Here is a 72,089-nt window from a genome sequence, read left to right as displayed (position 1 = left end):
TTAAACGGAGTCAGAACCACTCATGGTCTGGTAAGCAAGCAATCATATGTCCATTCAACTCAAGTATATACGATGACCACCCAGGGTCGCAATTCGTAATAACGATGCTCAAGCCTCCAAGACTTAGCGTATATCGCAAGAGCCTCCTCAGGGCTATGAGTTGAACATCCACACAAGTCTTCATGACTTCGCATAAGCCTCTTCAAGGATGTGATTTAGAATAACCGCTCAAGTCTCTACGACTTAGCCTTGACCTCTTCCGGGTCTCAAGGGGATGTCTAGCTCAAGTCTTCATACTTGGCACATCCGTATCCCACACATATAAGGACAGCTCCTCAAGCTTCGCTTACTCATGCAGATACAACATAGGTCTTTGCCCAGTCGGTCCAGTCGTATACCAAACATGACACCTTCATAAAGGTTATGCAGGACTGACTCAACAACATCATCCACTCATACATTCAAGCATCGCTGAACCTAAGCTAATGCATTGTTTCGATAATTAACCTCTTCCACCCTTGGTACGCGGGCGAAGCAATTGTCCAGGCATCAACTCGACGTTCTGGGGGTTGATTATTCTATGTATTTTAGATACCCTAGAGGCCTGTTGACCCTATCCATAGTAGAGTAGTTGTTTCAACTGGGATAACCCTACTAGGCCCAAATTAGGATGCATCCTCTACTTGCAGTAGTTGGGTTCAATCCTTAGATCTTAAGGATAACCACGACCCCAAAACCCATGAGTGATTGAGGCCATCGTGGACTCTATCAGGTCCAAAGTAAAATACGTGTCACTCAAGGCTGTACCATTATTGTCATTCTACAGTGAGCATAATTCCTGAAGGGGTCTGCCAGTCTTAGAATTACTTGGACAGATATAAGCATGCTATTCAGGCAGCCCGTGCTTCAGCACTACGGGAATATGTACCCGACCCCATTCAGTCTGCCCCAACACAGTCATTACTGAGGGGGTACCTCTAACATGATTTTCAACCGCGGGGTAATTGCGACCTTAAGTCTTATTCATATGCATGCAGAACACCGCTCTTGGCACTGCGGCCACCGTGAGCATCACACCTCTTTTGGGTGGAAACAACACACTCTGTCTGTTTAGCCCTTACGAGTCTGGTTGTGTAACCGTTCTCAATGAGCATGCATATGACTCAATCTAAATAGATCGGCTACTCGGCGTATTTTCACGCAACGAGTCCAAACCTAGCCAAGGCGCAACCTCTACTCTGGCTCAGCGGCACTTACGAGCAAGGTGCCTTTGCAGGCACAGGAATACAAGCCAATCTGACATTGTTCCATCAACGGACATCATTATGTCGTTCCACTGGTTTCGGCAGCTCTTCTGCCAACCATTTGGTCAACACCTCCTTTGCTCTACCGGCAGTGGTGCGACAAACCCTTCTACGTTTGTAGAAGGCAAACCATGAACTGGGTAACACTCTGCTATATGTCAGAGTATCCTGCTATGTTCTTTCTGAGCTATTCTTAGTTTCTTCAGAAATTTTTGCAGCACTTCCTCTCTTTTATGGAGAAAGCGTGCGTTTCTTTTATCCATTTTAGCGTCATCTCTCCTCTTTGGCGGGAAATCGCTACTCTTAACTTGGGAAATGGATGCACACCGTTGTGCGTACTTTGCATTCATCAAGGTTGCAGGAACCCTGAGCCATAGCCAGACCATACGTAATTGACTTAGTCTTTACGTAAAGAGCGTTTTGCCAAAAAGTGAAGCCTTTCCAATAGGGGCTTCATTCGTCAAGCAAAATCTTTAATAAGAAGCGGTCAGGGAATCACATTGGCGATTTGGAGTTGATCTCCATTTGAACGCTCATTTACGCGCCATATATTTAGTATAAGCATAAGCCTTGGTGTCATTCAACACGATGGCGTAAGTAAATACATTGCAGAAAGCAAGAGCCTTGGCATCATACGACGCGACGGTGTAAGCAAATGCATAATCGGAAGTGCAGTAATCGGAAGTGCAGAAAATAGGGAGCCTTGGCATCATACAACGCGACGGCAAAGGAAAATTACAGAGCCTATGCGATATAGGACATGTCGGCAGAATCAGCAGATATACACCTAGATCTGCATCAAACGATAGTTACGAGGCGAGCGGGTGAACGCCGAAGTGTTCTAAAGGGCTCAACCAAGAACTAAAGCGAGATACCATTTTGAAGAATACATATACTGCGTATTTGAATATATATATATATCTGACGATAGTTACGAGACGAGCGGGTGAACACCGAAGTGTCCAAAAAGGGCTCAATCAAGAACTAAAGCAAGATACTACTTCAGAAAGTATATGCTATATACAAACAATCAAATACTTGAGAGAGATGGATCAATGAAGCGAACTTACTTCAATTCGAGGAAGAAATGACTCTGGAATGCTTCGATACTTCAAATGAGGCTCGACTTCGAAAAGGATCAACTCCGGACTTCGGACGAAAAAGGACTTGGACTTTGACTTTGAACCAAACCAGGTTCAAGTCAAGTCAACTGGGTTTGGACTTAGGTCAGGTGGGTTAGGACCAGGTCAGGTGGGCTCAGGTGGGCTAGGCTAGGTAGGGGAGGTTTTTCTAGAGAGAGAAGGTAGAGAGAGAAGGGGGGGTGGCGATTTTTAGAAAGAGAGGGCACCCCTATTTATAGGTTCTGAAACTTGATCCCCAAGTTTCAGAATTTCCATATAAGTCCATAGCTTTTTCAGAAATTACTTTTGATCTTATCTATCTGACTGTTTGATCTTATCCAGAAGGAATATTCTATGGAATATTCCCTGGAAGGTCCTGGAATATTCTAGAATATTCTATACGTGATAGCTATTTCACATCATGGTAAAATAAAGATATATCATTCCTATTGGGTAATTCGATTGGATTTGATGTTTTTGAGTCTGTAATGCACTCCTATTTATAGTTGAAAAATTCTATACATTGAGAATGAAAGGGCAGCAAAATAGTCCATTTAGATTGATCAAAATGTTTGAAAAATAAAAAGACACTTTTTTTTTAAGTTACAGAAAAATGACAAAATTAGTCGACTGGAACAATAGTTAGTCGACTGATAATATAATCAGTCGACTGATAAAACCTTCAGTCAACTGCTGCTAAATTTTCCAAAAAACTGATATTCTGTTCAGTCGACTGATAAAACCTTCAATCCACTGCTGCTAAATTTTCCAGAAAACTTATATTCTGTTCAGTCGACTGATAAAACCTTCAGTCGACTGCTGCTAAATTTTCCAAAAAACTGATATTCTATTCAGTCGACTGATAAAACCTTCAGTCGACTGCTGCTAAATTTTTCCAGAAAACAGATATTCTATTCAGTCGACTGATAAAACCTTCAATCGACTGCTGCTAAGTTTTCCAGAAAACAGACATTCTGTCCGGTCGACTGATAAAACTTTTGGTCGACTAATTTTATAAAAAAAAAAAATAACGTTTTGCTTAAAAGATTTGAAGCAAAAAGGTTGGTCGACCGGTGAGTCTATTGGTCGACTAATAAACCTGAAAAAAATTAAGTAAAGAGTTTTCTAAAATGACTTTCATGAAGGGTTCTTTTAGAAAAGTTCTCCTAAAGACTTTTTAGGTGAAATGCAATTGAAATATCTATGAAGGGAATAGTTTTGATGGTAAACTAAATATGTGATTCACATATGGGCTTTAGGATTATGTCCAATACATAGAACACACATGGTACAGATACTTGCACAACGAAAATCATTTCTTGTTCAGGACAATATAAGAATTCAAAAATGAACATGTGGTTTCGCTAAATATTGGGAGTGCCAAACAAGCACTTAAGAAATGATAAAGTTGGATAATGCCATGTTGCGGCATAACCAGTGGGGGTACGAAACATACACTCGAGCTCATAAACAAAACTTAAAATGCCGATTGTATAAGTACTGGACACAAAGTTGAACCAGAATTTTGAGAAATTTTGGTGGCCGCCTATTGAGCTTCTAGTGGGTAATGAGCATACACTAAGATCACCCCGAATGTGGGTTGGGAATTTGGAAAACCCTATGGTGCATTGACTCGCACTAAGAATTTAACAAAATGCAAAACATGCATTATATAACTTAAATGTGGGATACTGAGTATACTTGAAAGACGGTATATGTTACTAGTTTCCCTGGGTTCTGGGTACACTTAAAAGATTGTGTATGTTAGTAGACCCAAACAAACAAGAATGAAAATTTATACACATATAAATTAAATATATTGGATTCTGGGTATACCTGAAAATGGAATATGTTATTGGTTTCACAGGGCTCTGGGTACACCTGAAAGATGGTGTATGTTACTGGACCCATGGTCTACCTTGGAGAGGGTAGGTGGTACAATCTTCGTGGACATTCTTGTTTTTTTTTGTGAGAGCTAGGCGTCTCACTCGGTCCCCAGTCCACGAAGTTAGGGGATCAGGACTACCAGTATGTCCTAGGTGGTAGATCCAAGTCTTCTGCAGAAGTGTCAAGGGTGCATCCTAATTCTTGTTCCAGCCACTGAGGAGTTCTCTCTCGGTCACGGACCATCCTCTTTGGATATCCGTACGGCTAGTCATACGGGTTATTAATTAATAGACCCCCGTATGGTCTCGGTCCGCTAAGAGGTCTATGCTTGTGCGTACCCACAGGGTAAGGGTAAGGGTAAGAGTAAGAGTAAGATAAACATTAAATAATTTAAGTTAAATGAAATACTCATTCTTGAAGAATCGTGAACTATCGTTATGACTTTCGCAAAACTTGTAGAATCTACAACTTATGCTAATGTGAATAAATGTATCTTTAGTTCAGTTATCTGTTGCACTGTATCATGAATTAGAAAGCACAATCATTTTCTTAGAATGATTTAAATTTCCATGCTAGTTATATCTACAGTTGTTGCACATATTTGTACACAGGACACTAAACACCACATATAAATATAATGCTTCTTACGCAGACAAGGGAGTTTGACCCTTCTGGTTTAAATATTTTTCAGGAAGCAACTAAATCGGAGCATCGGGGAGTCGTTATGGAAATAGCCAAGAGATCTCATTTATTCAGTATTTTATGTTTGAACTCTGGTTAATAGATTTACATTTCTGTTATGAGATGTAATTAATGACTTTAATGCTTTAATTAATGAATGTTATGCTTTTAGTACTTCTCTGTTTTACCCTGTAATGCACCCGACTTGTGTTTTTTGCAATTCCGCTATTTCAAAAAAAAAATAAAAATTTTTTACTCCAAAATTTTTACTATAAAAAGTTGAGGCGTTACAGCTTTGGTATCAGAGCAAGACTGAATAATTTGAGATCTTGGCTCTTTCAGTGACCATGATGACTCTGTAAGTATATAGAAATGTTATTTTTATAATGTAGAAACAAAAAACCATATGAGTATGTATGAGTATTTCACAAAATTATGGCTAAGGTTATAATGAATTTTAAATTGCTCAAATAGATGGCTTGGGCAAACCGCTGCAACGATATTATGGAAACGCTACATAACCTGGTCGAAGTAGTAGCCAACAAGCTACGACAATGCAGCAGATGGGCGACAATCTATAACATGTGGCCCATGAGAAGAGTACAAACGGTGGGACTATGTCCTACAAGAAATTCATGGACATGGATCCTCCTGCTTTCTCCGGAAAGACGGATCCAGAAACTGCTGAGAGTTGGATCTGGGAGATTGAACGTATCTTCCATGTACTGGAGGTGCCCGAGGAGAGTCGGGTGGACTTTGGGACTTATCGTCTCAAGGATCATGCTGAAAAGTGGTGGGAAACCACCAGGGCAGTCAAGTTCTAGGATGGCCCTATAACTTGGACGGAGTTCGTAGAGGTTTTTAACGCTGCTGTAAACACCCCAAATTTTCATCCTTGTTCAGTGTCTACATTTCTTGTGTCATTGCATATCACTGCATGAATTCAGCATACCATTTCATCGCATTACATGTCATTACATCTCATTTTATAGATCCAGCACTCCTGTTTTCAAAACATTCAATCCAGATTTGAGTTTTAAAGCTCTTCTTTCAAAAATCAATTTCAAAACCTGGGTTTTATTCAATATTCTGTCATTTGCCAACCCCCAGAACCTTATATTTTGAAATATTTTCTCAGAAAACAATTTGGATTCATTTCAAACTCAATTTCAATTGATTTCAATTCTCAGATGAGGCCCATTTAGGTGGTGTCGCTTCTTGATTCTTTCATTTATCAAAAATCATAAAAATTTTAAAGTCCTAGTTGGATCAGGAGGACTCTATATTTTCATCAGTTTGAATCTTTTTGAACCTTTTTAAAACATCATTCTAATTTTGAACCAGTTATGGTCCTATCCCTTGTCCATTTCCTCCATTTTGGCCAAAATTTTAGAGTCCTAGTTGGATCAGGACTCTTTTTCCAGAGTCCAAGTCGGATCAAAACTCTAATTTTTACTACCTTTTTACCTGTTTTCGAAAAAAAACCTTTCAAAATCTTCTGTTTTGGCCAAAATTTCAGAGTCCTAGTTGGATCAGGACTCTTCTTTAAGAGTCCAGTCGGATCAGGACTCTTCTTCAGAGTTTCAATTGGATTGGGACTCTAATCTTTTACAGCTATTTTATCCATTTTCAATCAAATCTTTCAAAATGAGTCAGAAACTCAGATTTTTGGTCAAAACAGGACTCTGTTCAGAGAGTCCTAGTTGGATCAGGACTCTGATCCTGATTTTAATTTTGAGATAAATCTTTCAGAAATCTTTCAATATACCAAAACTATTACACTTTTATCAAAGAATTTCAAAATTCAGAGATTTTATCTCACAGTCCTGATCAAATCAGGACTCTACCCCAGAGTCCTGATCGATGTAGGACTCTATCCAAAATTGATTTTCTCACTTTATTTTCACTGGTTTTCAAAAGCTTTGCTTAAAATTCATCATTTGCCTACCAGAAAAAACCAAATCTTTTAGAGTTCTGATCGAATCAGGACTCTTTCTTAGAGTCCTAATCAGATCAGGACTCTGAACCAAAACTTCAATTTCATCTAGTTTCTAAGTGTTTTTCAAAATTCTCTCATTTGTTTTCTCAGAAAATCCAAAAATTTGAGAGTCCTAGTTCAATCAGGACTCTGTCTTTAGATTCTCAGTTGAATCAGTTATTTGTTCTATTTCAATACTTGTTATTGTTTTCACTGCTTTCACAAGTTCTTTCGTCTGTTTTTCAGAAAATACCAAAAAAAAATCTAGAGTTTCGGTTCGATCAAGACTCTGTCCCGGAGTCCTAGTCCAGTCAGGTGTCTGTTTTGAAGTCTGTTTTTATTTCATTTTCATTTATTTTCATTTGTTTTTCAAAAATTAGGTCATTTTGTAGAGTCTAGTTAATTCAGAACTCTATTTCAGAAACCTTTTCAAAACTCAGATGTGGGGTCCACTCAGTTGGAGCTATATCCAGAGGAGTTCTGACCCAGTTGGAACTCTATGCCATTTCAAAACTTTTGATTTCAAGTCTACTTTTGAATCTCTTTTCAAAAACCTCTCATTTTCAAGTTTTAAAATCATTTTTGAAAATTAAAGTGGAGCCCACTCGGGGTGGCGCCACATTTGAAGAAGTCAAGGTTAGACAAGGGTTAGTCATTGTCCTAGTTAGGTTAGGGGTTTAGAGGAGTCAAAATCAATTTTAAAAATCCATTTTATTTAAGTTTTAAACCATTGGTTTTTAAAGGTTTTAAATTCAAGTTTTAAAAACCAAATGTGGGTCCATACTAGGTGGTGCCACATTTGGACTTTCTAGGGTTTAATTAGGTGTTAATTAAGGATTAATTAGAGTCTATTTAGGTTAGAATTCTCTAAAAAAATCGTCCTCCCCATGTGGTTTATCAAAAACAATTAAAAAGAGTCCAAAAAAATCAAAACTCTTCCTAAACAAATCCAAAAAAAGGAAACAAAAAATCTATAAATAGGGGACCTAAAGGGGGTGAAAAGGAGCTCTTTTTCTCTCAAATTTTCGTGGCTTCTCTCTCCTCTTCAGCACCTCCACCTTCCTCCATTGCAGCTGCAGCCTCAAGGTGAGTTATTTAATATTATTTTATTATTTTTTATGATTTTCAATAGATTTCACCATGGAAACTCTTGTGTTCATGGATTTAACCATGGATTTCATCCAAGAACCCCAAAATCAATTCAAGAAGATGATCTAACTCTATTCTATGCTGTTTTTCATGATTCTAATCCATTAGAATCATTTATTGCATTATTTTTTATATTATTAACCGATAAAACATGTGATTTACTCTTTTAATGGGTTAAATCCATGCTTTTAAAGGTAACATCAAATTATAGCCATTGATTCCCTGTATTTTATTTATTTATTTGTTTATCCATGTTTATTACACGTTTTCCAGCATAGAAATAATTTTTATTTTACTGTTTTAGTGTTTATTTTATTGTTTTTCATTAGTTAATGCATGTTTTCTCAAGTTTCTTAGATTTCTGTGTGTTTTTTAGTTTAGAACAGAAAAGAGCATGTTGTTTCGGATTGAAATATTCACTGTTAATTGCTGATTTTTTTATATGTGATACATGCATATGTAAATGAACTACTGTAAAATAATCAGAGTTTTTGAGATTCGGGAACCTTGTCAGAAAAATCGGACATCAAATTGGGTTTTTAAAACTTTAAAATCGTTGTTAAAATCAAAAGGGTAACTTGCTGTGATGATATTTTTCTCATCCTATATCCGATTTGAGATCTGTAAGATATCATGGATTCATATTGATTAGGTCTATCTACAGTGAAATTTGGAGATTTTTTGATATCGGTTAGTATTTTTCCTCTGACAGAAAGTGTAATTTTAAATTTAAAACTCGTTAGGGTTTACCAAAACCCTAATCAGACTTGTGTTGTTCATAAATCCCAAACCATAGATCCGATTCATGATCTGTAAAAAGCGAGTATTATTATTTTTCTGTCTACTATTAACTGTTAAAATTTCAGAAATTTTTGATTAATTTTGATATTTATGTCTGTATTTTCAATCTGAAGTAGTTGTTTTAACCCTTGTTAGGTTTGTTAGATTCTAGTTCAGATTGCCGGAAAAATTTCTCCCTAACCGGAGAAGCTTTTTCCAATCTGTAAGTTGGGAAATCTCTATTTGTCTTCCTAGTTTATTTATGTAAAAATTCAGAAGTTTTTATGGAGAATTGACCCCTGATTCGGGTCTAACTCTGAAACTGGTTGGTGACCTATGTTAAAAATAGCTTATTTTAGGTTGTTAATGCAATTTTCGGATTAAAATAATATTAAAAAATTATTTTTGCAATTTTAATCTGATTTTAGGGTTATAATAAGTGTTTGTAACAATTTTTATGAAATTTAGAATTCATTTGATGTCTGAATTAATAAAATTGCAAAACAGGATACCTGAAAGATCCAAAAACACTGATAAAATCACAATTTTGGTGATATTTCTTGATTTTCGTGCATAAGTGTGTAATTTTAGGGTTTGTTCATGTTTATAATCATATTAGAATATTTCATGTTTTATTTTGTGTTATTTCAATCATAAATCTCAATTTTTTATCAAAATCTATTTCAGAAAACCCTGATTTCAAGGCCATAGTCTTGCTATCGGGGGCAATTTGGTCATTTGACCTCAATTTCGAAATTCTAAACCCTAATTTACATATTTTTAATCATGTCACATCATATTTAGTTTGATTTATCTTCATTTGAATTTCAAAACTTGCATTTTACAAAATATCTTTCTAAAAGCCCTGATTTCAAGGCCATAGTCTTGCTATCAGGAGTATTTTGGTCATTTTGACCCCAATTTCAAAATTTCAAATTCCATTTTCATATTTATTCAATTTTATTTAATATTTCATTAAGTTTATATAAGGGAATCATGGAAAATGGCTTATATTCAGCAAAATCCAGTAAATGTGCATTAAATTAAATTTGGAATAAGAATTTAAATTTCAGCTTAGACTAGGATTGCATTGCATATAGTTTAATTTTGCAAATTTTAATGTCTGATGAATGTATCATTCATGCACATTTTTATAAATTCACTATGGTCTACACGAATGGCATATGCACTAGCTCTTATGGAGTTGACAAACTTGGTGGAATTTGTATTTATGGCCATAGTCAGAATACGAATGAGACCCAGATTTGTAATCTTCGTATTAGCCACATTTAGCCTACACTCTTAGGCTAACTTCAAAAATGCACTGCATTTCTCAAAACTACAAAAAGGATTTCCTCAATTCCTCAAAACCAAGTATTTCAAATCCATATTCATTCATTTCATTCAATTTGCAAGTTCAAATTTCAATTCAGAAAATCAATTTTCTCAAAATCTTTCTAAGTCTTATTCTAAAATCAATTTTCTCAAAACATTGATTTTCTAATGATATTTCAAGTATTTCCCAAGTTTCAAATTCAATTTTTCTAAGTTATATTTTCAATTTCAAAGTTTGAATTCAAAGAAATCAAGTTTTCTAAAGTTATTTCACATTTCTCAAAATCGATTTTCACAAAATCCTTATATTTCTTCAGAAATCGATTTTCACTTTCTCAGATACAATATCTCAACCATGATTCACGATTTTCCAAGTGTTATATTTTCCAAGAATCTCGAAATATTTTCCAATCTTTAAAGCAAACATCATGTTTTCAAATATGCATTTTCAGAAATTCATAGCACATGCCTGATTCTTTGTGCATTTAGGAAATAGAACATGATTTAGACAAGTGGAGCAAAGCTAAGCACACAATTGATCCTTGGTTCAATTACCCCTGGTAAAGGCGCCAGGAACGGTTGAACCTCGTATCGACAGGCGAGTCCCATTCTTCGGAATTATCCCGCATTTTAAAAAAGGAGGCTTGTTATTTTCAAAAACTTTTTCAAATGTCAGTTTGACTCGCAAAAAGTAAAAATTTTGCGATGATAACAGCTGCCTACTTTCCAAAGCACGAAAAGGCGAAGAAGATGCAGAAGTTCTTGGACCTACAGCAGGGTGAGATGTCCCTCGCCGAGTACATCACTAAGTTCCACAGTTTGGAACGCTATTGCCCAAATGTGTATACATCGGATGAAGTTCGAGCAATGAAGTTTGCTCGAGGCTTGAAGATGGGCTTGAGAAACCGTCTGTATACTCGAGGGCCAAAGAGCCTTGACGAAGCCATTCAGGTAAAATCACTATATTCATTGTGATACAAGTCTTATTTTAAGTTATCAAAATTAACACTTAGACTAGCAAGAAACGTTGACTAGTTATCAACTATCCTTGTTATTCAGGTTGCGACTCTCCTCGACGATGACTGGAAGGAGGGGCAAAAGTCGCAAAAGAACAGAACGGGGGTTCAGAAACCCGAGTTCAAGAAGAGGTTTGGTGGAAAACGTTTCAACCATCAAACCGAGAAACCAAGGCATGACGGAGGTCCCCGACACATGCTAGGGCAAAATCAAAGGTGTCAGAAGTGCAATCGCTTTCACCCCGGACAACAATGTCCCCGTGAGACAGGAGGATGTCTCTACTGTGGAAAGATGGGGCACTATATTAAGGAGTGTCGGAAGAAGCAGGTCGATGATGCACGAAGCGGCACTGGAGGACAGCAGCCTTAGCAACATCGTGCACCACCACAGCCGCAGGCGGCTCCACAACGCGTATCAGGACGCATGTATGCTACCACAGCTGACCAACTGGAAAAGGGTGACCTTGTGCAAGGTACCGTGCTTGTTTCAGGCCAAGCTGCCCTTGTCTTATTTGACTGTGGAGCTTCTCATTCTTTCATTTCTTTATATTTTGCAAAACAACTTAGAATCCCCACAGAATCATTGAATCAAGAACTAGTAGTATATAACTTTATAGGATTCAATGAAATTTGTGTGAACTATATGCCAAAAGTAGAAGTTATTTTAGGAGAACACAACTTACCTGCCAACCTAATCATATTTGATATGACCGAATACGATGTCATACTGGGTATGGATTGGCTCTTTGAACACTATGCTAGAGTACTCTGTAGAAAAGGAAAAGTAATTTTGTCTCGACCGGATATGCCGGAAGTTGAATTTCGATTAGCAAGGCCTGGAATCAAGAAAAGGGTTATTTTGACCCTCAAGGCCCAAAAGTATCTCCGTCGGGGAGATATGGCGTTCCTAGTCAGTATGATTGGAGGTGAAACAAAACTAACACCGCTTGAGGATTTCGAAATTGTCCCCGATTTTGCCGATGCATTTCCAGAGGAACTTCCAGGACTTCCTCCTCAGTGGGAAGTCGAGTTCGGGATAGAACTGATACCAGGTACGAAGCCAATATCAAGAGCACCTTACCGGATGGCACCAGCGGAGTTGGAAGAACTGAAGAAGCAGTTGCAGGAGTTGATGGAGCATGGTTTTGTACAACCGAGCATGTCTCCATGGGGAGCACCGGTACTGTTCGTGAAAAAGAAAGACGGGTCTATGAGATTATGCATAGACTATAGAATGCTGAACCAAGCAACTGTGAAGAACAAATATCCTCTACCCCGTATTGAAGATGTATTTGATCAACTGAAAAGAGCAAAAGTCTTTTCTAAAATTGATTTGAGGTCAGGTTATCACCAGTTGAGAATAAAATATGAAGATATCCCAAAGTGAGCATTTCGAACCAGATATGGGCGTTTTGAGTTTGTGGTGATGCCATTTGGACTCACGAATGCTCCAGCGGCATTCATGGACTTGATGAATCGAGTATTCAGGCCATGCTTAGACTCTTTTGTCATCATCTTCATCGATGACATACTGATATATTCAGAAAATGCGGAGGAACACAAAGGACATTTGAAAATTGTCTTAGAAATCCTAAGGACACATCAGTTATACGCCAAGTTCTCGAAATGCAAATTCTGGCTTGAAGAAATCATGTTCCTTGGACATGTGATCTCGAAAGATGGAGTTTCAATAGATCCTGCTAAAGTTGAAGCTGTGATGAATTGGTCACAACCAAAGAATGTCAGCGAAATCCAAAGCTTCTTAGGATTAGCTAGTTACTATAGGTGATTCATCCAAGACTTCTCCCGAATCGCTATGCCAATGACCAAGCTTCTACGAAAAGGGGTAAAGTTTGAATGGAATGAGAAAAGTGAAGAAAGCTTTCAAACTCTTAAAGCTAAACTTACCACAGCTCCAGTGTTAGCCTTACCGTCTGAAAGCGGAGGATTCGTGGTGTACACGGATGCTTCTGGTACTGGACTGAGGTGTGTACTGATGCAGCATGGCAGGGTCATTGCCTATGCATCACGACAACTGAAGATTTATGAGAGGAACTACCCCACTCACGACCTAGAGTTGGCGGCCGTGGTCTTTGCTTTAAAGGTTTGGAGACATTATCTATATGGAGAGCAGTTCGAAGTCTTCACTGATCACAAGAGCTTGAAGTATCTGTTTTCTCATAAGGAACTTAATATGCGACAAAGAAGGTGGCTCGAGTTCATCAAGGACTACGAATTTACAATCTCGTACCATCCAGGGAAAGCAAATGTTGTTGCTGATGCCCTTAGTCGTAAGGCTCGGGGAAATCTTTCTAACTTGGTAAATCTTGAATGGAAGATGATTTCTGAGTTCACAGAATGGAGACCTTTCTCCGATGATCAAGGCATACTTAGGCTATCTAGCTTGACAGTACGATCAGAACTACGAGAGCGGATCATGATTAAGCAAAAAGAAGACTCGCAGTACGGAAAGATGGAGGCATTGGCATTGCAAGAAGACACTGCTTTCCAGCGCAAAGAGGATGAAAGTATATGATTTAAGGATCGACTATGGGTACCGAGTGATCCAGAGACCAGAGAAGAGTTATTGGTAGAGGCACATAAGAGCAAGTATACCATTCACCCGGGCAGTACCAAGATGTTTAAAGATCTTCAATACAGGTACTGGTGGAAGGGTATGAAGCGCGATGTTGCAAGATACGTCGCAAAGTGCTTGACATGTCAACAAATCAAAATCGAGCATCAAAGGCCAGAAGAAACGATGCAGCTGATGGAAATTTCTCAATGGAAATGGGAACATATCACGATGGATTTTGTGATGGGGTTACCGCGAACCCGAAAGAACCATGACTCTATTTGGGTAGTGGTTGACCGACTCACTAAGTCAGCACATTTCCTACCGATGAGGAAGAATCAGTCACTTGAGATCTTGACCGACCTGTATATCCAGAAAATAGTACGACTACATGGGGTGCCTGACGCGATCATATCCGATAGAGACCCTCAGTTTACCTCACGACTGTGGGGGCAGTTACAAAAGGCATTAGGAACCAAGTTGAAATTCAGTACTGTCTTTCATCCACAAACCGATGGACAGTCAGAAAGGACCATACAGACACTGGAGGACATGCTACGTGCCTGTATGTTGGATTGGAAAGGCGAATAGGATGCTCACGTGGTACTAGCAGAGTTCGCCTACAATAATAGCTACCATGCGAGTATTGGCATGGTGCCCTTCGAAGCACTATATGGGCGGCTTTGTAGGTCACCAGTATATTGGGATGAAGTGGGCGAAAGAACAGTTGAGTCACCAATGATACTTCAGCATTACACAGAGCAAATACAGAAGATACGAGATCGACTTAGAGCAGCACAGAGTCGACAGAAAAGTTATGCGGATCAGAGACGCAGAGAGCTTAATTTTGAAGTGGGAGATGCAGTGTTTGTCAAGGTATCACCAACCAAGAGCGTTTTTAGATTCGGAAATAAGGGAAAGTTGAGTCCTAGATATGTTAGACCTTTTCCGATATTGGAGCGGATCGGTGAAACGGCTTATCGAGTTGAGCTACCATCTCAACTTTCCAAGATTCATAATGTATTTCATGTATCGATGTTGAGAAAATACATTCAGGATCCGTCACACGTGATTCAGTTTGAGGATATCAGTGTGCAAGAAGATCTGATCGTAGAAGAGAGACCGATTGAAATCGTAGATCGCAGTGAGCGGGTGATACAAAACAAGATCATCCCATTAGTCAAAGTGAGATGGAGACATCATGGCTTAGAAGAATGCACATGGGAACCGGAAGCAGCAATGAAAGACAAATACCCATAATTGTTTGATTGATATGTATTACAAATTTCGCGGATGAAATTTCTTTTAGAGGGGAAGGATGTAAAACCCGTGAAATTTATGAATTTCTAAATGAATAAAAGGGAGCAGTTATGTGAAATAGTAAGATTTTAAGTTAGGCAGTACAATTTTTTATGACTTGTGGTTTCTAGAACGAAACCGATAACAAACTCTCACAAGTGGTTTTGGATCCGGATCTTGGCAAGATCCGATGATCCGACCCGAATTACGGGGCCCAATGGGAAACCTGATGGTTTCAGAATGATAGCGTGAGATCCGAAACACAATTAGAGTAAGTGAGTGCAAGTTTAGAACAAACGGGTGAAAAATCCATGTGAAAACGAAAGAAATCCATCAACAAGGAAAAATGTCCCATTGTGATATAAAGAAAATTTTCTGCAAAAGTAAACACCAAGTGATGGTGTGGTGTTGTGGTAGGACACATGGTGTGTGATACCACAACCCAAGTTCAAAGCCCCATGTGCACAGATTTTTCTTTTTACACACACAAGTTACAATTTTTACTTAAAATATATATATATATATATAAAAAGGAAAATCGTGGGGGGGTGGGAGTTAAAACCCTACTCTCTAGACCCTCTCCCACAATAAACGTGTGGGAGTTGGCCTTTGTGTTTCCCCTTTTCCAGGAAATATGGGAAATCCCCCCAAATGTGGTGGGGGTACCCATAAAGTAACCTTGGAAAAACACTTTGCTAATGGGGAAAAGGGGGGCAATCTAGGAAGTTTCTAAACAAACCACACAAAACGTGGGGCTGGAGGTTAGATCTTTTTGGAAATAAAAAATTTCCCTAAATAGGGAAGAAAATTAAATTGGATGAAACGGAGGAGACGACTACTCTCTCTCTCTCTCTCTCTCTCATTCTCTCTCTCTCTCTCTCTCTCTCTCTCTCTCTCTCTCTCTCGGTGGTGGTCGACCTCCATTGTTGGACTGTGTGGACCTCCCTTGCTGAATGCGTGAACATCCATTATCGACGTGGGGTGCCGCTCTAACGAAGAGAAGGGGTTGCAGCCTTGCCGTCGTGAGACTCCAAAGAGGTAAGGAGCATTGCTATTTGTATGTAAGTGGTTGATGCCTTGTTGCACATCTATGTTGCAATATCATGGAGTTTACGCGACAAGCACCTCCTATATGTAGGTGCGTTTAGGGCCTCGAGACCAAGGTGGCACGAGCTGAAACACCTACTCGCCAATAGGTCAATATGTAGTGGTTCAGCCAATGGTTCTCACCCTTGGCCAATGTTGGGGCACTGTGGTGTTCTTTGTAAGTGCATTATGTTCCTATGCCTAGGGAATAGGTAGTGCGCATATCAAAACCTACAGTTCGAATCTATGTAGGAAAATGCAAATATTTTTTGTGTGGGCGTTAGCCATGACGTATTCAAGATCGAAACAATCTTAAGTAGGTGAATGACGTGGAACCTTAAGTATCTCGGATTATTATTCATGAAATTATTGTTTGGTTGTATTTTCTTGTTCAATACACTTTTCATACTTTGTAGATTGAATGGTCTTAATCAAGTCTGAAGTTATGTATACGTGATGGCTATTTCACATCATGGTAAAATAAAGATATATCATTCATATTGGGTAATTCGATTGGATTTGATGTTTTTGAGTTTGGAATGCACTCCTATTTATAGTTGAAAGATTCCACACATTGAGGATAAAAGGGCGGCAAAACAGTCCATTTAGAATGATCAAAATGTTTGAAAAATAAAAAGACACACTTTTTTTTTAAGTTACAGAAAAATGGCAAAATTAGTCGACTGCTGCTAAATTTTCCAGAAAACTGATATTCTGTTCAGTCGACTGATAAAACCTTCAGTGGATTGCTGCTAAATTTTTCAGAAAACTGATATTCTGTTCAGTCGACTGATAAAACCTTCAATCGACTGCTACTAAATTTTCCAGAAAACTGATATTCTGTTCAGTCGATTGATAAAACCTTCAGTCGACTGCTGCTAAGTTTTCCAGAAAACAGACATTTTGCCCGGTCGACTGATAAAACTTTTGGTCGACTAATTTTATAAAAAAAAATAATAACGTTTTGCTTAGAAGATTTGAAGCAAAAAGGTTGGTCGACCGGCGAGTCTATTGGTCGACTAATAAACCTGAAAAAAATTAAGTAAAGAGTTTTCTAAAATGATTTTCATGAAGGGTTCTTTTAGAAAAGTTCTCTTAAAGACTTTTTATGTGAAATGCAATTGAAATATCTATGAAGGGAATAGTTTTGATGGTAAACTAAATATGTGATTCACATATGGACTTTAGGATTATGTCCAATACATAGAACACACATGGTACATATACTTGCACAACGAAGATCATTTCTTGTTCAGAACAATATAAGAGTTCAAAAATGAACATGTGGTTTTGCTAAATGTTGGGAGTGCCAAACAAGCACTTAAGAAATGATAAAGTTGGATAATGCCATGTTGCAGCATAACCAGTGGGGGTACGAAACGTACACTCGAGCTCATAAACAAAACCTAAAATGCTGATTGTATAAGTACTGGACAAAAAGTTGAACCAAAATTTTGAGAAATTTTGGTGGCCGCCTATTGGGCTTCTAGTGGGTAATGAGCATACACTAAGATCACCCCGAATGTGGGTTGGGAATTTGGAAAACCCTATGGTGCATTGACTCGCACTAAGAATTTAACAAAATGCAAAACATGCATTATATAACTTAAATGTGGGATACTGGGTATACCTGAAAGATGGTATATGTTACTAGTTTCCCTGGGTTCTGGGTACACTTAAAAGATTGTGTATGTTACTAGACCCAAACAAACAAGAATGAAAATTTATACACATATAAATTAAATATATTGGATTTTGGGTATACCTGAAAATGGTATATGTTACTGGTTTCCCAGGGCTCTGGGTACACCTGAAAGATGATGTATGTTATTGGACCCATGGTCTACCTTGGAGAGGGTAGGTGGTACAAGCTTCGTGGACATTCTTGTTTTTTTTTTGTGAGAGCTTGGCGTCTCACTCGGTCCCCAGTCCACGAAGTTAGGTGATCAGGACTACCAGTATGTCCTAGGTGGTAGATCAAAGTCTTCTGCAGAAGTGTCAAGGGTGCATCCTAATTCTTGTTCCAGCCACTGGAGAGTTCTCTCTTGGTCACGGACCGTCCCCTTTGGATATCCGTACGGCTAGTCATACGGGTTATAAATTAATAGACCCCCGTATGGTCTCGGTTCGCTACGAGGTCTATGCTTGTGCGTACCCATAGGGTAAGGGTAAGAGTAAGAGTAAGATAAACATTAAATAATTTAAGTTAAATGAAATACTCATTCTTGAAGAATCGTGAACTGTCGTTATGACTTTCGCAAAACTTGTAGAATCTACAGCTTATGCTAATGTGAATAAATGTATCTTTAGCTGAGTTATCTGTTGCACTGTATCATGAATTAGAAAGCACAATCATTTTCTTAGAATGATTTAAATTTCCATGCTAGTTATATCTACAGTTGTTGCACATATTTGTACATAGGACACTGAGCACCACATATAAATATAATGCTTCTTACACAGACAGGGGAGTCTGACCCTTCTGCTTTAAATATTTTTCAGGAAGCAACTAAATCGGAGCATCGGGGAGTCATTATGGAAATAGCCAAGAGATCTCATTTATTCAGTATTTTATGTTTGAACTCTGGTTATTAGATTTACATTTCTGTTATGAGATGTAATTAATGACTTTAATGCTTTAATTAATGAATGCTATGCTTTTAGTACTTCTCTGTTTTACCCTGTAATGCACCCGACTTGTGTTTTTCGCACTTCCGTTATTTCAAAAAAAAAAATTTTTTTTTACTCCAAAATTTTTACTATAAAAAGTTGGGGCGTTACAACACACCTACTGAAAGCAAACAACTCCTTTAAACCAAGGAATCCTTCCTTTTACAGAAAATTGAAACAAGTAACAACTTACAATACAACCTATGAGCCATTTGATGTCTTCTTTTAAATCGTTGTAATTTTGAAAAGATTTAAATGTAAAACATGTGAAAACCAGACATCAAATAATAAAAACCGGTTCTCACTAGTGGATGAGACCGGGTCGAACTCAGGGAACGGGAATATTTCGTATTCAAGTACAAAAATCTAAACTAATCTTTATTGCCGAATTATTTGAAATGTAAAATGTTCAAGAAAGGTAAAAACAACTAACTATTACAACAAATGAATACCCTTCGCAGATGGCGTAAAATGCAATATTTACAAACCCAATTAAATTCCTAAATTCTAAAATAAAAGCAAAAATCTTCTACTCTTATGCTTCCGTGTCGTGTGTCGGACACGTGCCAAAGAATATTGCTAGCTTGCTCTCACTCCACGCTTTCCTACACAACACGAAACCACAAGCAGCGAAAGACGGGAAAAAAAAACTAACACTATACTATACTAAAAATATGAAATGCACAACAATATGCAAAATGAAAGATATGCAAAACGTAAAAAAAAATATATCTAAAATGCTTAATATGCATAAAATGTGATGTCTAAAAACTTAAATGTAATGCTTGTAAAAATAAAACTAAAGTAAAACACTTAAAATAAGAAATGAACATCACCGAAAGAAAGAAAGAAAAAATCAAAGACTAAAGATTTGATTGCCGTGAACATGCTTTGAAAACAATCCATAAAAAGCTTCTTTTAAAAACAATTGCCCCGAAAAATTTGATTTTCAACACACACCATGAAAAACTTCTTTAAAAGCACACATGAAAATTTGTTTTAAAAATCAACACATCTATGAAAAAAACACTTAGAAACAACAGACTGAAAAAAAACACATTTAAAAAAAAAAAACTATCGTGAAAATGATTTTTCACAGATGAATCCCAATGCCCAATCTCACGCAGGTGAGATCGTCTCCCACAGTGACTCAGGAAGAGGAACTGCCAGCTAGATGGGTAACCGTCGGTGAACTGGACCTCAGGCAAAGGTTTCCCGACTGGGGAACTCCAATGAGAGCAAATAGAGGTGCCATTAAATTGTATCCAGCAATATAGAGGAATCCGACCAGTAGAAGGGCCGATTCCACGGCAAGGTGAAGATACTTTGCAGAGGCAAAATGGATCTGACAACAAGAATTTATCGTTGGTGACTGCTCTGCCAGTGATGAAGGCTTTTCACCGTGAAAATTCGGTTTCACAATGAAAAAGAGACAAAATGAATACAGTCTGGCAGATCTACCGGAAGAAGCAATGGAATCCAGCGGCTGATAAGTAGATCCGGCGTACAATGATTGAATCTAGTGGAACACGATGAAGTTCAAATACTGGTGAAACTTTCGGCGGAACAGGTGACTCCAGCCAGAGGATGCCGGTTGAAGCAATAGAATTCCGGCTAAACAGGATTTTGCCTCAACAGAGAGGAATTACAATCGGTTTGGGACAATTTTGACATATGCGATGGGGATTCTAACTGAATCAAAAACTTCTGGCAAACAGAATGGATCTGGCAAATCTGATTAGGATGATGATGATTGAAATCAACCACGCACAATCAAGAATATGAGTTCTAAGATTCAACGATGAAATGCTTAAGTGAATCAGATGCAAAAGCACAAAATTAAACACAAACACAGATTGAAAAATGCATAGAATCGAATTGAAATAAAAACAACAGAAACAAAATCAGAATGCATGAGATAAGAAGAAGAAGAAGAAGAAGAAGAAGAAGAAGAAGAAGAAGAAGAAGAAGAAGAAGAAGATTACTCAGCACTCACCGTGAACCTGAGGGATTAGAGAAGTTGGCCTCCACCGTCAACGCCGTCGCCGTTGAAGAAGCACCTCCACCGGAAACAGGGAAGAAGAGAAATCAAGGGAGAAGGAGAAGAAGGAGGTAAGAAAACAAGGTGGAGGGAAAAGAGGGGTTAGAGGAGAGGGCTCTGGCGCAAAAGATGAAGACGGGGGAAAATTTCCCCTCCGTTGGGTTTTTAACAGCAAGCAAACCGGTTTGAACCGGTTTGTTGCTGTTTGTTTTTCAATTTAAAAAAACTCCAAACCGGTTCAACCGGTTTGCAACAGATTTTTTTTTTAGTTTTCAAAATCACAAACCGGTTTGTAACAATTTCTTCAAAACACTCAAACCGTGTAAACCAGTTTGTTTTATTATTCTCAAAAAATCTAAAAACTGTTTTAAAGAATTTTATTTGCTAAAAACCTCAAAACTCAACTAAACTAAAGACTACTTCTTAAAAATATTTACACTAAACCTCATTTCAACTTATTTTATAAATTTTTTTTTTAAAACTAACTAACTATATTCTCAACTCTAATTTTTATTTTATTTTTTAGGAACTCACAATGACAAACATTAAAATATTCATTAAATTGCAAAATAACACTAATTTTCAAGCATTTTCTCTTTTTAATTCATTTTAGCTCATTCACTCAAAACCAGCATAAAATTGGGTTTTAAATCAATTTTTTATGTAATCATGCATATTTTTGATATGAAATAACCCTAAAATATATGCATGATCACCATTCTTTTGAATGCAAATGAGATGCAATTGGCTTTTGAGGTTGTTGAAATACTCTACTCACAAATTCACTATCTCTCAAAGGAATTTGAGTGAAAAACTGAAGTGAAAAATATCACGTGAGTGAGAAAATAAATGAATATGAGTGAAAAGCAAAGAGTAATTGATTCAAATTGATTGAATTGCAGTGCTTTTGAGTGTAAAATGCACTCATATTTATAGTTGAAAGTTTCCATACGTTGAGGGTATGAAAGGGTGTCAAAACAGTCTATTTTGAATGATAAAAAACATTTTAAAAATGAAAAGACATGCCTTTTTAAAGTTTCAGGAAAAATGACAAAATTAGTCGACTGGAACAGTAGTTAGTCGACTAATAATTAGCTATTAGTAGAGTGTCAGTTATCATCGGTCGACTGATCTGTTAATTGAGCCGTTTGAAAAACTGAAGTTTTGAAACTTAGTCGACTAGAGAAAAGTTAGTCGACTGATAATATCATCAGTAGACTGAAAAACCTTTCAGTTGACTGCTGTTAAAATTTTCTGAAAAAAAAAACAAGTTCTGTCCGGTTGACTAATAAAATAATTAGTCGACTGCTGCTAAAATTTTTAGAAAACAGACATTCTGTCCGGTCGACTGATAAAGTCATTAGTCGACTGCTGCTAAAATTTCCAGAAAACAAACATTCTGTTCGATCGACTAATAAAACCTTCGGTCGACTAATTTGATAAAAATGATATTTTAGAAAATATGGCGCGAAAAGATTAGTCAACTGGTGAGTCTATTGGTCGACTAATAAACACGAAAATTTAAGAAAAGAGTTTTCTAAAAACATTTTCATGAAGGGTTCTTTTAGAAAAGTTTTTCTAAAGACTTTTTAAGTAAAATGCAACCAAAATATGCACTCTAAGTAAGGCTCTTACAAGAATCTAAGACTTGTAATGAATTTTACATTTGCACACTAGTCTTCAAAGATTCTTCATCGAATTTTTTAATGTTTGTCATTTTTCTTCATCGCCTTAGCTGAAATGCAGTTGATTTACTTGCTCATCATCAAAACCTTGTACTTGAAGTATCATGTACGGCTTCATTGTCGTAACAATATGGATTTGGGAATGGAAATTGTTTTTGAAATCTGGAATTCAAGATGGAATTTGAATGCAAAGTCTGCATCTTAAATGGAATTTGGATCTGAAGTCTGAGATCCAAAAATGGAATTGGATCCAAAGTTTGGAATAGAATTTGGATCTGAAGTCTGAGATCCAAGATGAAATTGAATTCTGGATCCTAAAATGGAATTGGATCTGGAGTCTGAGATTCAAAGTGAAATTGAATTCTAGATCCTAAAATGGAATTGGATCTAAAATCTGAGATCCAAAGTGAAATTGAATTCTGGATCCTAAAATGGAATTGGATCTGAAGTCTGAGATCCAAAGTGAAATTGAATTCTAGATCCTAAAGTAGAATTGGATCTGAAGTCTGAGATCCAAAGTGGATTATATCCGGAATCTGGAACCTAAATTGGATTTTGGACCTGAAGTCTGAGATCCAAAAAGTGGAGGTGGATTTTGGATCCTAAAGGTGGAATTGGATCCAAGATCTGGAATCCAAAATGAGATTGGGTTCTAACTTTGGAATTGGATTTTGGAAGTCCAAATGGGACTTTTGAAGATGGATCTGGGTTTTGAAAACCCAGATTGAATTTGAAACTTAGGAAGGGTCAAGCTTTGAGATTCAAAATCAATCTCTGACTTTGATTTTGAATTTGAAGATAAGAAAACAAACTTGATTTTGAATCAGAAGATGGCTCAGAAACTTCAAAGTTAAATTGAACTTTGAAATTGAATTTTGAATTGAATTGGAAATTTGAATTTTGAATATAAAAATGATTTTTAAATTTCAAAGTCAAATTGGACTTTGAAATCGAATTTGAATCTTGAAAATGAGATAGAATTGAATTTGAATCTATAAATAAGATTTGATCTGAAAAATGAAGAAGATGCTCAAAATCACTTGGAGTTTTGAAAAGAAATCTTGAAAATATGATGCAATTCTATCCTAAATGATGAATGAAATTAAAAGAATTTGAAATTGGATTTAAAATGTATATTTCATTCCTTAAATGAATTGAAATAGGATTGAAGGTATAATACATCCCCGACTATGGTCATTGAATGTATTATAAAATAATCATATTTCAATTCAGATGAAGAATAAAACATATTTTTGTGCTTTTATAGGGTTTAAAGGATTTGTTGACCGACCAGCTCGAAAGCAGGATTTGTTGACCGACCAGCTCGAAAGCAGGATTTATTGACCAACCAGCTCGAAAGCAGGATTTGTTGACCGACCAGCTCGAAAGCAGGATTTGATGACCGACCAGCTCGAAAGCAGGATTTGTTGACCGACCAGCTCAAAAGCAGGATTTGTTGACCGACCAGCTCGAAAGTAGGATTTGTTGACCGACCAGCTCGAAAGCAGGATTTGTTGACCGACCAGCTCGAAAGCAAGATTTGAAAATGATTGACATTAATGAAGTTGTAACCCGAAGGCTTGGAAAGTGATAGATATTGACAAAGTTGTAAACCGAAGGTAGGAGCATGACTGATGTTGGTAAGATTGTAACCCGAAGGCTTGAATTGAGAATTTGATAGAGTGGGCGGCCCAGAGGCCTGATGGAACAATATGAATGATTCGGAGGTCAAGATTTGAGAATTACATGACCCGAAGGTTGAAATTGGGAGTCGAACGACACAAGGGATTGAAATGGGAAATCAAAGGTTGAGATTGAAAAATTGAATAACCTGAAGGTCGAAGTTGAGGATTTGAATGACCCGAAGGTCGATATTAGAATTTGAGTGACCCGAAGGTTAAAATAGAGAATTGGGAATCGGAAATTAGAAATTGGAAGTTTAAAAATTGGAAATTGGAGATTTAAAAATTGGAAATTTAAAAATTGGAAGTTGGAAATTAGAAGTTTAAAAATTGGAAATTGGAAATTGGAAATTGGAAGTTTAAAAATTGGAAATCTAAAAATTGGAAATTGGAAGTTTAAAAATTGGAAATTGGAAATTGATTGACCCGAAGGTCGAAATTGGAAATTGATTGACCCGAAGGTCGAAATTGGAAATTTGAAATTTGGATTCTGAAATTTGGTATTTGAAATTGGAAGTTGGACATTTGGAAATTGGAAATTTGAAAGTTTGAAATTTGAAATTGGAAATTGATTGACCTAAAGGTCGAAATTCGAAAATTGAAATTTGAAGTTTGAAATTTGAAATTTGAAATTTGAAATTTGAAATTTGAAATTGGATGACCTGGAGGTCAAAATTGTGAATTGGTTTACTGGGAACGACATGGGTTCTGTAGGGATTCAGCCTAAGAACGACATTGCTTCAGTTGAGAATGACATTGATTCATTGGGAACGACATGGGTTCTGTAGGGATTCAGCCTAAGAACGACATTGGTTCAATTGAGAACGACATTGGTTCCACAGGGGTTCGACCTACGAACTATCAATTCCATAGGGATTTAACCTAAGGATCATAGTTTAAGGAGGAATGATTCCAACTTGTGAGCTTTAAATGGACCAGGTGCTAAACTGGGTTTTTGAGGGAAGATTCGAATCGGAATTCAACTCTTCAAGGAAAAACTAGATGAATTGGATTTTGAAAGAAAATTCGAGTCGAAACTCGGATCTTCTAGACCAACTCGCAGGATAGTTTGAGTAGAAGTTCAAACTTTTAAAAGAAAGCTAGGCGGATTGGATTTGGAAGAAAATTCAAGTCGGAACTCTAATTTTCTAAACCAACTCTGAAGGAAAAGAAAACTCGGGTCGGAACCCGAATCTTCGAAGAAAAACTAGGTCCATTGTGGAAGGAAAAGAAATTCGAGTCGGAACTCGAATCCTGGAGGAAAAATAGATCGACTTGGAAGGAGAGAAAAATTGAGTCGAAACTCGAATCCCGAAGGAAAACTAGACTGGTTAGAGGGAAAGGAAATTCGAGTCGGAACTCAAATCTCGGAGGGAAGCTAGATTAACTAGAAGGAAAAAAAATTCGAGTCGGAACTCGAATCCCAAAGGAAAACTAGACCGTTTAGAAGGAAAGGAAATTCGAGTCGGAACTTGAATCTCGGAGGAAAACTAGATTAACTAGAAGGAAAGAAAATTCGAGTCGAAACTCGAATCCCGAGGGAAAACTAGACCGGTTAGAAGGCAAGGGAAATTCGAGTCGGAACTCGAATCTCAAAGGAAAACTAGATTAACTAGAAGGAAAGAAAATTCGAGTCGGAACTCGAATCCCGAAGGAAAACTAGACCGGTTAGAAGGAAAGAAAATTTGAGTCAGAACTCGAATCCCGGAGGAAAACTAGATCAATGTGGACACTAAATCTTAAAGTGTACCAGTGCAAACACCGGATTTCGAAAGTGCACCGATACAAGCATTATGTTTTGAAAAATTACCAGTACGAATACTGGGTTTTTAAAAGGTTACCAGTACGAGCGCTGTTTTTTTTTTAAAAGGTTACCAGTACGAGCACTGGGTTTCGAAAGATTACCAACACGAATACTGGATTTTTGAAGAATTACCAGCACGAACACTGGATTTTGAAGAATTACTAATTGATTTTGATGGAAGATTTTTAGTCTTCACCCACACGACGACTTGGACAACTGTCGGGGACTCAGGATTTTATCCCTTACCCTGAATGGGTAGTTCGATGCAAATGCAAATTGATGCAGATGAATGCAGGTGAATGCAAATGAATGTAAATGGGTGCACATGTGTGCAAAATGAGAGATTTGTATTTGTAGATAAAATGAAAAATTAAAAATGCCCCAGTGTAATGGGGGAAGAATATTTTGAACAAAAGGATAAATGATTGATGTTCGAAGAGCGCTCTTTGAAGGTGACACGGCAACTGGCTTTTGATTGATTCAGAAGAGACTCAGAAGAGGTCATTCCTCATGAAAGAACATTTTGCAGAGAAGGAGAGTGAAAGGTGACATCAAGTCTATGAGAAAAATGGATAATTTATTCAATTATTGAAAAGAAATAACAAGTTGGTAAGAAAACTGGGACTGTATTGATTAAAGATGACATAGCCTTGACGCTGTCAGTTTCTTGGAAAATTTGATCAGGATGGTCAACTGGTATTTTCCTCATCTCCAATAGGGATATTCTTGTCGATGCAATCTTGAATGATATTCTTCAGAACAAAACAATTCTCAGTGTCATGTCCTACTGCCCGATGAAATTTGCAAAATCTTTCTTTGAATCTGCCCATGATTGTTGCGGGATCAGCTGCTTTAGGTAAACGGATCATATCTTTTACAAGCATGTATTCCAGAACACTCTCTAGTGTCTGGTCCAGAGGGTTGAACTTTCGATCCGTACTCCAATCCTTGTGTTTTGGCTTTTCTTGATCTTTTTCTTTATGCTGAGGACTAGATTGAAGAGGCTTATCATTGTTGGAGGACTTTCCTTTTTGGCCCTTGGATCCCTCTGAAGAGTGATCATGATTTTTCTTGTTGCTTTTGCTATCATTGGCAGAAAGAGTGAAGTGAGCCTTCAGAGATCCGACTGTATCTTTTGCAAGCATATATTCCAAAAAAGTCTTGAATATTTGATCCAATGGGGCCATCTTGGGATCCTGGTTCGGATCATCATGCCACACCTCTTGTCGAGTGCTTGATTTCTGCTGAGACTTGGATAAGACAGTCGACTGGTATTCTTTCTTATTCTCAACGAAGAAATTCTTGTCGATATGATTTTGGACAATGTTCTTGAAGACGAAACAGTGGTCGGTATCATGCCCTACCACCCTATGAAATTTGCAGAACTGGTCTGTGAATCTTCCCATGACTGTAGGAGGATTTGTGACTCTTGGAAGCTTTACCAATTCCTTGGCCAACATATATTCAAGGATTTCATCGAGAGACTGCTTGAGAGGAGTAAATTGGCGATCACAATCCCAGCTGTCCCGCTTTATCTTTTCTTTCTGTTGATTCAATTTTCCACTCTGCTTTAAAGATTTCTCTTTCTGACTTGTATGATTGCCTTTGTTATCTTTGCACCCATCGCGGTTGGTATTGACAAAGAAGGCGGGAGTCGTCTTCTTTTTTGGATCTTGATTATTCCTGACGGGGGTGATGCTCTTGTAGAGGTCTTTGCTCGTGAAGACCTTCTTGCCCTTGCCGCGGACTTCCAAATCTTTAATCTTCTTTGCCATTTTCTTCAGTTGTATTTGGACTGGATCATCCATTGCTTGATCTTTCAATTTATAGGTTGTCCCTTGTCCATGAGAGGATCTTTGAAGTGCTTGCTGAACTTCATACCCTTCATCGGTGTCACCTACCGATCCTGATTCATCAGATGTATCTTTATGTTGGATATGTTTATTGGATAGCTTCAAACATTTCTTGACTGACCGGCCTTTTGCCCTCTGCCTGATCTGAATCTTTTCTGTACTAGCTTCAGTTTATTCTGCCAACATTTTGGTCATCATTTCTTTGAACATGACATACATTTGGGGATTGATGCCATCATCCGCCTGCTGACCCTGACTCTGGATTGATCGAGGTGAGTCCATTTCTTCTTCTGAGGCTACTGAATATGCGACGCCTTCGACTGATGCAATTTTCTTTCCTGACCTTGTCTGAACCATTTAATATCACGAATACTCTCTGCAGGGCAAAATTGATGGTTGGGATTTTGAAAGAGATTTGATTGGAGAAGAATATTTGTTGAGAATTTTGGTAGACAATTGAAATAATATCCCATTACTAGGGATTGAGTCGTCGCTGGAGTTACAACAATTGCGCTGCTATTCTTTGCAAAATAAACAACTGAAAATATGTCTTGTTACCTAGGCGAGGTCGTCAAACCAAAGTGAAATGAAGATTAAAGGAATTTTATTGAAAATATGATTTTAATAATACATTTGACAGAGGGGAGGGGGACAGACAAATTTTCACCACTCCTGATAATCAGAGGACACTCGAGGACCAGGAAAAATAGTAAGAGTGACAAAAGAATCTCAGCCATGTCTGGCAGAATGGTATGCTTCGGACCACTGATCTGATGTGAGATCGAACTCTGGCAAGACCCCTGATAGTGGGCGAATTTCTATGCGCCTCTGTCTCTGAGAGAACTGTCTGACACACCGCTTTGGATGGTAGTATGCGCAGAAGAATGGGCCAAGTAACCTGAACCGCTTGCCGTATGCATACGTATATCTGGGAGGTGACTCCTGACGATCAAAGTAGTCCCACACGACTTCTTCCTCTTGGAGGTTATCGATCAAGAATCGGTATCGCGCAACTGGCAGAAGCTTTTCGCCATTGTATCTGAATGAACTAGCTTGGGCTGGCACATGCCGGATGAACCAAAATTGTAATGCGTAGGTGCACCCTTCGACTAGAATCGATCCTCCGAGTGTGAAACGGGTCAACCCTCGGTATAGAAAAGCGAGTGCGGCCATGGCTATAGAGAGGCAGCTGGTCTGTCGACTCCCCTACCTTCGCAGAAGTTGAACTATTCTGATATCCATGTAATTTTGTCCGTCTGGAAAGAGAGCGAGTCCCACAGTGCATAAGACCATTGCATGCTGGATTCTCTCTCGAGCTGTCCTGGACAACGAGCTGACTTCCACAAATGCCCCATACTGTCTGTAGATTTCGAGCAGGCTCACATATTCGTTTCCATCTTCTTCGATCAGCGGCCAAGACTTGCGTCCTGTCATGCAAGCTAAAGTGTAAGACCCGCAATTTTTCAGAAAATATCTGAATAAAATTCATGAGGTATTTACCAGTAAAAATAACATTTTTTCTCAGAATGCGAAACGAATCAATTCCTGCGAGCCAGTTATACTTAGGATATTCGTCGAATCGCAAATATATGCTCAAACACTCTGAAAGCCATAACTTCCTACCTGAATGAAATCAAAGGATTCCTGCGAGCCAACTTTCTTAGTTACGTCAATACGAAGGGAATGACGTACTCAGAATTTTTCGGAAAAAAAATCGCCGGAAACCCGAAATTCTTGCGGGACCCACAGAAATATTGGTGGGACCCACAGAAATATTCCTCAGAAAATATCTGGTGGGACCCACAAAATATCCCATGGAAATATCTAGGTGGGCCCCACACCAAGGAACCTCTTGGAATTAAAAAGAAGCCAAGGGGGTAGAATGGGCATGGAAAAACCCAAGAGGAGGTGGGCTTGGGCTATAAATAGCCCTCCCCACTCTCTCTCTTCTCATAAAAATTGACCCCCCTCTCTCTCTTGCCTTCTCTCTCTCTCCTAAACCTCCCCTACCTAGCCTAGCCCACCTGAGCCCACCTGACCTGGTCTGAGCCTGCCTGACTTAGCCTGAGCTTGCCTAACCTGGTCCTAACCCACCTGACCTGGGTCTGAACCCACTTGACCTGGTCCAAACCCAGTTGACTTGACTTGAACCTAGTTGGGTTTAAAGTCAAAGTCAAAGTCCTTTTTGGTCCTGATTCCGATTTGGGTTTCTGAACCCAGACTTAGCCTACTTGAGCTGAGTTCGAACCTGCTGAACCCAGTTGACTTGGATCGAACCCTGTTTGGTTCAAACCACTTAGGTTGAGTAGCTTGACCTACTCTACCTCTTTCTCAACTAAGTCAGCTTCATCTGACTTAGTCTGACCTCTCGAAGGAAGGCTCGAAGCCAAAGAAGCAACCCGGAGCCGTTTCTTCCACGATTTGAAGTAAGTTCGCTTCGTTGATCCATCTCTCTCAAGTATTTGACTGTTTGTATATAGAATATACTTTCTGAAGTAGTATCTTGCTTTAGTTCTTGATTGAGCCCTTTTTGGACACTTCGGTGTTCACCCGCTCGTCTCGTAACTATCGTCGGATATATCTATGTTCAAACACGCAGTATATGCGTTTTCAAAATGGTATCTCGCCCTAGTTCTTGGTTGAGCCCTTCAGAACACTTCGGTGTTCACCCGCTCGCCTCGTAACTATCGTTGGATACGGATCTAGGTGTATATCTGCTGATTCTGCCGACGCGTCTTATATCGCACAGGCTATGTAATTTACCTTTGCCATCGCGTCGTATGATGCCAAGGCTCCCTGTTTTCTGCACTTCCGATTACTGCACTTCCAATTCTGCATTTACTTACGCCGTCGCGTCGAACGATGCCAAGGCTTCTGCTTTGTTATATATGTAGAATATTTCGTTCAGTTACACACCCTGAACAATAGTATATGCATTTCTTTACGCCGCCGCTGTATAAAGCACAAGCTTCTGCTTATACTACATATATAGCGCATAAATGAGCGTTCAAATGGAGATCAAACTCCAAATCGCCCATGCGATTCCTTGACCGCTCCTCGTTCAAGATTCTGCTTGACGAATGAAGCCCCTATTGGAAAGGCTTCACTTTTTGGCAAAATGCTCTTTACGTAAAAACTAAGTCAATTACGTATGGCCTGGCTATGGCCCAGGGTTCCTGCAACCTTGATGGATGCAAAGTACGCACAACGGTGCGCATCCATTTCCCCGGATTAAGCATGGCGATTTCCTACCAAAGAGGGGAGATGCCGCTGAAATGGATAAAAGAAACGCACGCTTTCTCCGTAAAAGAGAGGAAGTGCTGCTAAAATTTCTGAAGAAGCTAAGAATAGCTCAGAAAGAACGTAGCAGGATACTCTGACATATAGCAGAGTGCTACCCAGTTCATGGTTTGCCCTCTACAACGTAGAAGGGTTCGTCGCATCACTGCCGGTAGAGCAGGGGAGGTGCTGACGAAATGGTCGGCAGAAGAGCTGCCAGAACCAATGGAACGGCATAATGATGTCCGTTGATGGAACGATGCCAGATCGGCTCGAATCCTTGTGCCTGCAAGGGCACCTTGCTCGTAAGGGCCGCTGAGCCGGAGTAGAGGTTGCGCCTTGGCTAGGTTTGTACTCGTTGCGTGAAAATACGCCGAGTAGCCGATCTATTTAGATCGAGTCATATGCATGCTCATTGAGAACGGTTACGCAACCAGACTCGTAAGGGCCGAAGAGCCAGAGTGTGTTGTTTCCACCCAAAGAGGTGTGATGCTCGTGGTGGCCGAAGTGCCAAAGAGCGGTGTTCTGCATGCATATGAATAAGACTTAAGGTCACACATACCCCGCGGTTGAAAATCGTGTTAGGGGTACCCCCTTAGTAATGACTGTGTTGGGGCAGACTGAATGGGGTCGGGTACACACTCCCGTAGTGCTGAAAGCACGGGCTGCCTAAATGGCATGCAGATTCTGTCTAAGTAATTGTAAGACTGGCAGACCCCTTCAGGAATTATGCTCACTGTGGAATGACAGTGATGGTACAACCTTGAGTGACATGTATTTTACTTTGGACCTGATAGAGTCCACGATGGCCTCAGTCACTCATGGGTTTTGGGGTCGTGGTTATCCTTAAGATCTAAGGATTGAACCCAACTACTGCAAGTAGAGGATGCATCCGAATATGGGCCTAGTAGGATTCTCCCAGTTAAAACACACTGCCCTACTATGGATAGGGTCAACAGGCCTCTGGGGTATCTAAAATACATAGAATAATCAACCCCCAGAACGTCGCGTTGATGCCCGGACAATAGCTCTACCTGCGTACCAAAGGCGGGAGCGGTTAATTATCAAACAATGCATTAGTTCTAGGTACATCGATGCTTTGAATGTATGAGTGGATGACGTGTTGAGTCAGTCCTGCATAACCTTTGTGAAGGTGTCATGTTCGGTATACTACTGGACCGACTGGGCGAAGACCCGTGTTGTATCCGCACGACTAAGCGAAGCTCGAGGAGTTGTCCTTAGATGCGTGGGATACGGATGTGCCAAGTATGAAGACTTGAGCTAGACATCACTTTGAGACCCGGAAGAGGTCATGGATAAGTCGTGGAGACTTAAGCGGCTATTCAAATCACAGCCCTGAAAAGGCTTGCTCTAAGTCATGAAGACTTGAGCGGATGTTCAACTCATAGCCCTGAGGAGGCTCTTGCGATATACGCTAAGTCTTGGAGGCTTGAGCGTCGTTATTGCGTATTGCGACCCTGAGTGGTCATTATCATACTTGAGTTGAATGGATGTATGACTGCATGCTTACCAGACCATCAGTGGTTCTGACCCCGTTTCATGGGGATTTCAGGTGTTGTACTTGCGTGGCGATATGCGGAGCAAGGCGGCATCGAGTTCCAGGGTTTCTCTAGACAGAGTTGTACTGCTTCCTTTTTATTGAACCTTCACTGCTTTTCTAAGCAGTAGTGTTGTAATAAACATGTGCTTTCGATAAAATGGAACACTTTGGTGGTCAATGAGTTGCTTGGCAACATACCTGCAACGTGCTCGGAGTTTTCTAAAACCGATGACTCATTATCGTCTTATTCCGCTGCTAAAAGCTTTTCTAAGTTCCGCTGCAAAGAAAAAAAAAAAAAGAAATTCATGAAAATTTTAACTTAGCTTTGTTTTGGAAATCCGGGGCGTTACATAAAGCGTCTCGGGGATCCAGACCCTTGACATTAATCAAAAATCGTTTCTCGAATGGATCACCAGGCTGATCGGCTGGCTCGGGCAATCCCATGATTTCTGAAAATTCATCTATCAGCACTGTCATCTCGCCCCATGGGAACCAGAAAGTAGAAGTGCTCGGATTCCACTGTTCTGCTAGTGCATGGATCAAATTGTCGTTAACTGTCTGCTTTCCCACTGCGGACGCCAGTTCTAACCCACAATCGTCCAAGTGGTCTGGAAACATACGAGAGAAGTTCTTGAACCATGAATAGTACCACCGGGGAAAGAAGGATCCGGTGTTGAGGACTCGATGCTCGAGAAGACTTTGTCGCACCTCGTAAGAGATGTGACCCTCAAGGAAGACTGAATCAAGCTGACTGGATGCCATCAGACAGGAAAACACGAAAAATTGGAATAAGACTTCATAAAATATAAAGATTTTGAAAAAATGCAGGCAGGATAAAATGAAGTAAGAAATTCGAGATCCAGAAGAGAGAAAGGAAAAAAAAATCACCTGGAGTTTTGAAGGAAATTAAGAGAAATTTGGAAAATCGTTCAGGGTTTGATGAAATATGAAGGAATACTTTATAAAATGGAAAATGAAGCATTTGAAAAATCATCCAAGGTTTAAAACATGGACAGTATATGGATTGGGGATTTCTGAAAAATCGTCCAGTATTTTAGAAAATTGGGAAATAATGGAAAATAAAAAGGAAATGACTATAACACATTCCGCATAAACAAGTATGCACATACAGCATTCCCTAAAGGCTGACTCTAGATGCACAAGTTTTGAAATAGCTGTAGGACCTTAATCCTAACTCTAAGGTTCAGATCATCTGTGTCCAAAATGCTATGCCTATATACTCGAGTCGAGGCTCGATGTACGTGGCATAAAATCAATTTTTCCAGTTCTAGGTTCAAGTTTTCCAACATCCTTGAGCACCTGCCGATATACGTTGGACTATGGCTCTTGGTACGTGGCAGGGGGGTTTTCACCCAAATAGGTGGCCCAGTTGTGAGGCTCTGTCCCGAACTATGGATCTGGAAGAGAGCCCAGCAACGTGAAGACCGAGTAAAAGTAGGTGATGTGATTTTTGAAGTATGAGCACATGCAAGAAAACAGAGGGCTCTAATCCTAAAGAGATAGAATTTTGAAATGTTTGAAGAAGCAAACATTGTTTTCAATCAAACCTAGATTAAGTCGGGTTGTATTAGACCTAAGTCTATGTGAGCATGAAAATTTCCTCCTCAATATGGTCCTACCAAACCATACTTAGTCTATATGCAATCCATGTCAGCTGGGTTCAAGTCTAGAGTCCTAGGTTCACATGATATCATGAAATAAAAGGTGACATTCCATGGAACACGATTTTGACAATTTGAACTAAGTTAAGCACACAATTGATCAGGCGAAGACAGGTCCCATCTCGGTCGCCAAACCTGTTATCATCGCAAAATTTTTACTTTTGCAAGTCAAACTGACCTTTGAAAAAGATTTTGAAAATAACTCGCCTCCGTTTTAAAATGCGGGATAATTCCAAAGAATGGGACTCGCCTATCGGTACGAGGTTCAACCGTTCCTGGCGCCTTTACCAGGGGTAATCGAACCAAGGATAAATTGTATGCTTAACTTTGCTCAACTTGCCTAAATCATGTTCTATTTCCTAAATGCACAAAGAATTCAGGCATGTGCTATGAATTTCTGAAAATGCATAATTGAAAACATGATGTTTGCTTTAAGATTTGAAATACTTGGAAAATCGTGAACCATGGTGAGAGAATATTTCTGAGGAAAATGAAAATCGATTTCTGAAGAATCCAGAGGTTTTATGAAAATCGATTTTGAGGAATTTTAAATAACTTTGAAAAAACTTGATTTCTTTGAATTAGAACTTGGAAATTGAAGCTATAACTTGGAAAATCGAATTTGGAACTTGAAAAATACTTGAAATACCATTGGCAAATCAATATTTTGAGAAAATCGATTTTTGAATAAGACTTGAAAAAATTTGAGAAAACTGATTTCTCTGAATTGAAATTGAAATTGAAATTTGTAAATGCATGAATTGAATGAATATGGATTTGAAATACTTGATTTTGAGGAATTCAGAAAATCCTTTTTGTATTTTTTTGAGAAATGCAGTGCATTTTTAAGTTAGCCTAAGAGTGTAGGCTGAATGTGGCTAATACGAATATTACAAATCTGAGTCTCATTCGTATTCTGACTATGGCCATAAATACAAATTCCACCAAGTTTGTCAACTCCATAAGAGCTAGTGCACGTGCCATTCGTGTAGACCATAGTGAATTGGTAAAAATATGCATGAATTGGCATACATAGCAGTTATATATCAAAGTTTAAAACTATATGCAATGCATCCTATTCTATGCAGAAATTTAAATTCTTATTCCAAAGTTACATTTAATTTACATCACTAATCAAATTTAAATACAGGAAATAAAGGAAAATAAAGTCTTCAATATTTCTGCAAAACTAGAAAAACTGGTTAGTGAAAATATGTTGGCTTTTCTAGATTTATCCAGTAATATCTAGAAATTACTGGATTTTGCTAGATATAAGCCTTTTTCCATGATTCCATTAAATTAAAGTGATGAAATATGAAATAAAATTGAATAAATAAGAAAGATAAGATATGAAATTTTGAAATTGGGGTCAAAATGACCAAAATACCCCTGATAGCAAGACTGTGGCCTTGAAATCAGGGTTTTCAGAAAGATATTTTATAAAATGTAACTTTTGAAGGCAAATAATGACAAATTGAACTAAGTAAGATATTACATGATTAAAAATATGAAAATTAGGGTTTAGAATTTCAAAATTGAGGTCAAATGACCAAATTGTCCCCGATAGCAAGACTATGGCCTTGAAATCAGGGTTTTTTGAAATAGATTTTGGTAAAAACTTGGGATTTATGATTGAAATAAACACAAAATCAAACATGAAACACTCTAATATGATTCTAGACACGAGTAAACCCTAAAAACATGAAATTACACACGAAAATCAAGAAATATCCCAAATATCATGATTTTGGCAGTGTTTTTGGATCTTTCAGGGACCCTGTTTTGCAATTTGATCAATTCAGGCATCAAACGGATTCCAAATTTCATAAAAATTGGTACCTGCACTTGTTATGTCTCTGAAGTCAGATTGAAATCATAAAAATAATTTTTTGACATTATTGTAATCTGAAAATTGCATTAAAACCCTAAAATAAGCTATTTTTAACCTAGATCACAAACCAGTTTCAAAGTTAGACCCAAATCAGGGGTCAATCCTCCATGAAAACTTATGAATTTTTACAAAGATAAACTAGGAAAAAAACAAAGATTTTCCAATTTACAGATTGGAAAAATCATCTCCTGTTAGGGAGAAACCTTTCCGGCAATATGAACTAAAATCTAACAAATCTAACAGGGGTTAAAACAGCCACTTAGGATTGAAAATACAGAAATAAATGGCAAACCTAATCACAAATTTCTTAAATTTTAGAAGTGAACAGTGAACATAAAAATAACAATACTCACGTTTTACAGATCATGAATCGGATCTGTGGTTTAGGATATATAAACAACATAATTCTGATTAGGGTTTTGGTAAACCCTAACGAGTTTTAAATTTAAAATCACACTTTCTATCAGAGGAAAAATACTAAATAGATATCAAAAAATCTCAAAATTTCACAGTAGATAGATCTAATCACTATGAATCCATGGCACTTTACAGATCTCAAATTGAATATAAGATGATAAAAATATCATAACAGCAAGTTATCCTTTGGATTTTAGCAACGATTTTAAAGTTTTAAAAACTCGATTTGGTGTCCGATTTTTCTGACAAATTTCCCAAATCCCAAAAACTCTGATTTTTTTACAGTAGTTCGTTTACACATCCACGTATCACATATAAACAAATAAGCAATTAACAGTGAATATTTCAATCCGAAACAGCATGCTTTTTTTTGTTCTAAACTAAAAACACACAGAAATCTAAGAAACTTAGGAAATCATGCATTAACTAATGAAAAACAATAAAATAAACACTAAAACAGTAAAATAAAAATTATTTCTATGCTGGAAAACGTGTAATAAACATGAATAAACAAATAAATAAATAAAATACAGGGAATCAATGGCTGGAATTTGATGTTACCTTTAAAAGCATGGATTTAACCTATTAAAAGGGTAAATCACATGTTTTATTGGTTAATAATATAAAAAATAATGCAATAAATGATTCTAATGGATTAGAATCATAGAAAACAGCATGGAATAGAGTTAGATCATCTTCTTGAATTGATTTTGGGGTTCTTGGATGAAATCCATGGTTAAATCCATGAACACAAGAGTTTCCACAGTGAAATCTATTGAAAAATCATAAAAAAATAAAAAAATAATATTAAATAACTCACCTTGGGGCTGAAGCTGCAATAGAGGAAGGTGGAGGTGATGGAGAGGAGAGAGAAGCCACAAAAAATTGAAAGAAAAAGATCCCCTTTTGACCCTCTAAAGACCCCTTTTTATAGTTTTTCAAAACCCATGTAATTAGGACTAATTAATACCTAACTTTGACTTTTTCAAACTCTATCTAAAACCACCAAGGGAGGACAATTTTTTGTGGTTTCCTAACCCTAAATGAACTCTAAATAAACCTTAATTAACACCTAATTAAACCCTAAAAATTCCAAATGTGGCACCACCTAGTATGGACCCACATTTGGTTTTTAAAACCTGAATTTAAAACCTTTAAAAACCAACGGTTTAAAACTTAAATAAAATAGATTTTTAAAATTACTTTTGACTCCTCTAAACCCCTAGCCTAACTAGGACAATGACTAACCCTAGTCTAACCTTGACTTCTTCAAATGTGGCACCACCTCGAGTGGGCCCCACTTGAATTTTCAAAAACGATTTTAAAACTTAAAAATGAGAGGTTTTTCAAAAGAGATTCAAAAGTAGACTTTGAGATTGAAATTTTTGAAATGATATAGAGTCTTGACAGAGTCAGAACTCCTCTAAATATGGCGCCAACTGAGGGGGCCCCACATCAAAGTTTTGAAAAACTTGAAATAAATACTAAAAATGGCTTTAAAAAAGGGTTAAAATCAACAGTTGAAATTCAAAGTTTTGAAAATAGAGTTCTAAGCGAACTAGAACTCTGGGCTAGAGTCCTAGATTTATAGGACTCTGAGATGTTGGGTTTTAAAAGCCAAATGAAGGAGTTTCTGGAAATATTTTATCAAAAATGATGAAATAAGTCAGAAAATACTGTCAGGGTTAGACTCCTAACTCAATCAGGACTCTGAAATAGAGTTCTGAATTAACTGGACTCTACAAAATGACCTAATTTTTGAAAACAAATGGAAATAAATGAAAAAATGGAGTAAAAACAAACTTCAAAACAGACTCCTGACTAGACTAGTACTCTGGGACAGAGTCCTGATCGGATTGAAACTCTAGATTTTTGGTATTTTTTGAAAAACAAATGAAAGAACTTGTCAAAACAGTGAAAACAATAACGAATATTGAAATAAAACAGAGTTCTGATTCAACTGAGACTCTGAGGACAGAGTCCTGATTGAACTAGGACTCTCAGTTTTTTGGATTTTCTGAGAAAATAAATGAGAGAATTTTGAAAAATAGTTAAAAACAGGATGAAATCAAAGTTTTGGTTTAGAGTCCTGTTCTGATTAAGACTCTGAGAAAGAGTCCTGATTCGATCAGAACTCTAAGAATTTTGGTTTTTCTGGTAAGCAAATGATGAACTTTAAGCAAAGCTTTTGAAAACCAGTGAAAATGAAGTGAGAAAATCAATTCTGGATAGAGTCCTACTTCGATCAGGACTCTGGGGTAGAGTCCTGATTGGATCAGGACTCTGGGATAAAACCTCAGAATTTTAAAATTCTTTGATAAAAGTATAATAGTTTTGATAGATGAAAAGATTTTTGAAAGATTCTTTCAAAATTTGAAATCAGGATCAGAGTCCTGCTCCAACTAGGACTCTCTAAACAGAGTCCTGTTTTGACTGAAACTCTGAGTTTCTGACTCATTTTGAAATTTTTTGAAAGATTTGAGTGAAAATAGATAAAATAGCTGTAAAAGATTAGAGTTCTGATCCGAATAAAACTCTGAAGAAGAGTCCTGATCTGACTGGACTCTTGAAGAAGAGTCCTGATCCAACTAGGACTCTAAGATTTTGGCCAAAACAGAAGATCTTGAAAGGTTCTCTTCAAAAACAGGTAAAAAGTTAGTGAAAATTAGAGTTTTGATCCGACTAAGACTCCGGAAAAAGAGTCCTGATCCAACTGAGACTCTAAAATTTTTAAGATTTTTGATAAATGAAAGAATCAAGAAGCGACACCACCTAAATGGGCCTTATCTGAGAATTAAAATCAATTGAAATTGAGTTTGAAATGAATCCAGATTGTTTTATGAGAAAACATTTCGAAATGTAAGGTCCCGGGGGTTGGAAAATGACAGAATGTTGAATAAAAACCCAGGTTTTGAAATTGATTTCGAAAGAAAAAGTTTTAAAACTCAAATCTGGATTAAATATTTTGAAAACATGAGTGCTGGATCTCGAAAATGGGATGCAATGACATGCAATGCTATGCAATGCAATGAAATGGTATGTCGAATTCATGCAGTGATATGCAATGACACATGAAATGTAAGCACTGGATGAGAGTGAAAATTTGGGGTGTTTACACATACGTCCTTGAAGGCTACGCAATTCTTTGAGATTTTTCGGGGGTGGCATATCAATGATAGCCTTTGCTTTGGCTGGGTCGACTTCAATTCCCTTTTTGCTGACCAGAAAACCAAAAGTTTGCCTTATTCGACTCCGAAGACACACTTTTGCGGGTTAAGTTTTAACTTGTAAAGAATGAGTCTCTTAAAGACTTGATCAAGCGCTTCGAGGTGATCTTCTTCTTCTTTGGATTTTACGAGAATATCGTCAACATACGCATCCATGATTTTACGCATCTGATCGTGAAAGATAACAAACATTGCCCGTTGATACGTTGCTCCAGCATTCTTGAGCCCAAAAGGCATAACTGTGTAGCAGAAGGTGCCCCAAGGCGTAGTGAAGGAAGTCTTTGATTGGTTGCGGGCAGCTAACTTAATCTGATTGTAGCCGGAATATCCATCCATAAAGGAGAACAAGGCATGTCCTGCCGTGCTGTCGACTAGGAGATCGATGCTTGGAAGCAGATAATCATCCTTCAGAGTCGCTTTATTGAGGTCCCTGAAGTCTATGTAGATCCTTACTTTGCCACTTTTTTTTGGGACAACGACAATATTGGCTAACCAATCTGGGTAGTCGATAGCTCGGATAAATCCCGCTTTGAGCAGATCTTCGAGTCCTTCTTTGACCTGTTGTTCTATTCTAGGATCCATTTTTCTCAGCTTCTGCTTGATTGACTTAGCCTCTGGCTTCAAGACGAGACGGTGTTCGACCAATTTTGGGTCTAAGCCCGGCATATCTTCATATGTCCATGCGAACACTTCCTCGTGTTGCTTGAGAAAGTTTGTAAGCCTTTCCTTCTCTTCTGGACTCAGAGTGGTTCCGATCTGGAGAATTGTGGGATCTTCCTCTGAACCGATATTGATATCTTCAGTCGGATCTTGTACTAGAGGAGATGGTTCATCCTGCTTCTAAACTGCAGCGAACTCTGGTAATTCCTAAAGAGACTGATCATATTTTGCATAATCATCGAACAACTTTGCAATCTTGCCATCTTCGGTGCTTGCTTTGACTCTGTGAATTGCTGTCGACTTTTTAAAAGCCTTTGGATTGAGAACGAGTTTCTTGATTGCTCGGGGAGACATTTCTGAAATTTTGGATAAGAAATTGGATTCAGGAAAAAAAATCGTCCATCATACGACAAACAATCATTTAAAAAGAATTATGCATAAAATGACATTGAGTTATAAAATGAGGATATAGAGATAAAGGAGACAAATGGCATCCAAATAGACAAAGAAACTTGGAGTTTTATTGATTTTGAATTGATCAAAGACATTGATAAAATGAGACCTAGTCCCTAGCAATACACTCTACCACGCAATGAAAATATGGACTACCCAATAACATGAAAACTCTTATTAAATAAAAAAAAAAACTAACTCACTTTCATAGGAATCACGGTTGCATTTAGCACATGCCACAAGCCCTTTAAACCCCTGGGTTACCCCAGTGGACGAGGAAGGTCTCGTGAGGGTTTGCAGAGATGCTACCCACAACCATCAAAATCATGCATGCATAATTTTTCAGAAATAATAGGCAATTAAGAACTCATTGTAAACAAATATTTCATGTAATCTACATTCTCAGAACAAATTCAGAAATTTCATGCCACCACAGTAAAAATTATTTTTCTTTCACTTCTCTAAAACTGTAATTATCTATAAATTTTCTCAGAAAGTCAAGTATTATCATGTTTTACTCATTTATCCTCACCTGTATATTTTCTGCACAGTATTTCACAAATATTCTTAAGCAATGAAATTTTACTCATTCAGCTCATTCTTTTTCTTTTGATATTCTATTTTTCACTCTTTTTCATTCTTCTAACTTGAGCACTATTTCAAATATTCAGTCTTGTGACCCGTATAACGAGCTTTGGGTCAGTGACTCGCAGGTTAGACAACCTTAGGGCACCAGATACAGAGCATCCCTTGGACTTAATTGCTCGAGTCACTAAACCTTCTATTCTAATAGTTTACGTATAGTCTTCCTCTCATTATGTGCAATGTCTCTATCTCTTAGGCTTTCTATGCAGTCCATGTGACAAGCTTTCGAGTCGGTAGCTCCCAAACCAGATGGCTTTAGGGCACCAGGTGTAAAACACCCTTCAGACTCTACTTACTCAAACTACAGAGGCCACAGATATCGACTAGATAAGAAGATGATCTCCTTCGTTATCCTTTTCGTCAAGAGACTCAAACATTTCATCTCGTGTCTGAGTTCCACTACTAGGACTCGCGAAGACATCAACAACTAAACGTAGCTCTATACTATAAAGCTCATTTTTCAAAACATCATTCAATTGCTTCATTTTTTTTCACAAAACACACTGTGCCTACTTATACGAAGTGATTCAAAATTTTATAACATGCAAATAGTATCTTTTCTTTAAACTATTCCATAAACAACTACTCTATTTAAATCAGATCAGAAAAAAAAAATTCACATGGGGCTTATACATTTCTAAATTGTCAGATCATGCAGAAAAACAATCATAAATGCTACTACTTATCCATTAAAGACCTATTTTTATGAGTTTTAAGCTATCAGACATAAAGAAAAATTTTAAAATTTTGTGCATCTAAACCATCCCCCCATGCTTGAATGACACTGTCCCTAGTGGCATACAGAATAATGCAATCATGCAATGCAGATGCACACTACAGAACAATAAAATGAATAAGGAGGAAGGATTGATACAACCTGGCATGCTCGAACCTCTGGAGCTGTCGATTGACTGGACTTCGCACCACCACTATGCATGTACAAATGCCGAGTTTTCTGCTTATCTGGTCAATGTTCAATTCTTGAAGGCTTCTTCATGTCTTGTAACTTGAACTCATGCATTAATGGATCGGATGTTCATACATGTAAACAATGAAATTCAAAATGAAATCAAAACAAGATTCACAACAAAACATGAAAACAATTACTACTTTATTCTAATGAACATATGATACATCCTAACTTTCAGTTAATACAATAAAAACACTAGCTATGTTAAACAGCTAAACTATGTTAGAAGTATTCTATAAATGCAATTAGTAAACCTAAATCTCGATCTAAATCAGTAAAACAATGAACACAATAGCAGCTAACCTATGTTAGAATTAAACTAAGATAATCAATCTAATCTAAATTAGCAAATTAGCAGCTAATCTATGTTAAGCTATGTCAGATTAATCTACTTAATTTACAAAATAAAAAGACAATTGTTATCGTCGCAAAATTTTTCCCGTCTTCCCTTCCTTGCGGAAGAGAGGGGGAAATGCTTTCGTGCTTCAAACTTGACCGGATTTTGGAAATTGTTTTGAAACACTCGCCTCCGTTTTAAAAATTACGGGAAAATCCACGGGATGGGGCTCAACCTATCGGTACGAGGTTCGACCGTTCCTGCCGCCTTTAACAGGGGTAATTGAACCAAAGACCAAAATTATGCTTGACTTAGTAAAATCATCGAAATGGTGTTCTATCCTAAATGCACAGAGAATTCAGGCATGTGCTATGAGATTTGGTAAAATATGGGTTGGAAAACTATGATGTATGCTTAGAAAACATTTGGAGTTGAAAAGCGTTTCTCAGGAAAAAGATGGAACTCAATCTCTCAGAAAAACTCAGACGAAGAAGGTTTGAAATCTCGAGAAAGTTTATAAAGAGTTGGAAAATCTTGAAGAAGTGAGAATCGCGAGAAAATCTTGAGAAAGTTTATAAAAACTTAAAAAATCCTGAAGAAATGAGAATCTCGAGAAAATCTTGAGAAAGTTTATAAAAATCCAGAAAATCATGAAGAAATGAGAATCTTAGAAAAATCTTCAGAAAGCTTAGAAAGACTTAGAAAAATCATGAAGAAATGGGAATCTCAGGAAAATCTTGAGAAAGTTTAGAAAGACTTAGAAAACTATGAAAAATAAGAATCTCAGGAAAATGAAGGAATTCTTGAGAAAAGATGATCATTTGAAAAGAAAAACACTTATCAGGAAAACTTGGATTTTGAGAATTTCCTTAAGAAAAGGATAGAAAATTTATAGGAAAGATTCATTGGAGAAGTAAATTCAAAACTTAGGAAATTGAAATCCTGAGAATCTGGTTTTTTGAAATATCTGAAAATCAACTGGGATTCTTAGGAAAATGAGAAATTCCTTTGAAAAGAATCTTAAGAAAATAATATTTTAAGGAAAATCATAGAAAAACTTTGATTTGGAAAATCCAACTTCGAATATCATCATAGTTTCTTGAGAAAATCGATCCCATGAAATGAAAATCTTTTGAGAAAATCATGAAAAAAAACGAATGATGCAGATGGTTTGAATGAATGAATGCACTTTTGAAAATATTTCTGAAAAATTTGTTGGAAAAATGTGGATTAATCCAAAGTAAATCCTTCACATATTCTGACTGTGGCCATGAATATATTCAGGGTTTATTTGAATTAATTCACAATATTTTGAAAACATTGGAAATATGAGGTGCATTTTCAAGATAACCTAAGAGTGTAGGCTCAATGTGACTGGTAGAGAGATGATGGATCTGGGTCTCGTCCATATTCCGACTAGGGCCGTAAATATGGATTCCACCGAGTTCATCAACTCTCTAAGAGTTGGTGCACGTGCCATTCGTGTTCATCCACGGTGAATTTAGAAAATTGAGATATATGCATAAGAGAATCAGGATATTACTGAAATCAAACTATATGAGATGCGGCCTAATCTAAGCAGTAAAAGTAAATCTTATTCCAAGGTTTACATTGGATTATTACATTGCATAACATAAAGTAAAAGAAAATTGAAATGGAGCCAAGGAATCTGCATCTTCTAGATTTTCCTGCAAAATGAGAGTTAGTACAAAATAACCAAGGAAATGAACATATATACTATATATAACAAAGATATACAAACAAATGTAGAAATACTTGAATTTATGATGAATGATATATGATAATGAAGATATATTTACAAAAAGTAAGAGAAAAGAAAATATATGTGATGACAAGTGCACATGAAGGGATATATACATATATATATATATAAGTATATATATACATATATATATACATATATACGTATATATATAGGTAGATATACGATAGATATACATATATATAGATATATATATACATATAATGAGAAAATATATAGGTTTAATGGAAATTCCATATAATGGGTAAAACCAGAAATTACAGGTATATATAGTTTCTGTAGGGGATTTCACAAGGCTGTAATTCCCAAATTACATGACAATTTCCAATAAAAATGGGTATGGAGCTTCCCTATGTATCAATAATGACGCGTGCAAAAGATGGCCAGGAAATCATGAACGGATATTAAAATATCCATCCATGAAAGTGGCCGAATATCAAGACTGCACTCCTGCAGAAAAGGGAAGGGTATGGGTATAAAAGCATACTGTGAAAGTGCTCTGAAAAGCACAAGGGAGATGTGATCATTTACAAAACTTAACAAGGTAAAATTATAATGATACAACTTGATAGACCTAAACACTATACAAATTTGTACATATGCCCATGAATGGGTGTAAACATCAACAAAGCACATGATAGATATGCAGATGCTTCCAAAGGCATCAAAAGCCAGTTGCAGCTTGAGCTTGAGCATTTTGTTTTCTAGAGTCTTATTGTAGCTTTCTTTTCCAGTAAATACATCAGATTCTGTTATAAATTCCTAAGTCTGGCTTCATCAAACTGTTTGCAATCAGTCAACCTTATCTTCTTATATGGCTATACAGTTGTTTGTAGACTATACTCAAACAACTTACTAATGCTAAAATATATCCTCTTAAACTGTTTTGAAAGGATTTAACAAACTGGAAACATTTGACATATTGAGAGCTCAAACACTGATGTACGTAGCTGAAAGAGAACAAAACAAATGGCCTACAAGGATGCATAGCATGCTAGAATGATAAAAAAAAAAACAGGAAACATAAATATGACATACAGGATGCCAATGACATAGCAGAGGGGGTAGGCTTATGAGAATAAGAAACATGATTAGACGTCAAAACCATGTAAACTTTTACCAGCTTTGTAAAAAAAAAAAAAATTTTGAAAATAACTGGAGACATTCAAAACAGCATAACTACTGTTAGACTAAAAAAATTCAAACAGAATGGGACGTTAATATGGTTACAGGATATGTAATGCTAATATTATCAATGACATTTTAATATACACAATGCAGCATCTCTGATAAACAAGGTGAGAAATACACCCACCTGGTATTGCCGAAATCAGTAATAAGCTGGAATAAAACATGAAGAGATAATGTTCATAACATTTTTTTTTTGATGGGGAAAGAGGAAATAGCACAGGTCAAACAGGGTATGGCTCACCTTGAAACAGAAACGTCGATTCCTCCTTTGTTTTTGCAGCTGGGAGGCTATTTCAGAGATTACTTTTTAAGGATACAAGATTTTGATGGGGTCGTTAGACCTCCTTCTGCTGTAGGCAACAGGAAGGTTGATGGGTCTTCTGTTGAGGGACCGAAGAAAGGGGTAGTGACCGTATGGTTAATACTAAAGGGGCTGAAGAGAAAGAGGGATCTGTTGAATCCCCTGCTGCTAGGTGATCTGCGGCTAGCTTGAAAGAAGGAGGGAGCGGAAATGGCCGATCTCTCTGCTGGTGGGTTAAAAAAAATACGACGGATGGGTTGAAAAGAATGTCCACACGCTGGCTGGAACTTCTGCTATTGAGTTGAAGAAGATGATGCTAGTGGTGGCCTCTCCTACGGCTGGGCTGAAGAGAAGGCAGCAATCCGTTGCATTCTTAGCTGGGCTGAAGATGGTTGAAATGCAGATCCTGGAGATGCTCCCCTGCGGCTGGAGCTGAAGAGGATCGAATGTTGATGGTGGAAGACCTCCGGCTAGGACTGAGGATGGTTGAAACGCAAATTCATGGAGATGCTCCCTCTTTTACTGGTGGGCTGGAGGAAATGCAGATGGCTGGAGGTGGCTCTCCCGCGGCTGGGGGTTGAAGAAGGATCGGATGGGCCTTTCTCTTTCAGAACCCCTGCAAAAACCCCCCAAAAAAAAAAATCTCAATCCCCCTCCTTTTCCTTCGTGAGTGCTTGCCTCTTTTAAAACCTTCCTTCCTCCCCCAAAAGAAACGCATCCCCTTTCCCCTTAATGAGGTTCCGTTAAAATTTTTTTTGAAAATTTTGCAAAGGTGTGAAACCGATGCCTCATTATTTTGAAAACTTGCTATTTTAAAAAAAGAGGCGCCTCTTTGGCTTCTTCCAAAACCTTGTTTCATTTCCTAAGTTTAGATAGAAATCAAATTTATTATTATTTTATTTTATTTTTTTTTTGGAAGTTCGGCTGTGCCATTTAAGGCTGCCTCCTTCTTAAAACCAAAATTATTTAAACAAATAAAATAAAAAATAAAAAAAATGAGCAATGAGATAAATGAGAGGCTTTTATGGAAATGCCATCTCAATCCACTTTTAAAATCCTTTTGAAAATAAAGCTTTATTTTGTCTTGTAAAATCTTTTTATTTTCAAATAGGGTGCCACATGTGTGTGGGTCCACTAAAATAAATAAATAAATAAATAAGAATTTTAAAAAGAAAATTTTGCAAATTGGTATGACCTCCGAGTGGGTCCCACTTGAGAATAAGATACTTACCTGGGAATTTGAATATGGTGCTAGTTCAAAGGCGGGTCCTGCTCCATTTATTTGAAAATACGAGATAAAACATTATTTATTTTCAAGAATTTGGAAAAATTGGGTTTTCAATGCAAAAATATGGATAAATGTAAAAACAAAATTTGTAAAGAGATTTAAAATCTTTTGCAAAAAGTCTTGAGATAAAGTCTTTAAAATCAATATCCAAATATCCAGATTGTTTTTCTTGAGAAAATTTTTGTAATTTAAAGTCATGGGGGTAAAATGGGAAAGATTGGCAATTTTGAAACCCAGGGTTTTAAAAATCAATTTGAAAAAGTTTCAAAATCAAATCTGGATGGACAATTTTGAAAATCGGGAGTTCTGGATCTCAAACTGACATGCTATGCAGTGAAATGATGCAATGTTATGCAAAGACATGTTCTATGAAATGTCACTCTGAGCTCGGACTTGAAAATTTTAGCTTTTTGTCCAGAAAGAGGATTTTGAAATTTTGCAATTTGAAGATGTCTCTGAACCTAAATATAGAAATTTTGAGGCTCAAGAATGAAATTTAGGACTTTCTGCAAGGTTCAATCTTGGAAAATGACCATTTTGCCCTTCATTGCTTCTGAAGAACTGAAATATGATGATTGAGGGCGATGTCAAGAAGGTGAGTAAAAATTTGGGGTGTTTACAACAATTCTACTCTAAATTAGAAGTTAAATAACTAAACTATTTTAAACTATGTTAAAGCTATCTAATTACTCTATGAAAACAATTCTAATCTAAAACACAATATTAGTAAATACAGGAAAACACTACTATTTTATCTAAGACTCACCTGTTTAAATAATCATTAAAGCCTGAAATTCCGTGAATCCTAAGAAAAACAGCATGTGCATCCTATATTTTTCTAACTATGTTAATTCTACAACTAAAACAATTAAATAAACTAAACTAAACTAAACACATATATTAATAAAATGATATCTCAAAAATACTGAGAATATGTCGTCGTTCCTCGACAACGTCACCAAAATTTGGTTTGGCTTTTGGAGATGGTATTTTTAAAACATAATTTTCAATAAAATCAAAGGAAAATCGTCAACCAAAGATATAAAAACCGACTTTCCACAGAGTGGCGAGTACGGGTCGAATCCACAGGGAACGGGATACTTCTGACTTAATTCTAAAATAACACTTTATTAATAAAACAAAGGTTACAACTATGCCAATATTACAAATTACATGAAATAACATTCTAACTATGAAAATAAACTAAAATAGGAGGCTAAGTCTTCTGCAGGTCTCTGTAAACACCCCAAATTTTCACTCACCTTCCTAATATATCCCTCAATCATCATATTTCAGTTCTCCGGAACCAATGAAGGGAAAAATGGTCATTTTCCAAGATTGAACCTTGTAGAAAGTCCTAAATTCCATTCTCGAGTCTCAAAACTTCTCTATTTAGACTCAGATACATCTTCAAACTACAAATTTTCAAAATCTCATGCTTAACCAAAATCAGAATTTTCAAATTCAAGTTCAGAGTGGCAACTTTGTAGGACATGTCTTTTGCATAGCATTGCATGAGCATTTCATATCATTTCACTGCACAGCATGTCATTTTGAGACCCGGAGCTCCTGATTTTCAAAATTGACAATCCAGATTTGATTTCTAAACCTTTTAAAATTGATTTTAAAACCGTGGGTTTTCAAAATTATCAATTTTTCCCATTTTACCCCCAGGACCCCGGACTATGAAAAAGTTTTCTCAAGAAAATAATCTGGGTGATTTTAATATTTAAAAATTTCGCCAGTTGGAAAGAGGGGACACAATTTCAAAGTGCATAAAACCTTATTTCAAACTTTTACCAAAAGGCTCCGAATTTCCTTGCTTCTTTCAAAATTTTGCCCTGAAAAACCAATTTTTCCAAGTTTCGAAATCAAACCACAATCCACTTCGTGCTTTCTAAACTAGCCTATTATTGTGAAAATTCCAAGATATCTCATTTGGCTCTTATTTCAAATAAAGGACGTGGGACCCGCCTCGAGGTGGTGTCACACTCAAATTCCCAAAATTTTCCCTTATTTCCAAAATAGTGCCCATTCGAAAGTAGCACCGATTTTATAAAACTTTGCTTTTAACTCAGTAAAATAATTAGTGGGCCCACGTAGGTGGTACCCCACTAAGACTCTTTGCCAAAAGAAAGAATTTTTTTTATTTGAGGTGGCACTACCAAAACAAAATCCATTTTTTTTTCTTACTCATTTTTTATTTTTTATTTTTATTACTTTTCAGCCCCCAAAGGGAGCCACCGTGAAACCCTACCAAGATTTTCGTTCTTTATCTAAGTTTTTTTTAAATGTTCATCTGGAGAAAAAAAGCCGCCCTCCCCCTTTCAAATGGCGACAATTTTGAAATTTTTCAAAAGTCAGTTTTTAAAGCTTATCAAAAAACTTTCGCAAAGGAGCCCGAGCTTTGGGCTGAAAGGGCGGAATAGTTTTAAAAAGGGGGGCTTAGGCCACCCGAAAAGAGGAGTTTTAATTTTTCCCTTTAACTCTTCAGCGCCCCTAACCTGCGATTCCGGCTCTCCTCCTCCATTTAGCATCCACTTTCCTCTATTCCCATCAGAGAAAAGGGGACTTTGTTCTTCCTCCTGCGCCCAGTTGAACCCTCAAGAGGCCTCCGATGTGAAGATATCCCTCATCTCCTTCCTTCCAGCAGGAGCAGCACTGACAATTCCTTCTTCCCTCTATCGGCTGGTGTCCCATTTTGAACCTGCTTTCATTATCTCCAGCAGCAGAAGGACCCACGAGCCCAGCTTTTCTTACCTCTCTTCCTTCCCAAGCATCATTCTTCAACGGATCGATCAAAGACAGTCAGGAAGAACGTGATCCTCCTTTTCCCTGTAGATCTGATCCAACATTGAACGGGTTATTTCCAGCAGTCAACTAACGGTAAGTTATTCCTCTCCTTTCCTTCGCTGTTTTCCCTTTCTTATTTCCTTCCTTGTTTTCCCCATCTTCCCTTCTCTGGTTCTTGTCAATTTCAGTGAAAGCTCCCTCTGTAACCTCAAACTGCTGGAATAGCAGCTCCGATTTACACAAGCTACAGCATAAGAGTGATCACACTCTAACATTTGATTGTCTGTCTGCGTTTAGCCGTGGTTTTGACATACACTTGTTTACCTGGTTTGTTATCTGGCTATGTTCTCTGATCAGAGAAACAGAGGTCGACTCATACCTCTTTCCTCGGCTGATTATTACCAACGGTATCACTTTCCATTGGTAATTGGCCCAAGCTTATAATGATTTATGTAAAGGGAATATTTGGATGGGGGTGATTTACTGGTAGAATAACCTAAGTTCATTTGTTTTTTTTTTTGTGTTACACCTTCGTTAGTCATTTTTTGCCTTTTTTTATCGCATGCCACTTCATTTTCTTTATTTTCATAGGATCATATAAACTGTCACGCTATCCCATGTAAGAACAACTCAAGTTACATCCAAAGCTTAGCTATTTTGTAATGGCGCTGCATCATTCTTGGGCAATGTTCACAGCCTTTGTTGTGGCATTCGACCCCTTTCGCTCGGTAGAAAATTTTGTCATCAGGATATTAGCACCCAGTAAATATCTTGAAGACATATTGTATTAACAAGTGCTTGTTATACCTGATGTTGATTAGATAAGGGCAGATATTCACTGCTGTCTCTCAATGATTCAGACATGATAGATTCTATCCCCTACAAGGTTTCAATTTTCCAATTCTTGTAATGTTTAAATTGATTGGCATGGGCCCTCTGGTCCGTTGCCTGCATGCTCATTCATATTCCCAATGGTCATTAACCCTGTCAAGGTGATGTTAGAAATGTACATGACCTGTATGATTCCTCTCTGTGCTTCCTCAGCCTCAAATCTGTGGTTTGATGGTACTGTTCATCAGTATATCTCAATAGCCTCCCTGCCGTTATTCAAAACCTGTATGCCATTAACCATGTTCTCAATAGCCATTGTATATGACACTGGTGACTGAAGTACACCAGATGGGGGTTTCCTGTTCTTTTCAGTGCTTTGGGCTATGTTGGAAAAGCCGAAAAGGGGAGTTTCAGAAGCTCAGCTCAACTCTTAAATTTTTTTTTTCTCTTCTTGTGCAGTCTATGCTGTAGTGTTGAACTTCTCTATGCTTTATTGGAAAAGATCGTAGCTGCTATCATTCACGTTATTGATACTTAGCAAAAGGGGGTGTTGAAGGTTTTATCAGCTGTCATTTTTCCTATTATTGTCCTGAATGTCATGGGTTGTGCCTTTTGCTTGTTACTGCATTCACCGCAGGGATGGAATCCGTTGTATCATGATTCATAAGTGAAGTGACTGCTGCTCTAATCCACCAGTATCACTTGAACTGATTGCATTTAGGTAGCACATTTAGAAAATCATTGAAGTTTATCCTTAGTATATTCACATGATTACATTCTAGTCTATCATTAGGCAAGACATCTATATGTTATATATACAGGTGTGATCACTTCTCCTGTTCTCAATTATCAGGATATATAGGTGCATTTTCTGTGCATTGTTTCTCATGTAGATATCATTTTAGGCATTTATGTAGATGTAATTTCCATGTTTAGTTCAATGAAGATGTTTTCATATATAGACTTCATTCAATGCAATTTTAGTTATTTAGGCCCACATATGTATAACCTCCCTTTAGTTTTAGCATGACTTCTGGATACTTCCCTTTCCACTCCTGATCATAAACTTTTCTTTAAGCTTTCCACTCTAATGTATGTCAAATCACCTGTGTCTTGTCATTTACATCGGACTTTCAATCTTCGTTCTGTATATTGCATTTCTTGTCTTAAGTCTCATTTGCAGGAAAATATGGAGGATGCTGACTATTTTAATTTTATACTTATTTTAGTCATTTTGCTTTATGTCAGAGATGTAATAATTCAATTTGAAATAATATTTACTTTTAATGCTTAGCTTAGGATGCATCTCATATAGTTTGATTCCTGCAATATCCTGATTTTGTGATGCATATATTTCAATTTTCAAAATTCACCGTGGATGAACACGAATGGCACGTGCACTAACTCTTAGGGAGTTGATGAACTCGGTGGAATCCATATTTACGGCCCTAGTTGGAATATGGACGAGACCCAGATCCATCATCTTTCTACTAGTGACATTGGGCCTACACTCTTAGGCTATCTTAAAAATGCACATCATATTTCTAAGTTTTCAAAATATTGTGAATTAACTCAAGTAAACTCTGAACATATTCATGGCCACAGTCAGAATATGTGAAGGATTTACTTTGGCTTAATCCATATTTTTCCAACAAATTTTTCAGAAATCTTTTCAAAGTGCATTCATTCATTCAAATCATCTGCATCATCTGTTTTTCTCATGATTTTCTCAAGTAAGTTTCACTTCATGGAAATCGATTTCTCAAGAAACTGTGATGATATTCGGAGTTGGATTTTCCAAATCAAAGTTTTCTTGTGATTTTCCTTGAAAATATTATTTTCTTAAGATGCTTTCAAAAGGAATTTCTCATCTTTCTCAAGGATCAAAGTTGATTTTCAGATATTTCAAAGACAAGATTCTCAGGAATTCAATTTCCTAAGTTTTGAATTTCCTTCTTCAAAGAGTTTTCCTACAAATTTTCCATCATTTTCTTCAAAAAATTCTCAAAGTCCGAGTTTTCCCGACAAGTGCTTTCCTTTTCAAATATTCATCTTTTCTCAAGAATTCCTTCAATTTTCCTAAGATTCTCCTTTCTTCATGATTTTTCCAAATCTTTATAAACTTTCTTGAGATTTTCTCGAGATTTTCTCGAGATTCTCATTTCTTCATAGTTTTCCAAGTCTTTATAAATTTTCTCAAGATTTTCCCAAGACTCTCATTTCTTCATTGTTTTCCAAATCTTTATAAACTTTCTCGAGATTTCAAACCTTCTTCGTCTGAGTTTCCTGAGAGATTGATTTCCATCTTTTTCCTGAGAAATGTTTTTTTCAACTCCAAATATTTTCTAAGCATGCATCATATTTTTCCAACTTATATTTTACCAAATCTCATAGCACACGCATGAATTCTCTCTGCATTTAGGATAGAACACGATTTCGGTAATTTCACCAAGTCAAGCACAATTTTGGTCCTTGGTTCGATTACCTCTGTTAAAGGCGGCAGGAACGGTCGAACCTCGTACCGACAGGTCGAGCCCATCCCATGGATTTTCCCTCAATTTTCAAAACGGAGGCGAGTATTTCAAAACATTTTCCAAAATCCGGTCAAGTTTGAATCGCGGAAGCGTTTCCCTCTTTCTCTTCCGCAAGAAAGGGGAAGACAGGAAAAATTTCGCGACGATAACAGGTTTGGCGATCGTGATGGGACCTGTCCTTGTCTGGTCAAAATTGTGCTTGACTTAGTTCAATTATTGAAATTGTGTTCACAAAATGTCAGCTCCTTTACTTTTGATATCATGTGAACCTAGGAGCCTAGATTCTGACCTAGCTGACCTTGGTTGCATATAGACTAGGCATGGTTTGGTAGGACCAGATTGAGGAGATATTTTCATGCTCACATAGACTTAGGTCTAAACATAACTCTCCTCAATTTAGGATCTGAATGCAAACAATGTATGCTTCTTCAAAGTTTTTAAAATCTATCTCTTTAGGATTTAGAGCCCTCTATTTCCTGCATGTGATCATTTTTTTCAAACCTCCATTACCTATCATTACCCGGTCTTCACGTTGCTGGGCTCTCTTCCAGAACCCTAGTTCGGGACAGAGCCTCACAACTGGGCCACTTATTTGGGTTAACACCCCCCTACCACGTACCGCGGGCCACAGTCTGAAGTATATCGGTAGGCGCTCAAGGATGTTGGAAAACCTTACCTTAGAATTGGAGTTGAAATTATATGCCACGTACCTCGGATTTCGATTCGGGTATATCAGCATAACTGGATTGGACAAAGATGATCTGAACCTAGAGTTAGGGTTAGGATCCTACAACCATTTTCAAAACGATGCATTTAGAGTCAGCCTTTTAGGGAATGTTGAATGTGCATGAATGTTTGTGCAAGATGTGATTGTTTGTATGTTACCTCTATTTCCTTACATTTTCCCAAAAATATTTTCAAATACCCATATTTCTGATCTTTTCCCTTTATTTTCTCAAACCCTGGATGATTTTCTTAAATATCCCATTTCTTTCAAAACTCTAGGAGATTTTTCACTCTACCTTTCTACTGGATCTCGAATTTCCAGCTACATTTTATCCTGCCTGCAAAATTTTCAGAATTTTTCACATTTCCCTAAGTCTCATTCTAAGTCCTCCTCTGTTTTCAGTTCAATGGCATCCAGTCAAGTCGATCCTATCTTTCCTGAAGGTCAAATCTCCTACGAGGTGCGACAAGGTCGTCCTGAACATCGAGCCCTCAGCACCGGAACTTTCATTCCCCGGTGGTACTATTCTTGGCTAAAAAGCTTTTCCCGAATGTTCCTGAACCATTTGAGCAAGTGCGGATTAGAATTGACGTCAGCAGTTGGAAAGCAGACCATCAACGACAACCTGATCCATGCAATGGCGGAGCGATGGAATCCTCGGACGTGTACCTTTTGGTTCCCATGGGGAGAGATGACCATTTTAATGGATGAATTTTCAGAAATCATGGGGTTACCAGAACCAGGCGATCCATTAGAACATCAATTCCTTATCAATGTCAAGGGCTTGGACCCCCGAGATTCATTAGCTCGTATGACAGGCCGCCGATCCTGGCCCCTGATCCAGTTGGAGGGAAATGAATATGTTGACTTACTCGAATTGTACCGCCAGTATGGGACCTTCGTTGAAGTCAGTTCGTTATCAAGGACAGCTAGAGAATGGATTCAGAATGCAATGGTCCTGTGCACTGTAGGATTGGCCCTCTTCCCAGACGGGCAAAACTACATGGACATCAGAATAATCCAGCTTATGAGAAGATGGGGAAGTTGACAAACCAACCGTCTTTCCATAGTCATGGCAGCGCTCGCCTTCCTATATCGTGGTCTGACTCGATTCTCACTGGGAGAATCCATCTTAGTCGAAGGTTGCATCTACTCACTTCAATTCTGGTTCTTCCAACATGTTCCAGCCCGAGCAAGCTCTTTCAGATACAATGGTCAAGAACTCCTTCCAGTGGCGCAGTACCGAACCATGATCAACAACATTCAAGAAGATGACATAGTTTGGGACTATTTTGATCAGCAATTATCCCCTCCCAGATATACATACGCTTTGGGACCATTCTTCTGCACCTACTACCAACCAGAGAGATGTGTTCGGCAGTTCTCTCAGAGGCAGCAGTACGTCGAAGCCCGACTGTTATTAGGAGCTATGGCAGAGTTCGATCTCACCTCCGCACAATGGTCTGGGGCATATCATTCTGCCCGCTACAGCTGGGATTCCTTTGTATCTCTTAAAATCTTTCCTAGTCCTAGAGTGTCTGCCGACTATCGTGAATGGTGGCAAATTGTCTGTCCTCCACCTCTTTGTCAAGATCAATAAAATCATATTTTTCTAATTTCAATAAAATTCTCTCTCTTTCTATTGTGGTTTGACGACCTCGCCTAGGTAACAAGGCACATTTTCGTTGTTTATTTCTCTTGCAAAAAAAGAATGGCAACACAATTGTCGTGATTACCCGCGACGACTCAGTTCCTAGTAATGGGATATCTTTTTCAAATTGTCTACCATGTTTTCAGCAAATATTTCTTCCAAAAGCCAATTCCTTCAGAATCTAATCAGGTCTTTGTCCTGCAGAGAGCATCCATAACATTTGATGGTTCGGACAAGATCAGGCAAAAAGACAATGGCATCTCAGTACTCGTCAGCCTCAGAAGAAGAGATGGGCTCCCCCCGGTCCGAGAGGAGTCAAGAGCAGCAGCAAGAAGACGATGGCATAGACCCTCAAATGTATGCCATGTTCAGAAAAATGATGAATAAAATGATGAATGAGCAGCCCGGGACCAGCTCAGAAAGGAATCCCTTCAGAGAGAAATTCCATAGTCACAGGGATAAGAAGGCTTCTAAAAAGCAAGTTCAGCCTAAAGAGATCTCAGACGGAACAGACTCAATTGAAGATACAGATGAAGAATATGAAGTGCCTCTGGTATTTCAGAAGCGAGGCCGAGAACAGAGAAAAAGCCACAAACCAAAGAGTTAGGATACAGAAAAACCCCTGCAAGCACAGTTCAGGGAAATGGCCTGAGTTGTTAAGGATCTCCAAGCCCGCGACAAGGGCAGGAAAGTCTTCACCAGTGAAGACTTCTACGACGGCTTAGAAGGGGATGATGATCTGGAGAATCTCCCCCGTAAATTCATCAAGTTCGACGGTTCTGGAGACCCAAAAGCTCATCTCGCCACTTTCTTAGCTGAATGCTCGAGGTTCAAAAGGGATAACCGAGCATTGTTTCTATGCTTCCCCCGCAGCTTAGAAGGAGTTGCAGCTAAGTGGTATGCTGAGCATATCAACCCCATCGAGCTCAAGGAGTTCGATAAAGTTGTAAATCTCTTCATTGAACGCTTCTTGTTCAACACAGAAGCGCTGCCTACATTAAGTCATCTCTGCAATTTAAGGCAGAATGAGAATGAAAAGGCACGGGACTTTATTCACAGATGGAGGTCAGCCTGTAACAAAATGAGAGATCCTATCTCGGAAAGACACGCCCTGTCCCTAATCCTCAACAATTTTTCGCAGCCGTTAAGAGGATTGATCTCCACAGCACCGTCCCGGACCTTCATTGAATTAACTGAGCGAGCAGAATGGCTCGAGCTGAGAGTAGAGAATGGAGTCTATGAAGGCTTCACCTTTTCTAAGAGTAACCCCCAGGGTGAGCAGAAGAAAAAAGATCACTTCACTTATTCTGCCAACAACAATAGCAAAGGCCAAAATTGATACAAAGGGCAGAAGAAAGATTACTGCTACGACACAGGCAGTTCAAACAACAAGGATCAGAAAGCAAAGCCTACCCCTTAATACAGCAAGCCTTATCAGAAGGATCAAGGGCCAAAACTGCGTGAGAAGACCAAACATGAAAGATGGAGTTACGATAGAAAGTTCACTCCTCTTGACCAATCACTCGAGGATGTGCTCGAGTATATGCTGTCAAAAGAGATGGTCAAGCTGCCCAGATTGGCTGATCCCCCTGTGCCCATGGGGAAATGGAAAGATCAGTTCTGCAAGTTCCACAGGACAGTGGGACACAACACCAAGAACTGCTTTGTTCTAAAAAACATCGTGCAAGATCTCATTGAGAAGAATCTATTGGTAGAAGGAGAAGAAGAAGAGAAGATGGATGTTCTCAATCACCCCTGTCATTCGCACACCACGGCAGTGGTGTCCGCACAGCCATTCTTACCGCATGAGCACATCAAGCCGTGTTCTGCACAAGATCTACAGGTTCCGCACCAGGTGTCAGTACTACGACAAGCAACTCCTGATTCTAAGAAGATGGATCTAATCTCAGCATTGGGCAAGATGAAAGTTTCTGAGGCACCTGTAAAGTCAGCCCCCAAGTCAAAAGGAACTCCTGACTTCTTCAAGCAAATCATCAAACCTAGGCTAGAAACTTCAACTCAAAAGCCTCTGACCGCTCTATCCAATGTCTCCATCTTTGACTTGGCCAAGAATTCTAGCAAGCACCAGCGAGTACTGGATGATTTACTCAGGAAAATCAAAGTCAAACCCAGTACCACTCCTAAAGATATGGCACAAATTGTGAACTCTGCCATGACCAATGCACCAATCACCTTCTCGGATGAGGACCTTCCAAAACCTCATTCATTTCACAATAATGCTTTGTACATTGTCGTTCGAGTCAGAGGAATGACAGTACCGCATGTGCTGGTTGATGGAGGTAGTAGCCTCAACATATGACCCGAGATGACCGCAAAGGCATTAGGGATCAAGGATAAAGAATATATTCCAGATCCCATCACTATCTACGGGTTTGATAACCATGGTCAAACGGCAAAAGAGAAGATATTTCTGGAGGTATTCATCAACTATTCGGTGCACTCTGTCCTTTTCCATGTGGTCAATGTGTCACCCACCTATAATCTCCTGCTCGGAAGGATGTGGATTCATAATGCAAATGCAGTGCCTTCCACCTTGCATCAATGTGTAAAATGGTCCAAAGGTGGAATGATTACAACCGTGCTCGGAGAGGACCCAGAAGAAAGACTCCCGCAGCCCATGATTCCTCGGTCATCATTTAATGCGGATATCCCCAGCATCAGGAAAAGTGAAGAGATCAATCTCGGAGAGAATCGAGAAATACTTCAGGCATCATCAGAACCATCTCTGCACACGGTAGCCATGATCCGATGGAGAGATCCTCAAATTTTCAAGGTTGGAGGCCGAATCAACTACAACGCCATTAAAGATCACCCGTTGTTTCCTCAATTCATGAAGGCAAGAAAGGGATTCGATTTGCTCCCGAAACATGGTTATCAACTCTTCAAGGGACTCAGCAAAAACGAGGATGGTCGCATCGAGCCAGTGATCCAGAAGCATCGTCCCCACAGAGCAGGACTGGGGTTCTCCAGCGGAAGCTCGCCAAAGAAGACGGTTTTTGTCAAAGGAGCACATTGAAGACCATTTGTTATTTCTTTCTATTCTTTCCAAAATAAATGTCTCATTTTATCAAATGTCTTTGATCAATTCAAAATCAATAAAATTCGAAGTTTCTTTGTCTATCAGGATGCATCTATCTCCTTTCCGTCTGTCTCTTCATTTTATAATTTTAATGCCATTTTATGCATAAGTTCTCTTCAAATGATTGCTTGTCCCACGGTGAGCAATTTTATCTGAACCAAATTTCTTATCCAAAATTTCAAAATGACTTCTCGGACAATAAAAAACTCGTTCTCAATCCCAAGGCTTTTCAGAAGTCGGCGGCAATTCACAGAGTCAAGGCAAGCACCGAAGATGGCAAGAGTGCAAAGCAGTACGATGATGATGCATAATATGATCAATCTCTTCAGGAATTACCAGAATTCGCCTCAGTTCAGAAGCAAGATGAACCATCTCCTCTAGTACAAGATCCGACTAAAGATGTCAATATCGGTTCAGAGGAAGATCCCAAAATTCTCCAGATCGAAACCAGTCTGAGTCCGGAAGAAAAGAAAAGGCTTACAGATTTTCTCAAGCGGCATGAAGAAGTGTTCGCATGGACATATGAAGATATGCCGGGCTTAGATAAAAAATTAGTTGAACACCGTCTTGTCTTAAAGCCGGAGGCTAAACCAGTTAAGCAGAAACTGAGAAAAATGGATCCTAGAATAGAACAACAAGTCAAAGAAGGACTTGAAGATTTGCTCAAAGCAGGATTTATCCGAGCTATTGACTACCCAGATTGGTTAGCCAATATCATCGTTGTCCCAAAGAAAAGGGGCAAAGTAAGGATCTGCATAGACTTCAGAGACCTCAACAAGGCAACTCCGAAGGATGACTATCCACTTCCAAGCATCGATCTTCTAGTCGATAGCACGGCAGGACATGCCATGTTCTCTTTTATGGACGGATATTCCGGCTACAATCAGATTAAGTTGGCCGCCCGCGACCAATCAAAAACTTCCTTCACTACGCCTTGGGGCACTTTCTGCTATACAGTTATGCCTTTTGGGCTCAAGAATGCTGGAGCAACATATCAACGGGCAATGGCCGTTATATTTTACGATCAGATGCGCAAAATCATGGATGCGTATGTTGACGATATCCTCGTGAAATCTAAAGATGGAGAAGATCACCTCGAAGCACTTGATCAAGTCTTTAAGCGACTCATCCTTTATAAGTTAAGGCTTAACCCGCAAAAGTGTGTATTTGGAGTCGAATCAGGCAAATTGTTGGGTTTTCTGGTCAGCAAAAAAGGAATTGAAATTGACCCAGCCAAAGCAAAGGCTATCATTGATATGCCACCCCCGAAGAATCTCAAAGAACTGCGTAGCCTTCAGAGACGCATGCAGTCAATTCGGCGGTTTATTTCCAACTTGGCAATGAGATGCGAACCTTTCAACCACTTGCTCAGAAAAGGAGTTAAGTTCGAATGGGGACCAGAATGTCAACAATCGTTCGATCGGATCAAGAAGTATCTTCTCAATCCTCCCATCATGAAGCCGCCAGAATTGAGAAAACCTCTTCTGTTATACATCTCAGTCAATCAAGTCGCATGCGGCGGGTTCTTGGCGCAATACAAAGAAGGTAGCTTGATAGAGCATGCCATTTATTATGTAAGTAAGACTTTCATAGATTATGAAAAGAGATACTCCCAAATAGAGAAGACCTGCCTAGCTCTGGTGTGGATGTGTCAGAAGCTAAGACACTACCTGCTAGCATCGGAAGTCAAAATCTTGTCCAAGCTCAATCCTCTCAAATATATCTTGGAGCAACCTTTTCTCAGCGGACGAGTCGCAAAATGGCAAGTCTTACTGATGCAGTATGACTTAGAATACGTTTCGCAGCAATCAATTAAAGGACAAGCAATTGCAGATCAATTGGCAGATTTTCCTTTGGCAGAAGAGGTGAAAGCCGAAGATGATTTCCTAGATAAGCAAATATGCAATATCCAGCAACATCCAATCTGGAATTTATTTTTCGACGGTTCTAAGAATATGGCCAGAATAGGTGTTGGAATCTTATTAATCACTCCTGAGAAAGAGATGATTCCATTTTCCCTCAAATTAGACTTTCAATGCACTCACAACATGACTGAGTATGAAGCCCTGATTCAAGGTCTAAAGATTCTACTAGACTTCAATGTTAAGAGAGTGCATGCCTACGGCGACTCATTACTTATTGTCAATCAAGTTCGAGCCGAATGGAAAGTCAAAGATCAGAAGCTATTTCCCTATCAGAAAATTATTTCAGCTCTTGTCAACAAGTTTGAAGAATTCCAGTTATTCCATATCAAGAGAGATTTTAATCAAGTGGCCGATAGCTTAGCCAGTTTACCCTCCATTATGGCATTCAGAAATGGAGAATCTTGTCGCTCTTTTGAAATTGGCCGACTTGACCAACCTGCTTTTCTTCCAACAGAACAAGTAAACCAAGCTGAGCAAAGGAAGAAACCTTGGTATTACAATATCAAAACTTTCATAGAAACTGGCGAACTTCCTCCAGAACTCTCAAAGAAAGAACAACGAGCAATCCAGCGTATGTCTACTCGATACTTCATTTTGGCCAATGTCCTCTATCGTCGAGGATTCAGTTCAGAATATTCCAGATGCTTAGACGAAAATGAAGCTAAAGAGGTTGTGCGAGAAGCACACGAAGGCATTTGTGGTGGCCACGTCGGCTACCAAACCCTTGTCAAGCAAATCATCAGAGCAGGTTATTACTGAAAGACTATGCAACAAGACTGCTATCATTATGTGAAGAAGTGTGTGCAATGTCAAATACATGCACCTTCTATTCATGCTCCTGCAACATATCTGCAATCTGTTGTCTCTCCATGGCCGTTCTCTATGTGGGCCTTCGATGTCGTAGGTCCCATCACTCCTTCAGCTTCAAATGGCCACAAATACTTCCTTGCCGCAACAGAATATTTCACCAAGTGGGTAGAAGCTATCACTCTTTGCACAGTAGAAGGCCGACACGTGGTCTCTTTTATTCACAAAAGCATCCTTTGCCGTTTCGGCATCCCGCATGACATTGTATCAGATAATGGCAGTCATTTTAAGAATGAAGACATTCTGCTCAAAGTTCAAGATTTATCATCATTTTTCCACTCCATATTATCCCCAAGGGAATGGTCAGGCAGAGGCCACCAATAAGATTTTAATTCGTATCTTGGAGCGAACTGTGGAAACAGGCCGTGACTGGCATGAGAAGATCCACGATGCATTATGGGCCTACCGGACCACTATTCGTACACCAATGAATGCTACTCCATCAGAATTGGTCTATGGAACAGAAGTAGTATTGCCGCTACATGTTCAAAAGCCCGCTTTGAAATTTGCTTCACTTCTGCAATTACCTCTGGATCAATATCAGCAGCAGCGACTGATACAACTAGACTTACTCGACGAGAGAAGGCTAAAAGCAGAAAAACATGTTCAATCCTATCTCCAGAGAGTGGCCAGGCAGTACGCGAAGTCTGTCATCGAAAGAAGATTCAAAGTCAATGAGTTAGTGCTTCGATCCACAACCTATCTCAAGCATCATCCTGGCGGTAAATGGTCACCAAATTGGGAAGGCCCATATGTCGTCAAAGAAGCATTACCCCGCAACTCATATCGGCTCATCAATGCCGATGGGGTAGAATTGTCGGATCCCATTAATGCTCGACACTTGAAAAAGTTCTACACTTGAAACATTTAGTCTCCTCTTGTAATCTTCCCGTTTTCTTCAAATAATGACCAAACTTTCTTTCCCAGTTACACTGGGGCATTTTAAAAATTTTGTTCTGTATGCAGGCAGGATAAGCAAATCTCTCATTTTACACATTTGTGCATTCATGTGCATCAATTCATATTCATTTACATTCAACTGCATTGACAACAATTCGGTCAGTATTGGAATTTCAACAAACAGTCCCATCACAATTCCTAATGATTCAAAAGCAAAAGGTAATCACCAATACTGAACCGAAACCCAGCGATTAAACTGGTATTATTTTAAAATCCAGTGTTCAAACTGGTATATTTTCAAATCCAACATTTGGAAAACCGAGTTCCGACTTGGGTTCTTATTCAAATTTTTTTCATTTGTTGATCCGGGTTCCGACTCGAGATCTCTTTATTCATTCGAGCTCAGATTCGAGCTCTTCATTTTCTTTTGTTGATCCGAGTTCCGAATCGAGATCTCTTTATCCATTCTAGCTCAGATTCGAGCTCTTCATCTTTATTTGTTGATCCGAGTTCCGACTCGAGATCTCTTTATTTACTCAAGCTCTGACCCGAGCTCTTTATTTCCCTTTGTTGATTCGGGTTCCGACTCGAGATCTCTTTATCTATTCGAGCTCAGATTCGAGCTCTTCATTTTTCCTTTTATTGATCCGGGTTCCGACTCGAGATCTCTTTATCTTATCAAAGCTCTAATTCAAGCACTTCATTTTCTTTTGTTGATCCGGGTTTCGACTCGTGATCTCTCTACATCATTCGAGCTCTGATTCAAGCTTTTCATTTTCTTGTGTTGATCCGGGTTCCGACTCATGATCTCTGTATTTTATTCGAGCTCTGACTCAAACTCATTATTCTCCTTTGTTAATCCTAGTCATTTCAATCATCAGGGTCTGTCAATTGCTCGAATTTGATATTTTGCCTTCCAAATTCCAATTTAAATCTTCGAATCATGCAATTTCTCAAATTTCGACCTTCGAGTCACTCAATTTCCAATTTTCGACCTTCGGGTCAATCAATTTTCAATTTTCGACCTTCAGGTCACCCAAATTCCAAATTTCGACCTTTGGGTCACTCAATCTCCAAATTTTGACCTTCGAGTCACACAATTTCGACCTTTCAGTCAACCAATTCTCAATTTCGACCGTCAGGTCATCCAATTTCGACCTTCAGGTCATTCAATTTCCAACAACCAATTTTCCAAATTTCCAATTTCGACCTTTGGGTCAATCAATCTCAATATCCAATTTCAATCATTTTCTCTTGTGAGAGACCCTTTTAGGGAGAGTTTGAGGGAGCTCGTTCTTTTCGCATGCTATCCAATTCGTTCACTTAGCCCCTTTTCAGGGAGAGTTTGAAGGGACTCGCGTCTTTGTGATCCGTTTGCAAAACAATTTCCAATTTCACACGAGGAACCCTTTTCAAGGGAGAGGCTCGACGAAGACTCATTTTTCTTGTGACCCCCCAATTTCATACTAGGCCATTTTCGTCATGAAGGACCCTCTTGGCAGAGAGAGTATGATGGACTCGTTCCTTTCATGACCCAATTTTCAGACCTCACTATTATTGGCCCCCTTTCCATAAGAGAAGCCTAATATTAGGGAGCTTTGACGAAAGCTCAATTTCTCTTCGAAAGTTCATTTTGCAAAAACCTCCTCTTCAGGGAAGAGAGGAGTATTTCCCGTTTCCCATTCAGGTAAGGGCTAAGCCTGAGTCTCTCTTTTTGGGGAAAAAGAGAGGAGAATTTTTGTCACGAACGTGTTGAGCCGGACTTCAAATAGTCACTTTCACCAAGGATTTCGAGAAAATTTTGTCAATCTGTCAATCAAATTATTTGTTGATTTCAAAATCTTTATTGCACTAATCTTTATCTTAATTTACCTACAACATTACTTCCAAAAGAGTAAAGCTTTTGCGAAAAGAGATTCAAAACTCGAATTCTTTCTATTGGCCAACCAAAAGGATGAAGGATAAATCCTCGATATGGCCAGCAAAGAAGATTCAATGTTATTGCAAAGCCATAAATGATTGATATTGATCGTAGTCAATGACACATCTTTAAAGACCATTCTTGTAAAAACAAGGCAGTGGAAATATCCTGAGCGCTAGAAAAAGAGAGCATTTACCCAAGCCCTGTCTCCTCAAGCTGCAATTAAATATCTGCAAAAGGGATCTCTCACCTGTCATCAAGATGAAGGCGAATTAGGCGAGTAGACCCCCGGGGCCAAAGAAGATTTGAAACATCTCCAAGATGACGGAGTTTGTGACGGATCCTTCTAGGGAAAGTCCAAAGCACTGTCGAGATGAAGGCAGATGCGATGAACCTCCCGACAATCCCCAAAAGATATTTAATTTCAGCTATCATCCAAGGATCTCCCACACCATGAGCCAATATCGTCAAAGAAGGATCGAAACATCTCCAAGTTGAAGGAGTTTGTGACGTACCCTTCCCAAAAGAGAGCAAGAGAGAGAAAAAGTCAGAACATCTCCAAAATGAAGGAGAATGTAGCAAAAAAACCAAGAGAGTCAAAAGAGTGCAGCAAGATTATCATGAGAGAAGCTCCCAGGTGTTATCGTCGCGAAATTTTTCCCCCGTCTTCCCTTCCTTGCGGAAGAGGAAAAGAAGAAACGCTTTCACGCTTCAAACTTGACCGGATTTTGGAAATGTTTTGAAATACTCGCCTCCGTTTTGAAAATTGCGGGAAAATCCATGGGATGGGGCTCGACCTTGTAAACACACCAAATTTTCACCCTCATCCAATGTTTGTCCATTTCATGTGTCATTGCATATCATTGCATGCATTCGGCATATCATTTCATCGCATTGCATAGCATTGCATGCCATTACATCTCATTCTCGAGATCCAGCACTCCTGTTTTCAAAACATTCAATCCAGATTTGAATTTTAAAGCTTTTATTTCAAAATCAATTTCAAAACCTGGGTTTTTATTCAATACTCTATCATTTTCCAACCCCAGGACTTTATATTTTGAAATATTTTCTCAAGGAAACAATCTGGATTCATTTCAAATTCAAATTTTAATCGATTTCAATTCACAGATGAGAACCATTGAGGTGGTGTCGCTTCTGAATTCCTCTATTCATCAAATTTCTCAAAATTTTGAAAGTTTCAGTCCGATCAGGACTCTGTCTCAGAGACCTGATCCGGTCAGGAGTCTGTTTTGAAGTCTGTTTTACTTCCATTTTTAATCTTTTTCGTTTGTTTTCGAAATTTAGGTCATTTTACAGAGTCCAATTAGTTCAGGATTCTATTTTAGAGTTCGGTCGAGTTGAGAGTCTAACCCTGACTGTGTTTTCTGACTTATTTCATCATTTCTTGATAAAATCTTTTGAAAATTCTTTCATTTGGCTTTTAAAATCTAAAATCTCAGAGTCCTAAGGGTTCAGGACTCTAACCCGGAGTTCCAGTTCGCTTGAGACCCTATTTTCAAAGATCTTGAATTTCAAATGTCAAGGATTCCTCAAAATCGATTTTTATTTCTCTCAGAAGTATATTTCAAATCCCATTTCACGATTTCTTATGTGATATCATTTCCAAGATTTACATTTTCTAAATATTTCAATCATTCAAAGCAAACATCATGTTTTCAAATGTGCATTTTTCTGAAAATTCATAGCACATGCCTGATTCTTTGTGCATTTAGAAATTAGAATATGATTTAGACAAGTTGAATAGAGTAGAGCATAAGATTGATCCTTGGTTCAATTACCCCTGTTAAAGGTGGCAGGAATGGTTGAACCTCGTACCAACAGGCGAGTCCCATTCTACGAAATTTTCCCGCATTTTAAAAACGGAGGCGAGTTATTTTCAAAAACTTTTTCAAAGGTCAGTTTGATTCGCAAAAAGTTAAAAATTTTGCGATGATAACAGGTTTGGCGACCGTGATGGGACCTGTCTTCGCCTGATCAATCTAATGCTCTGCTTAGTTCAAATTGTCCAAATCGATTTCCATGGAATGTCAGCTTTGCTTTATGATATCATGTGAACCTAGGAGCCTAGACTTGAACCCAGCTGACATGGAATGCATATAGACTAGGTATGGTTTGGTAGGACCATATTGAGGAGAATTATTCATGCTCACATAGACTTAGGTCTAATACAACACTCCTCAATTTAGGAATTGTATGAAAACAATGTTTGCTTCTTCAAATATTTCAAAATCTTTATCTCTTTAGGTTTTAGAGCCTTCTGATTTGATTGCATGAGCTCATGTTTTCAAAAACCACCCCCACCTATATTGTCCCGGTCTTCACGTTGCTGGGCTCTCTTCCAGAACCATAGTTCGGGACAGAGCCTCACAACTGGGCCACTTATTTGGGTGAAAACCCCCCTGCCACGTACCAAGGGCCATAGTCCAACGTATATCGGCAGGTGTTCAAGGATGTTGGAAAACTTGAACCTAGAACCGGAGAATTTGATTTTATGCCACTATAAACACCCCAAATTTTCCTCACTCATTCTCAAACAATCCTCCTCAGGCAATGCCAACCCTGTCAGGTCAGTGTAGGAGTCGAACCCCGAGTCAGTTTCAGAAAATCACCATTTTACCCATTTTTATTAGGAAAATTACCATTTTACCCCTAGGTCATCCCGGACCCCAGTCAGTCGGAGTCAACCAAGCTCATTGGTCAGTTCAAGACAGTTAGAATATCAGTCATCTCAAGCTCATCTGAGCTCACAATGAACAGACCATTTTCATTTCTGACCATTCCTGCCAAAATGGGATCATTTCTTCAAAAATGAGCTCATTTCTCACTTGAATCCAAGCCAATTGTCTCTAAGTCAGTCATTCTCAGTCAGTCATGTTCCCCAGAGTCTAACTTGAGCTCACCAGGAGTTCAAGTGCTCCAGTTTCAGTTCAAAACCATTTCCAAGTGTCTAGGAGCCCATTTTAGTCCATTTCAGCTCTTTCAACTGAAATTGAGTCGAGTTCAGCCAATTGAGCTAGTGTTCAAGCTTCGATTTTAGTTCACCTCAGTATTACTGACCTTTGTTTCAGCTCAAACCCAGTTCAGGTTCGTAATTCACTTCATTCCAATGACCATTCCGTACCATTTCTCTAAAAATGGCAGCTTTTCTTGAAAATTCAGTCGGAAAGGTTAGTTGAGTCAGTGCCTGGTTTGTTCATTTGAGTTCTGAAACTCTAAAACCCAGCTCAATTCAGCTCACTTCAGTTCAATCCAGCTCGAACCCCAATTTTCTGTGTCACTCTGACCTAGTAGAGTCCCGAAAACCATTTCTTGAGCTATTTTGCAAATTTTATCAATTTTAATGCTTTTTAAACCGGTACAAGTGTCAATCAGGGTCTGACATCCAAAATTCTTTATTCAAGGTTAGCATTTAGCATAGCATTTCATGTCATTTCTCATCATTTCATCACATTTCATTCCATTTTCGAAGTCCAGAACTCCAGTTTTATAAATTTCAATCCAGATCGAGTTTTAAAAGCTTTTAGAAATCAATTTGAAACCCTGGGTTTCCAAAATTAACATTTTTACCCCCGGGAGTCTAAATTTGGAAATATTTTCTCACAAGAAAAATAATCTGGATTTCTTTCAAAATCAAATTTTCAAATTCTATATTGGATTTGCTTCGCAATGGGGTATTGAACTTCAAAATCCGAGCTTGTTTCAAAAACTGCCAAAAATAACTCATTTCGGTTGGAAGCATTTTCTCGAGAAAAACAATATGGATTTCTTTCAAAATTACATTTTTAAATTCTACTCTGGATTTGCTTCGCAACGGGGTATTGAACTTCAAAATCCGAGCTCGTTTAAAAAACTACCAAAAATAGCTCGTTTCGTCTAGAAACTTTCTAAAAGGACTATTTTACCCCTCTAATCGTCAAAATGAATTTCAAATGTGGAATTTGGACCCGCTCTGAGATGGCCCATTCATTTACTTTTCTATTTTATATAAAAAAAATGCTTCTTTTTATTTGTTTATTTTTGTTTTTATTGATTTTTATTTATTTTTTTATTTTTATTTTTTTAGAGAGGAGGTGGGACCCACAAGGTGGTCACCCAAGCCTCCAGCCCCACTTTCCATTTTCTCATTTTTTTCTTTCCCTTTTCCTTTTTCCCTCCTTTTCTTTCTTTCCTTTCTTTTTCCCTTTTCTTTCTTTTTCTTCTTCTTCCCTTTCTTTTCTTCTTCCCTTCCCTTCCTTCCTTTCCCTTCTCCAGCCCATTCACGTACACTCTTTCCCTCTCTTTTCATTAACCCCTAAAAACCCTAAGTTGAGGCTGATTAAAGACCTAAGTTGGGTTTGGTTAAAAGGGGAAAGAGAAAAGGAAGCCACTTACGGCTCCTCTCCCATCTCACGCCTCTCTCCTATTCTCTCTCTTTACCTCCTTTCTTCTCTCCTTAGCTGCTACAGCCACAACAGCCTTCCAACCTCTCTACAGCCACCTCTTTGGATGCCCAGCCATCGAACAAAAGCTGCAGCCACCATTAGAACGGTTCAGCCATCTTCTTCCTTGCAGCCAGCAGCACCTCTTTGAAGCTCCATGCCCAGCAGCTCCAGATCATCTTCAACCTCCGACATCCTCTTTGCAGCTGCAACAACATTCAGCCATCTTCTTCAAATACTCTAGCTTCAGCCAGCTCTCCATTCCAGCCACCATCCTTGCTGCAGCCCACCTCCAAGCTCCTTGCTCCAGCCAACAGCCACCAGCCAACGGCTTCTTCCACCGGTTCCACGCTCACTGCTCCAGCCAACAGCCACCAGCCAGTTCACCTCTTCTACACAGCACCCAACAGTGCCACCAGCAGCTGCCATCCACAGCCTTTCATTACAGCTACAGCAGCAAGCTATTACAGCAGCCTCTTTGACGCTGCAACCTCCTCCTTCAACCTTCAAAGGCTGCAGCCTTGTTCCAGCCTTCTTCACCGTGCAGTCTCCTCTATTCCCTTTTGTTTTCCCCAAGAGCTCCAACCATCTTTACTGGTGACATCACTTGTGGCAGCCAACCATCGTTCCACTCCTCCATTGCCGTAACTTCCCCTTAAGGTAAGACATATTGTATGTCTTGTTGATCTTATTAAGTACCACATGTTGGGTTTCTTGGTTGATCGTCGAAATGAGACCCTTACATATGGCTTTCATGAAAATGATGAGGAATTTGGGGTTGAAATTATTGCAAGGTAAGGCTTTCTTTATGGTGTTAGAAGGTAGGAAACCTTAAGTTTCTATTTTTTTTACTTTTCATGACAAAGCATGCGTAAATGAGAGGGTTCATCTAGCCGATGGATTGAACCCCTCATTTCAATGGCTATATCAAATAAATATTTCACCTCTTTCCTTTGTTTTGATTTTATACAGATTGTATAATTTAGGTATTGTTTTTTTTTTTTTTAATTGATTTCATTAGATACATTTCACTTGTTTCATTAATGCATGTCCTATTAGTTTATACATTTTCCATTTAGCCGTCCAGTCTAGTCATCATTTTATGCTCAATTTTTTGTCGATAAATCTCAAAAATTTTGTTATGTCTGTCTCTGTTTGTCTATGATTGTATGTCAAAAATATGGATCAGTTAGGATTTTAGAACCTTGTTAAATAAATCGAAAACCAAACTAGATTTTGGACTCTCCAGAAATTTCAATTTCTGCTTTAGCAGAAAAGAACCTCCGGCACCACCCTCTTGGGAGATCCGGATTGTCCTCCAAAAATCACAGTGTATTCATAATCGAATCTACTGATGATCTGGAAATTTTGAAGTTTTTCCAGTTAGTTGTGTTTTCTGTCAAAAATCAGATTTCCCAGCCGCCTGGGAAAATCTTGATTTTCCTTCGTCAGGGTATAGACAGACCCTAATGCACCGAGTCCACCCAATCCGTAGCTCATCTACAAAAACTTTCAACATGAAAGTTGTTCCTAACATGTGTTACTGTCATTTTCCAAAATTTGGGGATTTTTGGAACTGTTTCAGTATTTTTCCCGAAATTTTATTTTCTGTCTGACAGATTCCAATATCCAGAAATTTCAGAGATTTGGGTCTCTGATAACAGTGTGCCCTTTTTCAAACCGTAACCCGAATCCCAATGTTGTCAAAATATCAAATATTCATCTGTTTGTCAGGGACATTTTCCCACAATTTCAGCTTTTTCCCATCTGTGTTCCATTTTTTCCATGTTTTCTACCGAAACCTGTCTGTTTCTCCTAAATCCTAGAGTCGCCGGATTCCGATCCGACTTGCCGGAGTGGCACAGCTCCGACCATAGGTCAAAACCAAAAAGTGTAAAAGGAAAAAATCCTTTCCTTACTGTCCTCTGTCATCCCATAAAATTTGGAAAATTTTTATGGAAGTTTGATATCCTAAATCCCCTTTAGAATCAATATTTTAGGCAAAAATCATAAAATTTAGGGTTTTTATTTGAATTTTCATATTTAAAAGTACAAAAAAAATTAGATTTTCGAGCTCCATTCTGTTTTTAGGGTTATTTTAGGTGTTCATGCCAAATTTGGTTTAATTCCAAGTTCATTTGCTCCATGTGATAGTTTATCTTTAAATTCAGAAGCGAAAATCTGGCGAAAATCAGGTTAAATTTGATATTTTATGATATTTTCGCCATTTTAGGGTTTGTATCATGTACATAAGCATGTAGAATCATATTAGGGTTAATTTTAATCTCATTTTCATTTCATATTTTTCAATTTTGCAAAATTTATTTCAGAAAACCCTGGTTTCAAGGCCATAGTCTTGTTATCAGGGGTATTTTGGTCATTTTGACCTAAATTTCGAAATTTCAATTTCTAATTCTCCAAAATTTCATGCATATCATCATATTTTATCATATTATGTTTGATTTATTTCATTTGATTTTCAAAATTCCAAAATTTACAAAAATTCTTTCATAAAACCCTGATTTCAAGGTCATCAGGGGTATTTTGGTCATTTTGAACCCCAATTTCGAATTTTCAAGTTTATTTTCCAAATTTATTCATTATTTATTATGTTTATATCAAAGGGGGGTATGAATTTGGGTTTATATCTGAATAATATCCGATAATTTCTCATATTTTCGGATAAATTCAGAATAACCTACATTTTTGTGCTAACCTTGTTTTCTAGTTTTGCAGGAACATTCAAGAAGAAGACTTAGATTTTTTT

Source organism: Nuphar pumila, chromosome 2 (genome assembly GCF_984573655.1).
Source record: "Nuphar pumila chromosome 2, dmNupPumi1.hap1.1, whole genome shotgun sequence".
In the NCBI taxonomy this organism is placed as follows: Eukaryota; Viridiplantae; Streptophyta; class Magnoliopsida; order Nymphaeales; family Nymphaeaceae; genus Nuphar; species Nuphar pumila.
The sequence above is the reverse complement of the archived record's forward strand: the minus strand, read 5'-3'. Positions refer to the sequence as shown.